The 72,089-nt window shown below is 48.0% G+C and overlaps 1 protein-coding gene across 1 annotated transcript; it reads left to right on the forward strand.

The window, feature by feature from the left end:
* Positions 1-18,020: 18,020 nt before the first annotated feature.
* On the forward strand, positions 18,021-48,787 carry LOC126574963 (somatomedin-B and thrombospondin type-1 domain-containing protein). Its single transcript, XM_050235406.1, has 5 exons — positions 18,021-18,578; positions 30,340-30,799; positions 42,421-42,615; positions 44,976-45,096; positions 47,526-48,787. Exons 2-5 carry the CDS (start codon positions 30,535-30,537, stop codon positions 47,857-47,859), a joined length of 915 nt encoding a protein of 304 aa, XP_050091363.1. The 5' UTR covers positions 18,021-18,578; positions 30,340-30,534; the 3' UTR covers positions 47,860-48,787.
* Positions 48,788-72,089: the final 23,302 nt, after the last annotated feature.

The raw sequence follows: 72,089 nt of genomic DNA on the forward strand, positions 1-72,089 counted from the left end.
CGTCGAGCGACCGAGCGAATGGCATCGCCTTTCACACTCGGCGCGCAAGCTATAAATAATGCGCGTAAAAGGCGCGCCGAGTTTTCTTTCCCAAAAATGGGATCCAGAACCACGGGCGGAGTCCGCGACGGGTTGTTTGCGAACGCACGCGACGGGTTGTTTGGAGTTTGGAGATTCGATAACGATGAGCAATTCATTACCCGGCCACGGAACTGTCGCGAGACGTGACACCACGATGCTGCTACTCTTGGACGGGGGATGGAACGAAAATAGGACCGATCGGAGGCGAAATGTGAACCACGATAGAATTGTTGGCGCGTGTTCCCCGGGGGTAGTGGCCCTGTAGCTCACGAGAGATGTCACGAGCGATGATATGGTGGTTGCCCTGCTGGAGGCCAATTATGAGTTGCTAAGGAGTGGTTTATGAGTTTTTTTTTCTCGTCGGTTCATAACATTTCCCGCAGTGCTTCAAAGGAGGGATTCCTATACTGAACTCGCCCTTTTGTATGCTAGAGCGTGCTGGTAGGTTAACAATCAAAGGGACTTTAGAAGAGGACCGCCCCTGAAAAGGGTCTTGCACAAACTCCTCCCTGATGTGGTGGCACGATCTCCTCCGATTATGTTGATCCGGTGAACCCAATGGAGCGATCTATATCACTTTTAATTAGTTTTGCCTCCATCACCATCATTGTGAGGACGCTAGACGCTTTCTGGTGTACTATCCTCCGAGCACAATGGCATCGAACCTTCCACTATCCACTATCAAAACACTAAACACCTTATCGTTCGTTCGTCGAACTGGCAATTCGAACCGACATCGACTTGTCGACTGGAGTTACGCTTCCTGCTCTTCCCGGGTTTCCGTCATTCATTATTCAATTACTCAACACCTTTTCACGGTACGGGGCACACTTGGTCGAGTCCCTGATGCTGTTGCGATGGCGATAAGTATCTTCATCTCGCCGAAGCATCGTTGTAGCGGACGTCACAAAACTGTCGAGGTGGATTTACCTCATCCGGTAGTACTCGTCGTCCTGCCCATAAATCTCGCCCCGATATCGGTCGCCCACCTTTTTCCCGATCTTCCTTTCCCCAGGACGGAAGGAGGGATATCGGGAATTTTATGGTGGTAATCGAGTTACGTAGCCGGACGGAGTTTGAACAGGAGGTAAGTGAATTTTAAAAGCCGTTCCCTGTCACACTGTCTTCCGGCTCATTACCAGGAGGTGAACGCGTGCGATGTTGGACCTCTCGGAAGTTGCACCTCTCGAGATGAGATTGTACGCCGGAGTTTTGATGTGCTTTTGATGGAGCACTTACGGGAAATCGATTTTAAAGTGTTGAACATCGCCGCTTGTTCAAGTGTGCAAGTTGTCTTTGAGACTTTTTTTTCCCAAAAGAGTACCAAGGAGTAAATTCTAGACGAGCTTGAACTTCCTGGATTTCGCCCGATGCAATGGTGGCGGAATGAAGCAATTGAACAAAAAAAAAATAGACCAACCGAATCAAACATCCTGACGAACCGGGAAGATCGATTGGTCGGAGTAACGCTCGTGTGCATTCGATTGCTCATCTTCTGCTAAACATCAACAAACGGTGCGCGTCCTCACCGTGCAGCACTCGGTACGGTATCCTGAGTACGCGAGATGTGATGTGCCAGGCGGATGATAGAACCGGATGCTGCCTGCTGTGGCACACTATGGCTTCTGGCTGGTGTCGTGTTTTCGTGCTGCAGCGCAAGAAGGCAAAAGGCGGTCTGCTCTCTTCAAATCTCCACAAAAACTGCAGCCCAACCATTCCATTCCAACCAAACCAAGCGGCAATTTACCCTTTCTGTTCTGTTTTTTTTTTCGTTCGAGTTGGTCCCTCCGTTAGTGGCCCGAGGGAAAACTACAGTGCATGTTTTCTCCTGTTCGATGTGAATGCGGGGATTTTTTTTGTGGCCTCAGCTCGGTGAAGATTGCTGATATTATATTCGAAATGTTTCTGGTTGTGCGGAAAGGCGCTGTGGTATTCAGGGTATACAGAAGGCGATAGGGCTTCGTGGTAGTTCTGTTGCAGCAGCAGGAGCAGCTTCCAAACCCGAAAACCGCTGACCAAACTGCAAAAAACCACATCCGTGAGAGACCCTTTCGTTCGGGGAAAAGCATCAAACGTGCACGTAAGGGGGCCCCCCAAACTGTAACGCTGGTCTGCACCCCTTTGCAAAGTGGTTTCTGCAAAGCTTTTGCAACATTTTAGTTAGTTTTGGTTTTCGTTTTCTGATATAGTGTAACATTGTCTAACGATACTTGCTACATTTTGCACTTCATTTTTAGGTTTTTTTTTTAATGAAAATGAAGATAACTTTTGTCATTTTGCGAATCGTTGCAGCATACGTAGTTCTGTAAATAGACTGCTTGCTTCCCATCTCTATAAACACTTTTGTTACTTTTGACCTTCTAGTTTTCCACCGTGCCACTTTGCCAGGGTTTTCTGCGTTGAGTTTTTAATTCTCAGCTTGGTTAGAATTGCTCAAGCATCAGTGCAGCCTCATCGAAACATCGAAAACCAACGCATCTGGGAGTGAAGCTTCAAGCACCTCGTCCTGTGCATGTCCTCCCTTATTCAGTTACTGGCGTTGCAAAAAACGAAATAGAAAACACAAAATGGCACCAAAAACACATGCTAGTTGCCACAATTGCAAACTGATCTTCCTGGTACCGTCGAAGGTTGGTTGTGTTGCTGCGCCGTCTGCGATGCATAGACCGGCCCGAGAGTGGTCTCTGTGGTTACGCGCTACTGCAGCCGGTCCTGTGCTCAGTCTACTACGATCCCACCCAACACACATCCATCGTGCTCGCACCATGCAAACATCAGGCGCAATCCTGCATAGGCCACACATCGTCAGCTCGATCTCGTCGTAGCGTAGCCTGGCTGGCACCGCTTGGCCACGGAAGACCGTCAAACGGTGCATCATAAATTATCCAAACACCGATCTGGCACTTTCTAGTCGCTTGGTGCTGGTGCGAGTGGCCTGCGCGCCTGCCGTACCGCGCGAACCCGGTGGTCCATTCCCCCGGGAATGTCCGTTACCTGGGCGATGGGCGATGGGCGATACGATTACGACGACGATCCCCGCAAACTTTTCCTCCTCGTTCCATCTCCTGCACTGGACATTAATCAAAGCCAGCCCACATAACACTAAAAGAAAGAGAAAAAAAAATGGCAACAAACTTTGAAACTGCATCGGGACTGCACTGGAAGCCCACCACAAACCCCACAGCGACGATGTCATCGATCAGCTGTCTCCAGTGTCAACCGCAACAGCATCCCCGTCCTGTACCGTCCCGTGGAGGGGGAGCAGTGAAAAGTTTTGCAGTTGGGTGGCCCACCTTTGGCTTGAAGATGGTAATGAAATCCGCCCCGGTTCCCTCCATGGATGGTTTCCCTCCATGGATGGACGGGAAGTCGAGCATAAGCTTTCTGTTTTCTGCGGTGACCCGCGTCTCCTGTGTTGTGGTACTGCTTCATTAAGGGCTATTATTTTGCAGGAAAATTCCCGTGTTCCCTGCTGGAAAAGGCATAACGCATAAATTGTGCCACCACATCAGAGCACCAACAGAGCGGGTCATCTGCACCGACAGAGAGATCGGACGAGAGATGCAACGTCCGTCGTGGTGCATGCTTGCTCGGTTGTGGGCAGTTGCAGCGTTGGCTATGGTTTGATGGATGGAAGAACAAGATTTGTGGGAAAGAATGACGAAATGATTTACTTAGAGCAATTGCAGCACATTCAGCAAAGTGGAAGCGTTTGCATAAACAGTTTTTAGCTAATGAATAGTCCTTTGTATTCGAAAGATCAGAATGCATCACACAAATTGAATTATGGCGGCGTTGTTTAGTGTTCCGTAATTATTTACGCAAACCCAACGCAACTAACGATCAACTCTTGAGACCGGGAATTCTCGAGAAGCATGGGAGAAGCAATGGAACTCGCAGTTTTGTAGAGTTTTCGTTCCTCGACTGTATTGTGTCTCGCGAAACATAAATGAAATGCACAACTTTTACCACATAAAAAGGACAAAGAGAAAGGAGCAGTAAAGTAAAGCGAACGCGAGTAAATAGTTGTTCATTTTCATAATTGAAACTCAGACTCTGCACGTGAATGGATTGAGGAGGAAGTTCATCATAAAGCTCTCTTTTCCTAACGATGGCGACATTGTGAAGGACATAATGAGCAAAAGGAGGCTCTGTTCCCGGGTGTGCCATCTACGTACCGACCGCGTGAGAGTTCGACATGAAAAACCTGGCGTCTGGTGATGAAGTATGAGGTCTGTAAAGTGCAAATTTTCCCCTATTTTACCCATCAACCACCCGTCCGCTGCCGGTTGCCTCACATTCCTCCATTCCAATGAATTGCCGGCAAACAAACTGTGTTCGCTGTGTCTGCTGTGATCCATGGCGTAGCAGCTCTCGTACCAGCGAAGCTCGTTTGCTAGCGGACCAACCAGATTGCCGGAAGGGGTGGCCGGGGTGCATTATGTGGTTTTTCTCGAATTTTCCCGTCCCCAAAATGCAATTTTATCGGCACCTCAACCACCACCTCCAAACCGTCCAACACTGGCATGGCAGGCTGTCGACGGCTGCCATCACTCCCTGACATTCCATGGCCACACGATCAACGGCAGGCACCACTTCATCCCGAAGGGCCAAGCGTATGTGCCAGGCTAAAGATTTGCATATTCACATCACACCGCACATTCTCCTTCTCGCCCTCTCAGCCATCGCTAGTGCTGTGCTAGTGCGGGCGAAAGGCGATGGTTTTGTGAAACTGGATCAACTGGAGCACGCGGTACACGTTTGATTGAAAGTGTAAATATTGTAACGAACGAACGAACGAACCGTTTCCGGGGTTGACGGAGATTCGCGACACCGGCGCCTGACTATGCATGCGCCAATAGTGTGACAATTGCTTTTTGAGGGTTGCGAATGGGAATGGGGAATAAATTTCCCTGTAGGAAGAATTGCATTTTTCCATTTCCGGACACGTTACGGTGCGATGCTTGCGCTTGAGCGGTCTAGGGGTTGTCTTGGTAGAAAGGAACTGATTTTATTGCTGATCGGTACCTTCTTTTACCTTTCTCCTTTCCTGTGTGTTGATTGCAGACGCACACTTTGATATGGTTTTTATGGCAAGTCTCAGGGGGTATTTAGATTTATAATTAAAAAAAACCTTAAATTGAATTTGATGTTAAATTAATTAAAAAATCATTTAAATATGGATTCAAAATGGATAATTAGGAAGCAGGAATCATATAAAACCAGAGAAAATAAAGTAACAGCACCAAATGACCAAAAAATGAATAAAAAATGAGCCAAAAACGGGATAATGAAAGGCAAACAAATGATCTTTTGCGTAAATTAAGTAAATTGCTTGAGCATTGAACAAACATGCACAAATCATTCCAAAACCCCTCGAAAGACATGCGTAAAAAGGGAAAGAAAAGCTCCCTGCACCGTGTAATCAATACACTCCACTCAGCGGGAAAACAACACTTGTTAATCTTAATGCGTTCTCCCCGCGATAAAAAGGGCAAAAGACAACTTGACATCTGTCACATTACGCAGCACCATCTTTCACACCAACGCAGCAGCAACGGCGGCAACAAACTGCTGGCGAGGATCATGCGCCTTTCACAATGCCTCTAATCTCATCAATCAAGCTGCGGTGTGTGATTGTGCGTTTGTTTGCACCCCCCCCCCCCCCTTCCCCGAAACACCCCCTTTACTTGATCCTCGTTGCCGTCCGTTTGCCTGTTTTGCGCCCGCTCCAAACCCGTAAGACGCGGTGCACCGTTTGCAGATTCCTAACCACCTCCACCTCAAGAAAAGGTGCGAAAACTCGTGGCACACCGGTGTGCTTCGCGACACAGAGGCCGTGGAGGAGGAGTACTGGCACTGTTTGCCAAATCAACATGACCAACACATGATGCCGACTCTCTCTCTCCACTGGTCTCGGTGGAAACGGAGGGCCGAGGAAGCGACAGTGGATCATCAACCGGGTCTACCGGGGTAACGTTTGAACGCCGTCGCCGCCAACGTGCCTGGCGTGGGGACGGTTACGCAGGCGAGAAGCACCGTTGGGTGGACATTTGCCTTTTCGCGCCCTCTTTACACATGCTGGAAAGCGATGACGTTTGCGGTGAAATGGAAATGGAGCACGCAGCTACCTAGCGTCTGTCTGCCTGTGTGATCGCTCCTCGTCCTCCATGACTTCGATCGTCAGCACACCACCGCATTGTTCCCCGGATTGGTGGGTGTGTTGTTTGTTTGTCGAACGGGGCGGCAACGGCTGGTTAACAATCGTCATCGCCAGCCAGCCAGCCAGCCAGCTAGCCAGCATCATCATCATCATCATCTGAGGGCAAATACGCGCCGCCAAAGGTACGTGCGGTCCCGTTCCCGGTTCCTTGGACTCGGTGACATTTCACCACCTTCGTGTGAATTAAGAATGATGTTTATTCATGATTCCGTTGTCGTCGTCGTTGTCGCTGTCGTCGAAGTCGTTGTGTCGGTCTCTATATCGGTCGCTAGTGTTAACGTGTGGCCGGAAAAAGGAAGGAAAACGACGCTGGGTATTACAATGTTTAAGGCGAAGAAGAAGGAGACACACAGCGACACAACCATCTCTGGTTCTCTCCGGTGTCCCTTCCGAGGAGAATATAGGTGCTGTTGCTTTCGCAACAATGATATATGGAAGTCGCGCAAGGAGCCAACGAGAAAGGAGCAAAAGGGGCGAGAATGGGCTTCTGCCTTTGGGGTATTCTGTCGCACCACGACCTCCTCGTGGAGCTGGCGCACCGTCAGGACAATGCTGGCGTTACATCGCAGAGCATTATCAACATGATTGCGAACCATAATGGGCCACGATCGAAAACAATGCCCAATGAGTCTGTGAAGGCCTGTTCGTTCGTCTGTGCCTTCAGTCTGTCTGTCATTCAGTCAGTACCAGGATCCTTTTCTGCGTTGAGACGGAGACGCGTGAATGAGACCCGAGAAGTGAAGAAGCGTTGGAAGGTTGGGTTAGGGAAATTATAAATTCTCGCCAGCCATTTGTTTGTCCTGCAGAGCGCATTTGGCGTCCTACACACGAGCAGACACAGACGCAGACGCTTTGCTGGCCTTGTCGAATGATGGCAGCATGGCAACTCAATTTAATTTCGGTGGCTTCTGTGGATCCCTTGGAACAGCTCAAAGATCGAATCATTCAACGTAATCAACGATGGAGCGATGCGCGCACAAACGAGAGCACTTGCCGTGTGGTGCGGTGCGGTACGGTGATCCCATTAGGAGTGGCTGGCACGCAGCCAATCCCCTTTCCCACCCGCTTGGTAATCGTAGCAGCACCAAGCAGCATTGCACCATCGGCCGAGGGTGCGGTGGTGGCTAGCTGATTGAATTATGCTTCCATTATGGTGCTCTCGTTAAACGTCAAATTATGGGGAAACGAACGTTCGCCGCCGAAAATAGCTATTATAGGCTGCAGCATCGGCACCAGCAGCAGCCGGGAGCATCCGTGGCAGATTGCAGCTTCGTTAGCTGTGCGCCGGGTTTGCTCGGAAATTGTTTCTTTTGTTTCGCATTGCGAGTGTGTTTTTTTGGGGCTGGTGGGGCGAAATCGAACGGGATCCAGAGAAGTCATGTCCTTGCTGGGCTGTGATCCAGTTGCGATTCTTGATGGTCTGGTGTTTGGTTTGGATGTTCTGATCGATCGATCGGTTGGTTGTATGGTTGAGAAATTATGCTTTACATTGTATCATAGATGGCTTTTGATGCTATTTTGTTGGTTTCTGTGTATTGTGTGCTGTGTAAATATGTTGAAAGATGAATTCAGTGTAGATCTTGCAGCAGAAGACTCAACACCGAACGTTCGATTGATTTACAATGCAAACAGAAAATCATAACTTCTTACAAACATTTCGATGAGTTACTTAAATCTAACAACTAAAAAATAAAACTTAGAAACTTGAATAAACTTTATGTAAAAAAGTAAACTTAAAAATTAAATCACATATCATTAGTTTCAGTTTTTATTCTACTTAATTAGGTAAATGCACCTTTATTAGCTATAACTTCATTATTTTTGTTGATAAAACCTAAAAATGGGCCTCAAAATATGTGTTTGAGATTAAAGAATTTAAATGCAGTGGAGAGCAAAATTGTTATTTCATTATTTTGGAGTGAATAAAATACATGGAGGTGGATAAACTTTTTTGCGTATTTTTCTTACCATTCGTACTTTCTCCATTGATCCTAACATAACTTTTATTCTAGCGGGTCTTTTTGGAAAAACAAAAATAAATTAGAATGAAAACTGAAGTGTTTCCATGAAAAATCAACCAAAAAGGTGAATTTCTTTTAGGGCTGGTTAACATATTTTTGCATACTGTATTGGCTTGAAGAAGGAGTTCCAACAGTACACTACACCTCCAACAAATCATACTGTTGTGTAGAGACCAGTACATAAACGTTTATAGGCAATTTGGAGGCCCGAATTCACCTGCACTTCCGCAGAAATGTTATAACCAGCTGGCAACCTATTCGCTTGAAGTCCTATCGCACGCAAGTTTTTCTATTTCAATTTTTTAAAGCCCCAATTTGAAGGCATGGACCGGGAAGCAGGGCAAAATGGTAAACGAAAAAGCACAGAGCGCGTTTTCACAGACGTCGAAACATGAAAGAAAGTGCATTAAAACTCGGAGCATGTGGCATAATGTTTCCCAGCAGTGCTCCAGCACCCACCATTACCATCTGGACTGGAACACCCACACCGCGGCACGTTACGAGTGCAGCTTCTTTCATCTCACCAGCCGTTTCCATTCCAAAAAGAGGAAGGTGCACCTTGCATGGCCAGGTCAAGTGTTGTGCAATGGTGTACTAGGTGTGTATGTGTCAAGAGTGAGGTGAAGGTGTGAAGTGTATGTTTAAAAATCCTGGCACCGAAAACGGGGCCAAACGACAGCCAGTGCCCTAACCTAGAATTAGCTTTCCTCGTACGTCCCTAGCAACACCTTGGTTCTATTGTTTAGTCCGAGGGGGCAAAATGGTGTTTACCCCGCATCGCTGGAACAACTTTTTGCCGGAAAACTTCCCGAAAACATGCTGCACTCTCTAAATGGGTTGACTTTTACGAAAAGAAAGGGGCAGCGGGAAGGCTTTAAGGAGTTAATATGAGTTTGTTTCGAAAGTGATTCGTTTGCATGGCAAGGGTACGCTACCGTTTGCTAACGAGAGCCATTGAACATGATAGCAACATACAACCGCAAGTGGCACGGAATCGGTAACTTTTCGACTCCACGCTATCAAAATTCCCACGCCAGAGGGGCGTTGGATTAAAGTGGATTATGCAGCACGCAGGAGCATACAGTGCAGCATGGGGTGACATACTGGTGCTGCATCGTACGTGCTCCTCAATGGCAACGATCGAGTGGTGAGCAAAAGTTCTTGAGAATAGAAATAAATTCTCCAAGTCTCGAAGGTTCCTCCAGGCGCACACACATGCACACGTGCGCGTGCACACAAGAGCAAAAGATTAACGACCTATTGTTGCCGGCATGTGCATCGAGCTGGGTAAATAAATTACCGGCCACTAGCGGCACCATGAGCGGTGGTTCCAAGAAGGATCCTTTCGAACCCCCTGCGCTCTCCAGCGCTCTATTAGTGGAACGCATCGAGGAGGAGTATTTTACTCGATTAAAATTGATCGATGTGAAGAGCGATTTGCAACCGATAGAGCACACATTAGCCTCCGGGTTTCTTCTTCCGAGAGGCCACTGTAGTCTCTTCACTTGCGATTCTTTAATGTAACTCAATCGCAGATCGCAGATCGCATCTAGCATCCTTGAAACTGGACCATTATTCCGGGAATAGTGGTGCTGGCATAACGGGGAAGGGAAGGCTTCCATTCTTTTCATTCCAGAGCAGTTTCGCGGAATGCCATAACCCGCTTTGCCTTCACTGGAACACTTTGCTGGAAAACAATACCCAATGCTTCAATGCTGGTATATGTTTCACCATTTTAAAAGGTTTCCTCTCCGTACGTATCGAACAAACCGTCTGCGATAGAACGGAAAGAGTGATGCAAGCAACAGCAGCAGGTTGAACCTGCTTCGAGATGTAATCTGGCCTACGATTGTACCTCGACCTGGATCCGGATTGTACAATCCTTTAGCCACTTGCATAACGCATGCAGTGTGCCGGGGTATTACATAAAATCATCGGGTTAGTGTTGTCCAATAATTCCATCCCATAAACATCGTCACGCATCGTTATATGGCGTTGCGATCAGTATTGTTTCCGCCGGGAATTATTGGCGTGACATTTATAGCACCGAGGTCGAGTTCGCATAATAATAAACAGCTCTCAATCGATGCGAGGGATTGCGTATGGCTTGTCCGGCTTGATTCATGGATCAGTGTAGAATGGGGGATCGGTTTTACGATTGACTTTGTCGGAATGTTTCATCAACCATGGGCCATTCTTGCGATCAAAAGTATGTCAGCTGCATTCGGCGCTAGGACTTGGTATAACCTTTTGCTTTTGCTCATTGTTCTGACAAATAAACACGAATTCCATTGCAAACCTACAAAGCCTGCAGGCGGAGTGATTCGTCGAATTATCTGAAATCGAATGAAAAATTAAGGTATGCTGGTTTCATATTGATTGATATGCTCGCAGGGGTCTAATTAACATGCCTGTCCAGAAATCGTGATGATGTTGAAATGAGACGCAATATTCGAAATAATTTTTTTGCTAGGAAGTTTATTTGAATGATGGCGCTTCATTGATATCTCAAACCATTCATCCATATCAGTCTACCTTTACCCTGCACGCCTATCGAGAGTGACAAGCTTGCCATGGCATGAGCTGACAGCATTTCACCTGTAGATTGGCGTTGCTACAACATCATCGTCATGTTGCGTCAGTATATCCTTAACTAGAGCACCAGACCGAAATGGATTCGAAGCTCACCCATGCCAACGGGACTCCTGTAGATTTCATAACAGCTGTCTGTGTATCATTGGTCAAGAGTGGACGCCAGGAGCGTTTACGGTTATTTTTTGGCGCATTTGTGTGGTAGTATTACATCTCAGATCATGTCTGCGTATTCCGTTACCAAGGAGCTCCAGTTGTCTGACTTTGAAGCTCGAATTCGTATACGTCAGGGCATAAAATACCTGGAACTTTTCGCTCTATCTGCTGGACTGTGGATATAATGCCGCAAACGTGAACTAGCATTAAGCTTTCTGTATATTGTGTGTCTTTTGTAACGACCAGATGATATCCGATTTTAAAAACGATGGATGTGCCTTGCAGCATTTTAATCTCTAGATAAAACTATCACTTCTGGATGCTTTCCAATTCAATTAAGTATTCAATCCAATCCCATTAACCTGCCGTCAACAGCTATTTTTTATGAAGATGATTGATAAACCGATCAACAACATTGTTAAACTGTTTTACTCGTTTTCCCCTGTTCGATAAGTGATTAAATTTGTGGCACCAGAACCACAAATGGCGCACATGTTTCGTTCTTCATTACCATCTCGGGTAATGGAAAGGGTCATGAGTTTCACTTTACACCAACCAGCACAACAACTTTGTGCGACGCCCATCACACATCAACCATTGAGACGTCTGCACCGAAGAGCATCCTTTCACTCTTGTTCACACTCACCGAAGAAACGTTTTTAATTGACTGATGATGATAAGACACATACACAAGCAGAGGGAGTGCTTTTCGGGTATCCTTAGCTGCAGGCCTTTGATGTCCTCAAACCAGAACCTTTTGATCGGAGGACTCACGTTGATTCAATGTAGTAGTAATTTACTTTCTCCCACTTACTCCACGTAGCACCAACGGGATGATTTCTCGGTAGGGCAGGGTAAGCAGCAGACGACAAAGAATCATCGCTCCCCAGGTGACGGCATATCCGTCGCCGAAACCGAGGCCCTCCGCTCTCCGCTTCGTTTGGTAAATCCGTGGGCACGGACACCCATTGGACTCTGAATTAGTAGCCAACATCCTGGCACATCGTTTATCATGCACATTGGTGCGTCTTTGGTTTCCTGGACACTCTTTGCTATGCGCGACAGTAAAACACATCTCCGTGTGGTTTCCGGGCAGATCTTCAGCACGATGAAGAGCAGTCATCGGTAGTCTGCTTCTGATGCTGCCCACTCACACGGCTCGCGTTGTATAGTGTGCAATAGGCAACGTCCAAACCGAGTGCCCATGCTGTGTTCCACGTGATTGCACGTGATGGTTGATGCAGGAGCTAGGAACCCTCTCGTGTGCTGGTTACCTTGCCGTCCAGGGGATAATCCAGGGGCCCCAATTAGGACTCCGATGCCGTGGCTCGATTGCTCGCTTTTTCCGGTAGCAAGCAAACGAACCCATTATCATCTTCTCCATCATCCCCGTCCGGCCCTGTCGCTCTCACGCAGAGGTAGGTTGTTCTTTTGAAAGATTATTTTGTCATTTGCCTTGGCAGGAGCCGAGCTCTTAGTCGTCGTCGTCGTCGTCGTACCACAACTGGCCTGGCCACTGTGTTGGTTGTTAGAGTGGGAGCGGTGGTTTTGAAGATCCTCGTTCCTGGTGGCGTGATTGATGGGCACCAACGGTCGTACGGTCGCTCGACTAGCGCTTCCCCCTTCTTCTCCTGTGGATTGCGCTGACAAAGTTGTGACAGCTAGTGGTCGGTCGTTTGCGTGCAGTACAGGCTGTCTGTTGGTCGCTAGACTGCAGCCCCCCCCAGACAGTCCCAGATCGATTAATGAGTTGTTGTTGGCGCAAACCGACGGCGGGGAAAGCAATCAAACATGTGCTGTTGTACTGTGTGCTGCATGCTGGGACTGCGGGCTCGGGTGACCTACGGGGTTATGCTCCCCCGGAAGGGCCCACAGCAAACCGTTCAGCAAGGTTCAACGAACCAAGCGAGGGCGCCCGAGCACTCGGTGCAATGCAATGGGCCACGCTGCGTTCTCATCTCATCGGGGCAATTATGAAAATTGCAATTAATCAATTTGTCTCCCTTCGGGCGATCGGACTGGTAGACGCAAACTCATTCGATGCGGATGTGACAAACGGGAACCGACGGCAATTGCGGCTGAGAGGACTGCGTTAAAGTGTTTTAATTGCCGGGCACTAATTGGGCAGCTCGGCTCGCAGCTCCTGGACCGGACTCGGTTGGATCACTGACCAGGAATTAGATTTCCGTCCGTTATGGGTCCATGTGGAGGAACACAGGCCTAGAAACTGTGCGTTGAATGACCTTTTGCTGGGGATCGAGGCGTATCGAGTTGTTGTCGCAATTTGCCAATGAAGATTTATACTGGCCAGTGCACGGTCATCAAATGCTAAACTCAAATTTATGTGTGAAGAGAACTGGTTGATTCGTAGATGATTCTTCTTCAACATGCTGGATGTCTATCCCCTGGTTCAAACAATAATAAACTAGCGAAAAAATAGAGCTGTTCCTTTTTCACACGGTTCTTCAATCGGAATTGCTTGCTTGTCCTGTTTTTTGTAGCTACGTATGATGGGGTAAAAAGGGTGAAAAATCGGAATAGTCATCCCAAATTAGCTACGTCTACCAACACTTTTTACAGATTTCGTCTTTTCCAAACGACCGAACATTAACCATTTTCAAAAGTCTATTTTAGACCAAAAAAAATCACGCTGTGAACGAAAAAATATAAAAATTACCTCCGCATAGTGGCTTAAGGGGGGACTTCGGTATTTAATTTCTATTTGTGACACATGTTTTTAACATTTTTCCCTGAAAGCTGATCCTTTCAAGAGTATTGTGTAAATGTTTTGGATCGATCGAGGAAAAACTGACAAAGATACAGATTTTTGAAAATCCGCGTTTCATTCAAGGCTCTATGCAGCTCGCTACTTTGAAGAGCGTTTCCCTAAACCAATGCTTTCAAAGTCGGTGCCCATCGTAAAACTACTGGGCCGATCGTTTTGAAATGTTTTACACATAATCTGTACACTTTTTGCCAGGTAGTTTCGTCGAGATATCATTAAAATTGTTTATAATTTTTTTTAAACAAATCTGTAAAGTTCGTTTTTTTTGGCAGAATTGCAAAAAGCATCGCTTTATCAACTTAAAAAATCTGCCAAAAATCGAATTGGAATATCAACAAAAACTCTCCGGGGCTACCTATATAAACTTATAACCTTTCTAACGAATATCGATTTGTATTTTTCTGATGACCCGTCACGCAGCTACGATGGGCACCAGAAAAAGTATCTTTTCGAAGACACGACTGCCTAAATTTGATGCCATGGATTCATTTCTCAATGAATGTTGCTCAAAACAATACCAAATATTCTTCAAAAGTTGTAGATTATTATGTCATTTACTTGAAACAATACAGTTGAATGGTTATGTCACAAAAAATCGTTGAAAACTGGCCTTTTTTGGCCCTAAAATACCGAAGTCCCCCCTTAAATCCCTCTAACATGGACAACAGATCACTCTTTCATTACTTCAAGAAATACCAAAACTATCTGGTTTCTATTGTAATAGACACTCTTTCTAAAGCATCTTAGAAAGAGTATAACAGAAAGAGCATCACAGATCCAGCAAAAGGAAGACAGCGAAGCAGATAACCAATACTAGGCAACCATCACATGCCAATGTTCGAATGAATACTGCCACTGGATCCCCCCACGGCCAGGCAAACCACCACCACCACCACCCGGTTGATGCCAATGAGCTCAGCCTTCCAAAACTAATTCGTCGAAATGCTTAGCCACCTAATTACCCTGTTTCCGTCAAGGATCAGTTCCTCGCCATCCAGCCTGCCATCCGGCTTTGTAAGCGAAGGAGACACGATAGCCAAGAGCGACGAAACCGAGATCCCACTGCACGATAACGCATTCCAAGACGGCGCATTCATCGGAATTAGAATACCGCACACAGTTGCGTAGCGCAACCACGCAATGGACAAGAAACACCACATATGCCATGATTCGTTCCGTGGATTTAACATTCTCTGCACCACCGTTCCCGGTTCTTCTTCGTCGGGCCCGATTTTTGGATGCAGTGTGCGCGAGATCCAAACTGCTGCTTCCTAAATTAGCCGGCTCGGCTACGGACCTCGAGACCGCGGGATCTGTGCTGTTGGTGCGTTGGACATAAATCTTCCCGATTCCATCTGCCCGGGTACGGGCTTGTCGGTGCTTCGGACAGCGTCTGGATGGCCGACGGTGGATTAAGAATCGATATCCATCCAACCAACCAACCAACAAACTTATCCAACACCGTGTGGCATCGCGGCGATGGCGGCGATAGCAACCGGTAGCATCCCGTGTGCTCAACGATACAATGATATCCAGCAGCATTGGCGATGTGACCGCGGAAGGCCGTAGCAGGAGCGTACGGTGCCAGACATGCTGCAGACATTGAACGCAACCTGAAGCGAAACAGCAGCAGGAGTCACTCTTCGTCGTCGTCGTCGTCGTCGTCGCATTTTCTGGCCAACTATATCCTGAGGCGCAGGCGGATTCCATTTTCATCGTTACACGCGTTTGGCGGCGTCCTCCGGGAGTAGCGCTACTGTGCTCCGGTGCTCCGGTTGCAGCCCAGAGGCTGTTGTTCGGTTGTGGATCGTGTGGATCAACTTACTGCGTCAACTGCCGACGCGAGTTCACGGAAACTTGTTTGCCCGCTTGCTCGAACCATGCACCTTTTGCTGCAGGTGGAGGTGTGGAACGAGGGTACATTCTGCACGTAGCGTAGATCCGTTCTGTTGCGGGAGGATAACCATGGTGGCAGAGTTTGCTCAACAAATCCGTAAAGTTAGCTAGGTAAATTTGCATTTAATACGTTGATGAAACGGTTGGGCAAGCTGATGATGGATGGTTAGAATGTTGGTTGTAAATTAAATTAAAGTGTAATATAGTCCATCGTTGGGACCCTCATTACGGTGTTTGGTGGGGCTGAGGGTTGAGTGTGTTGCTAGATTTTGCAACATTGTAAGTAGTTGGTGTATGGGGTTTTCAGAAACTTCTAATTTCTTTAGCCTTTATTGGAATAGTTTAGTTTGAAGGGGGTGATTGTATAGAACGAAAGCACCTTTGGATAATAAGTAGAAGTCGAGAAGTTCGTTTTCCCGTTGAAAGTCTTGATGAGAAACCAACATAATATGCTACTATGAAATATTGAGGGGAACTTAAAAAAAGAAATAAGAGAACGGAAAAATTCTCTGTATTTGGTTACGCTTAATAAGTGTTGTTACAACATACAAGGTTGGAACAATCTTCCATTAGCTTGACATTAACAACAACTCCCTCTCTCTGCTGTGACCAATACTGTATTGAGAAGTCAAGTCGTCCAGTTCCAACTAAACTTAGCTCCCTAACCACAACAGACACCACCGGCATTCCTCTACGGTTTAACTTCCAAAACACCCCCCGCCCAAAGAACGTTTCTTTGTTCATCTGATTCCCTTTTCGAATTCGCTTCCCTTGCTGGAACATATCCTCTCCATTGCACTCCATCTGCAGCAAAGTCAGCAGCACGCCTTTTTTGCATCCACCAGACAGCCAGCCAGCATGATCCCGCCAGGAACCGTACCATACCTTCTTGGTGCACCATTCGGCACACTTCAAAACCCCTGACGCATCTCACCATAAGACGCCCCTCACGCCTGTTCCGTGGTCTCATCCTTTCGCTTTTTTCGCCCCCGGCCCGGGGCACGCTGGTTTCGTTTATGATGTCCAACTCTCCTTAATCTCTCCTGCCCATGCCGGTCCCGCTGAAGCACCGTCCGAGGACGTTCGACATGCAGGATTTGCGTTTCACTCTCTGCGAACGCCGCTCACGAGGCGTTTTTTCCCCCTCCCTCCCGATGTTTTACTTCTCCTTCTGCTGCGGTGTTACTTTGGCGGTTGGTTCTTCTCCGGACAGGCTTACTGCCTTACCTGAGACAGGCCGCAGCATCCACCATCGCCACCATCATCATCTGAGGGCGATGTATGCAACCGGCGAGAAAAACCTAATGATTAATGGCACCGAGCCGAGAACGATCCAAAAGCGTACGCTCTGGGGAGAAGGCGAAGGAGCAGAAGCTCTGGTAGGGGAGGGTTAAGTGGAATTTCATTTTGTGGCTCGTTATTTTTGTGTTATCGTTGTGGCCGTCGCCCCCGTTTCGCCCCCTTTTTTTTGGGGTTGGGTTGGCGTTTGTTTGAAAAGTTCGATGTAAAGTATCCGACCGGCGACCGACTGACTGTCGAACGGATTACAAACGGATGCATACAGAGCAGCAGCCTTACGCCAGGGTCTGTCGCATATTCCCCTCTACCGTTCAAAGGCTGATCGAAGGCTCAACGAGCATCACGGGGATCGGCGTGCCGGCTCGTTTAAACTGCCATTAGGATAGATAAAAGCTGAATTTACCGAGATGGAAAGTGAATGAAATGGAGAAAGAGAGCGAGAGAGAGGAGCATTTCGTGCTTTAAGGCGACTCTGAAGGCTGGTTTAAACAATTGTCGTTAGAGAATCGAGATCGTTGAAGGACTTGCGAGCAGCAGCCCTTTTGCAGACACCGTTGCGTTCCCGGCCGCTTAAAACTCTTTGAATGACTTGTGGTTTATCTCTCCACGGTCTGTGCTAATGAAACCATAATTAGTGAACCTGTTTTAATAAACTCCCGCTTTTTGTTTAGCAACCACCTGGATAGGATCCACCTGAAATTGAAATGTAATTGTCAATTTACGTGCTAAGCGGCACCCGTACGGGGGAACTCAGATGATTCAGAGTGCGCTCACATCGCGACGAATACTTTGCTTCTCTTCGGTTCGGCTTCGGGATGAACACTCGCTCCCATGCTTATGCTACTGCTGCTGCTGCTGCTGCTGCTGCTGCTGCTGAAGGTTTATGCTACCGTGGACTCACTGGCGTGCTGGTGTTATGCTTTTGCTCTCGCGTCGCTTCATCTCGTACGGGCGCCTCCACGGCATTCATCTCTCGTACGCCGTACGGTGCGGTCGCGTGTGCGGTGACACAATCCAATCTCAATCAGCAGACCAGACCAGACAGCCCTTCCTTCCTGCGGTTGCGGTGTTTGCGGGCCAAGGTATCCAGTGCGTGCAAGTTAAAGTGTTCGATCCCGTTCCCGTTGTGGAGAGGTGGATTACGGGGTTTGTGGGAAATATTTATCGCAACTCCCGGTGCGTGATTTATGAATTGATGGTGGCACCAATCGTGGCCACCTTTGCCTTCTGTGCTGACCTGTGATTGTGATTGAGTGTGAGCGGTCAGTCCCGTGTGTGGTGCGTTGCGTTGTGATGCGATTGGTCTGATCCGTTTCGACCTCAGGATCTGTGGCCATCGGTTTGTGAACCTACTCGGTGTGGTTGTGAAGTGTAGAACGAGAGCTGAAACTGTGCACCGTAAACACGCTACACACAGGTTGATTAAACGTTGTGGAAACGTCTTTTAGTGTAACAACTGCATCACTGCAATCTGATTAACCGTCCGGAACCAGCGGAGTACCAGCAGCCAGACGGCAGAAGCAAAGTAAAACATTCGTCCCAAATTTCCATCTTCTATACCTTTGTAAATACATAATAAATCTCGAGTTTTAAAGAAAACACACTTTCAAAGTGGATACGATACGGTGCAAGGTGAAGGCCGGTGTGTTGATGGACTCGTTGTTTTTTAGAGTTGCTCTTCTGAGGAAGCTTTCACCGTTCCTCACCGTGCTTCTCTCTCATCGATACCTGATCGATGCAAACGGGTCTCGATCGCAGGTAAACAGACGGCTGCAAGTCAATCCTCAACGAACCGAGGGGCACCAGTTGGTCGTATATGTTTTGAATACGTTTACACCAAACGCCTCGGTCTGGTTCTGGTGGCTTGACGGCGTGCTGCTACATCGTGCATCCTCTTCGTTAAGGGTCACTTTGAAATTTGTTTTCCCTTCTTTTTTTGGTGGCAGACAGCGAGCAGGGTGTCAGCGAAGGTGCCAGAAACACCCCCAGAATGTTGATAAACATTGGCAGCAGCCTGCAGCGATGACACAGCGTTGCTGCACTGCACTGCTCGCTCGTACGGTCTCTCGTGTGGGTGCTCTCGTATCGTTTATGATGGCGGCCGGCGATAATGGCGTTTCCAGGGCAGAAGAAGCCAAGCCCCAAGCCTACGGGTGCAACGTTGCGATGGTGCGCGGTACAATTGGAGCTAAAAATAGTTACGAGGGAGCCCTTCCTGGGAGCAACCGTTCTGGTTCGATGGTGCTGTGAACGCATAGAACGCAAGGGTCATACCGGTTATGTGATGATCATGATGATGATGATGGTGCTATTTCTGTGCTGCTCAGTAAATTGCTTCTAGAGCAGTTGTATCGTTAGATGGTTTAAGGTGGCAATTAAAGATGATCGGTTTGAAGACAGCAACAAACAGGAAGAGGCTCATGGCGTACCTGGTCGATGTACGTCGAACTCTAGCGACTCCGGTGGTACCGTGTTCGATTCCACTCCGATAAACGGTGGCGGGGGGGGGGGGAGGTTAATTGTCCATCAACGAGGACGACGGACATCACAGGACGACGAGTCCGAGAGCTGTCAATTCTGGGTGCACATTGTGTAAACAAAGCAACCCATAAATTCCTCCAGAGGTACTCCTAAGATCCAATCAAAGTGGGCTTCTCTTTATCGACAGACGATTTTCCTTCAACGAACTCCTCCACGTTGAAGGGATTTTTGAACGCCCTCTCCCTTAACTCAATAAACACATCATTATCTTCTTTGCGGCTCGCCCATGTTCCGCATTCCGATAGCGTCACGTTCTCAGGTTCACCACTGACACCGACCTGGCATATAAAGATGGCAGAGCTTGAGCTACTGTGCTGCTGCCGCCCGAGGCTCTGTTGGAATTTCTATATATATTTTTTTTTGCACCGGCAGCAGCAGCAGCACGGTACCGTGACGACAAACCTTACCTGCCGGAATGCCTCTCAATTACGATTTCTTAATTTATTCCACCTCCATTAGCAATGATTATTCAAAAGTGAAGCCCACTGACAAAAATCTCTGACCACCGGGGCCCAAAGAAGGAAGGGAGGGTTACCTTTTTTAATTGCTTCACAAAACCCGCTGAACGGACGACTTCAGTGATGGGCTTTATTACCATCCTACCGTCGTGCGTCTTCCTGGTTGTTAGCTTTCCCGTCGAGAAAAAAAAACAACCCTCGAGATGAGGTCCATAATTAATTCGGCCCAAAAACCCTTTGGCCCCGGGTTGGCGCTGGTGATGATGGCGATCTCCCGACCCGTCCCGATCCGTCCCGGCAGCCTGTTCGTCCTGTTTCGTGCCTTGCCTATCGCTCTCCATCTTTGCTTTGCTTGCTTGCTTGCTGGTCTGATTCGTCTGATTCGTGGTCACCGTCAGCCAACACTTGTTGATGAATGTGGATCATCGTCGAGAAGCCCAACGGTTGGTTGCGTTCGCGTTCGCGCTTGTACGCTGATCATGCTGATGATGATGGTGTGATGAGGATGACCTCAGGCCCAGGCTCAGCCCCTTAGCTTCCATTTCCATTCGTCCTGCTTACTCTCTCTCGCTCGCTCTCGTAGCCACTTGACCTGCCATCGAGAGGTCCGGGCCAAGGCCAAGGTTCAGCAGGATGAGCAGGATTGCTGCTGCCGACAGCAAGGTCCGCACCGCACCCAGGCCCACAAGGGATTCATCAACGTTTTCTTGCGCTTCTCCTTCCTGGATTTTTTTTTTGAGAAATGTGTCAGATGGACAGGGAACCCCCGTGCGCGGTCGGAGAACGAACAAAAATTCGTTTCCAACTTCAACTTCTTCTTCTTCTTCGTCGGTCTGCCATTCATTTCAAGAGTTGTCTGCCTCCGATTATGTTGTGTTTAGGAACGAAAACGAACAGACAACACACAGTGACCTCAGACTCTTGGCTTCACTCGAAACTTAGGGGGCGATAAGAATGAAAAATAATTTCTTTTATACGCCTCATTTGTGAGCGATTTGATATCCGGGCCATCCAGTCGGGCAAAAGGTATATCGTCTCTGGCAGGACTAAGGCGCGCCTTATGCTATTCGCTTCGCATTTTTTTTCTTGTTTTTCCATTTTTTAATCTCAAAACGTGGCGGCAAACGAACAGCGGCGGTGAAGGCGGAAATTGTAAGATTGGCATCAGCCCTGGCACCGACTCCTGATCGTTCGAGGACGACGACACCACCGAGTGTGCGACTCCCTCCGACTGGTGCGTGTCAGGGTCATGTCGCTTTTTCCGAAAGAGGAGCGTGTACCGCACGTTAGATTGGATTTAATAAAAATGTCCGAAAACGAGGGGAAACATAATTTGAAATCTCAAATCTCCCTCCACTGTTCCCGGGGCCCGTCAGAGTGCCCCTCCAAAGGACCGCTCAAAACCCAAGTTGGCAATGAGTTTAAACATTTTAACCAAGGTGGCCCACCACACCGAGATTCCGGAAACTGAGTCAGCACTGAGTCGCTCCCGATCGCGCTACCTCGGTGGTTCTAATGATGTTTATCGGATTTAATGGATTTTTTTGTTGTTGTTTTTCCTGCCCTCACTTTTAATGGGTTGGGTCCGAAGGGGTCCTTCGCGCAGAGGAAGCTCGTAGAAACACACTTTTTTATGGGTCCACACAATGGCCCTGAAATTCTTTCTCATCTCCCATCAACCGTCGCACTTTATGGCGGTCGCGTACCCCACTTCAGACCCACACAGACGACGACGTGTGCAAGTGACCGGGATTGAATTTAGAGCGCTTTCTTCTTGAAATTCATAACCACAACACGTCACACGGTTTGCACACACCACCAGTACCATATTTTTTTTATACATTCTGAAGGAGAAGAAGGTGACAGCAAACTCATTTCAAGTCCGACAAAAGACCAAGCTACCAAACCAGGGAACCAGGAACAGGGACATGCTATAAGACTAAGACCATTCACGATCATGTCACGGTGACAGCAGGAGCTATGGAGTCGATTTGGCTGGCACTGACTCGGCCACTGGGTCACCAAACTCCACCTTGATGCAGTTCGGACGAGCGGTGCAGCACCTGCACCATAGCTTCCAAGGCAGAACCGTGGAATGAAAAAGAAAAACAGAATCTAACTCTACCAGCACCGTCGTTTGCTAAGCCTTTAGACGCCGTAATCCATTGGTCAGCAGCATGTGGCCAGTGCTATGAGTCTGGGAGCACACGATCACCTCCTTCATTAGCTGGGCCCTCCAAAGAAGAAGCAGAATGGGCCGTTGAGGGTACACAGTAATCACAACCATCAGCAAAGTTTGCGCTTAAAACGAAATTAGAGACTGGGATGAGCCTAGAAACAGACACACAAAGAGAGATAGCGAGAGAAAATGCGCGACTTCCGGTACTTGCGCACGGTTGGCGAGAGGGAAATTTCTCGTTTTCATTCACCGGTTCAAGGTTCTCCACCAGAAGCACCCCCGGAGTGGAGCGAGAGGCAAAAAAACTTTGAAACACAAAAGCACTTCTTCAAGTCCCAACACCGGCGAGCTCCTTCCAATCTCATCTCTGAGGGTTTTTTTTTGTCGGATTTTTAATTCATTTACGTGTCTGCGGGCAACCGGGGGAATGTGATTGTGACTGGAACTGGAATGAGAACTGGAACGGAAGGTTTCTTTTTCCCCTTTCCTTTCCTTTCCTTTCCTTTCCTTTCCGGCCGGGCCGTTCGTTATCAAATTAAAAACTTGTCTTCCTCGCTGGCAACGCCCGCTAGATCCTGGCCTGTACGAGAACGCGATGGAGAAGGTGAAGCCCCTTCGCGATTGCTTCGATTAAGTGGAGTCTCGAGGACATGTGAAGCCGAGATAGCCACTAGATGCTAGAGATACACTTACAAGCCGGGATCCGTGGGAAGATAGAGCGACCGCAAGCGACCGAAACTGGAAGCCTCGTGGCGCGATGAGAACCTGCGGCGTCTGAGAACCGCGGTGGTTGGTGCTTTTCCTTCTTCCCCCTCCCCCCGGGAGGGGGTAATCCTAGAACACCACGGAGCGGGACTCCTAGACGCGGCGCTATTTCGTTTCAAATTTATGAATGTAACCGAACACCGGCCATGAGCTGCGGTCCCTCGGAATACAGAATCAGAATTGGTTGCTACACAAACGCGCGTGGTGCCCGGTTAAAAAAGGGTTAGCCGTGGCCATAAGACACCTGCCTGGGGTTCCACTTTCGGAATTTCATCCCCGGAACCCCCGCGAGGGGTGTGTGGATCCGATTTATCAATTAGTTTGTGCAGCCAGCTAGCGCGAGGGTCTTGGCGACCACGTGGCACCCCTGGCCTGTCTGTGCCCGGAATATTGATTCTGGGTCCCCCCCAACCGAGAGTGCTTCCGTTCCAGCCAGACCAGACGGCTGTCCATCGTCGTCCACGTCGTCGTCCGTGTCCGCGCGATGTGCAAATTCGTTGGGATTTAATTAAAAACGGATCCATACCAAGCTGACGGCCAAGCCAGCCAACCCGGGGTGCTGCTGTTGACTGGCTATTGGCTTTATGAACTGCTGCTGCCACCTCTGGCCGCGTTGCCCCCACCCGTTCGTGTTCGAGTTCTCGTTCTCGTTCTCGGCGTGCGTTCCGATTAATTAATTGATTCCCGTGGAGCGGAAATGAGAAATAAAATGTGCTTTGCATAAATTATCGAATCGAATTGTGCGCGAACGCTAGGGGACTGTAAGCATGGCTCGGATGGCAGGATGGGATGGTGCGCCAAAATGCAACACGACAGCCCCTCGATGCCCCCCCCTCCCCGAGCGCGATGGACGATGGGCGCAAGCATAAAATATGCGCTCGTTAATGTGAGAATTTACGTATCCGCTAAGGGCTGGTGTGGCCGTTGGACGGCCGCTTGCACAGTAAATCATCACGATCGCAAGAGAATCCGGGGGAAGGGGTTTAATGGTGGCACGGCGATAGAACGTTGCCGTGTTCTGGAGCCGGAGGATATTGATTGAGCCATAAAATGGACTCGGCTCGCTCGGCTCCGGGTGTTGTGGTTTGAGGTGAGTCACACACCGCACTCGCTGGCTTGCTGTAAAATGGAATGCGAAGGAACAAGGGAGGTGCATTGGACAGGACAGGAACATAAATCATCAATTTAAATAAGCAGGAAATGTGAGAAGCTAGGCTTCTAGGCGATCGTGCTAGAACGAACGCACCGGGGCTCATTAGCGGCGAGTTGAGGTTGAGTTTGGACATATTTTAGTAACTATGCATCCTAGCTAATGCCTGCATTCAATAACCCCGGTGCCGTGCGTTAATAGACTCACCATTAACCATTGGCTGTTTTGTTCGATAGAGGGTCCACAAAGATCGATCGATCAACGGTTAATGAGGGTCGATCGGTTTCGCTTGACTTGTGGTTCTTCGTGCATCGTGGATATTTCTAATGAATGTCGAGAGTCTCTGTCGATGCATGGTTAATTCTGTCTTTGCATCTGTTGGACAGGTGTTTAGCATTTTACAACGTTCCTTTATGGTAATTGGAAACTGTTGTTATTGCCATCATTAGATATTCTTTAAACACTGCTGGTGCACTTTTGTGATTTTTTTTCATTGAATGTTTTGATTAATCTTGACATGTTATAGTTTATGTATCATAGTAATGCTCATTGTTTTATGTGTTAAATTGTGTTAATCAGTTTTTCTAGGCTTGTTTTCCAAGCATAGAAAAAGAGGAAGGCTTTTATAAGAAAAATAAAAATATAAGCTTATAAATTATACTGTTTTGATGATAGTTTGTAGAGTGCAATTTTTAGAATTGGTATTTAACTTGAACTACTTGAATTTATTGCACTATTGTGCAATTTTGAACATTTCTTCGACTTCATAAATCAAAGATACTCAATAAAATAAAATAATAGATGCAGGATCGCATTTAATTCTAAGCTCTATACAAGGACACTGAAAAGATCAATTCAGTTGCAAACTTTTGAAAAGCACTTTTGCTATAAGCTTAGCATACGAGCCCTGCATCATAAGATTCACATTGTTACAAATCGTTGAGTTGTTAATTTGCAATAAAAATGAGATAAAATAAAGAAAGAGTACTTAATGCTAGTCCTAAACTAAACCTACTTGCCACTTGTCTCCATCATAAAATTATCGATTGTTTGTTCGTCTAACTCGAAACTTCCGGAAGGAAGTTTACCCACAGCCCAGCAAATGCATTTCTTACAAAACAAATACAAACTCCTGTCCCTTGTGAGCCTTTTTACTTTCAAAGTAAATACCCCTGAACTGCTACAGACTGCTACCCTTGGGAACTGGCAGTTAGAGAAGAGAAAAGCGAAAGTAAGGCCAGGTGCCTGGCCCCCAAACAAGCAGGGAACTACGACACAAGGGCGCACACACGCTTATTGTTTAACTACTAATTCCCACAGTTCATCATCTACAGTAGGAGTATCCGATTCACACCTTTCACGATCCCTCGGGAGGAGTTTACAACGTTGCGCAAGCATGCACCGCCCACTAGGCTATCATCAAACCACCGCCAGATTATTTACGCTAACCATTTGGGGTCCGTTTGACCATCAATTTACACCTTTCGAGACAAATTGAGTATGACTCAAATGGACGGTCAGTTTGGAGGAAGGTTTGATTGCTCCCCGTGAAAGCCACCGTTTCTGATTGACCCACATTGCAAGGACATGAGTGACGACACCCCCCGGGGGAGTGGTAGAAGGTCCATGTAGGTGTTTCGTTGCTCTGTTGCTACCCAGTGTCTGTCTGGTGTGATTTATGGCATTGCAGTTCGTGCGAAATTCGTAACACCCATTATGACCCCATTAAAATGTGTGGCGCATGGAGTTGACGCCACCAACTCGTCGATCATCTCAGATCGAACGATCGAGACACTCGGTGGCTTCGGTTACGGCTAAAAGGGCCGCTTAACATTCCACCCTTAACGTAAAGGGAAGGTTATTTCTCAATCGTTCGCTCGCTCGCTGACCAATTATGGCATTGCTAACATTCAAAGCGAGCCCAAGCTCGATCCGAACCGGGGGTCCAAACGGGATTTTTCTTATTCCCCCGCTTTTCCCCAAACGTTCCACAACACGGTCGGCACACCATCGCCGATTATTGTGTCAGCTTTATGTTGGATGTGAAGCCAAAGGAATGCTCAAAAGCAGGGGGGGGGGGGATGTGGTGGGAGGAAAGGGTGCAGTGATCGGCATCGGCACCCTCCTCCCCTAGGCTTACCTCAATGCTCGCGCTAACGAATGTGTCAATCAAAAGGCATCAATAAGTCAAACAGGCATCGGCTTTCACGGGCTCCGGGGCATGATATAATAACGCTTACAGCTCGCGTCGTCGTCCCAGAGAGACTTGGTGCCATGTTCGTCATGTCACACCGCTGCCTCGCCTCTCCCGGGCGAACACTCTCTGGCTATCGGTGAAGCCACTTTCAAACTGTCATAAAAGTGCCACGCGAGAGACCATGGCATGCCCGACAGGTACGACGTGGTCTCGATCTCTCGAACTCCAACCGATCGTGGTCAACCGTGTCCCGGGTCTGTCACAGCCGCCGCTTCGAACGCTACCATGGAAACGTTCTTTTCTCGTTTCGCAGTGCAGTCTGCGGGTTGCGAGGTCAATATGTGGCTGGAGCGTACCATGGACACTGCGACATCCTTTTCCCACGTTATACGGGGAACCGGGAGACATATTTTTCCTAGATTGCAATCCTCGACGATTCGCCAGCCACCTGTCGGTCCACCTGGGATGCGACCCGCGATTGCTTGACAATTTTCTCTCGGACGAATGGAAAATGCATGAGCTAGGCGGCCGTATCGCATATCCTTTCCTATCCTAGGTATAACGTGTTCTTCGTCCCCTCTCTGTGCTGTCCAGAAGGCAGGAGTAGTTTCTATTGCACACTGGTCCACTGTCCGGAGAACCAAATAAAACATTCAAAACGGAGAAAACGAGAGAAAATGGTTCTGGGAAAACAGAAATATAAAGGCGGAAAAGGGGAAAAAAGGAAAGAAAGAAAAACGAACGACAGACGACGGAAGTTAGTGGAGCGAAGCGTGCGCTATTGTAAGGTCCATGGTCCCTTGGTTGCTTGGAAGACGGCAGAGCCTAGCTGACAACGACAACGGTGACATCGCTCTTTCCCTCCTACAAGATGATGCCTTATCGCACAGAAGGAATGGAGTCTGTGACAAAGTTTTGTGACCGTTTGCTTCCCGGAAAATGCAATCCCTTAAGATGCGTCCACGTTGGGCACTCACGTTGGTTCGAAGTTTACTTTCCACCGTTTGGCCTTTTGACCTGCGAGTCTCTGTGTCTGTATGTCCAATTTTAATACATCTTCTACCAGAGTTCCGGTCCCTGCTTCGCTGCAACTGCTCGGGCAATCAAATTGGGATTAAAATGGAGATTCGCACAACGCCGAGACCTCCTGCAGTGACTACCATCTTAGCAGGATTCACTCCCGTCCCAAACAATACACCATGATAGGTAGAAAGCATTATGACAGAGTGACCGACTCGTGATATCTCGCATCTCGCGGTTCGATTGTTCCCATTTCACGGCACGGCTTGGTTGGCATATCTGACAGCTTCGGCCATTCGGCGATCGGATCGTTTGTCAGATGAAGAAGCCATGTACTTCCTACGCTCCAAACCAGAACGGGATGCGATATCATGCCATGTGCCTCATTCGATCAGTTAATTCACTGAGGGAGCAGAGCTTATCCATCGCTCCATGCTACGGTGCTGCCCTCCTCCAGATCGGACAATTTGAATTGTAAATCGAACTGCCAGAGAGGATGAACAAGCGTTCGCGTGCATCATACCGTGATGTTATGTCCAGCCGAGTGTCGCTTGTCGAAGTCAGAGCCCCAGACTCACCGATTCCCGATGGAAGGTTCCAAAGGGACGGGGGGGCAGGTGAGCCATGGGATGGACATAAATCTTCCCCAGCATCGACACCGCAGCGGCGGTCAGATTAACTTTCCATGTTCTGTTTTCTACCCGAATGAGCACCCGACACCCACTCGTCGATCGTGTTTCGTCCGGAAAAGAAGAAGAAAGAAACCCCCGGCTTGGGGGGTTAATCCCGCGGAACCTCGGAACTGACCAGCACCAGCACATCGTCCATCGATAAGCACCCTTATTTGGGGGAAAAAACCGAGCACCAACTAACCAATCTGAATCCGGGACCAGAGGGCCAGAGAGCGCTCTATCGAGCTTCTCCTTTTTTTTTTTTTGGGGGGGGGGGGTATGAGGAACAACAGGAAGTGGTAGCCACAGTGAGCGGATGAATGGAATACCGATTACCTCCCGGTGGTGGACCACGTCGCCACGGACTCCAGGGGATTGTGACATCTGGTTACTGGGTCTCCAGTTCGGGCGGCGGATGGCCATTAGCCTTGTGGTCCCCTGTATCGGATATCGGAACTGTCACCAAGATAAGCGCTTCCTTTTTGGGGGATTTTTCGGTGGCCAAAAGTAGGCATCGGACAACAAATCACATCCACCGGGGTCGGGGACTGAACAACCTACGCAAAAGAAACACGCCAAGCGGCGATGCAGCGGCAGTGAACGAAATGAATGAACCGAAATTTGAAGTTCCGAGGCTCCTCTATCTTGTGCTGACTTTCTACCTTCATTATTCAGGCCGGCGTTAACACTCGCCAAAGCCTCTGCCCAGTGCCAGACTGCAGAGGTTTAGTTCACCCGGGCTGGCTTCTGCTGTGCCTTCTTATCTTCTCTTCTATCAATCTTCGGAAGGACCTCAACGCTCATGGTGGCGTCGCCGTGTATGTGGGAGGGCCGTGTTGCTGCGGGGAATAAATTAGCCTGACCCCAGAGCCAGTGAGATGGTTCCCGGTGTGAAGATAGATAGCGAAGGCCTTTCACCAACCACGGCCCGGCCGGTCTCGGTAATTCGTTTGTGCAGATTTTGGTGGCATTAGCGTGTTTGTACTTTCGGTGAGATGGTTTGAAGGAGCAGAAGCGGAAGACGGTGAGGATGGGACTAACTCCTGGGGCCCGCCCGGATCCTACACGTTAATGGGTTACTCTCTATCTTGTCTCGGAGCTCGTTAAGGTTCCGGTTTTGTTGCGGCGCGGTCTTCCGGTGTGGTGTTCCAGTAATCCATCAGCATGAGCCTAGTCGGCCGGAGTCGGCGAGCATTTGCATGTCGCAAGCGACGCTCAGGGCCTCCTGGTGTCCTGTTGAAAGACTTTAGGACATGGCGTCGACAAATTGCAAAGTTAATGCGCTTCTCCAAAGGATTACCTTTGTACCTTGTGGCGTGGCGTGTCGTTCCCCTGGCTTCATTCATCAGTAAAGGAGCGGTGTTTCGCTGATTAAAAACCGGAATTCGAACGATCGATGTAAGCTGGTGAAAGAAGAAAAAAAAAAGAGAAGCAAAGGGAAGAAAAGGGTGGCTAGGAGCCGACAAAAATATAAAAATTTATCGTCAATATATATTCGCGTGGAAAAGTAATTTAGCCCCGAATACCGATAACGCATGAATGTCAGCAATATTTCAAAGCCTGCCAGCCATTGGTGGCTCGGGGTTGCCGCATCTTCTCACCACCGGAATTCCTTTGCCATCCAGTCCCTCAAATCATTCCGCTTTTGGGTATCTTTTTGGTTTTCTTTTTCTTTTTTTTGTTGGTGGGTCCTTTGGATTCCGTTTTTCGACATTTTTTTTTTCTTCGAATCTCTTGCCGGCTCCACAGCAACCTTTCGCCGGCATTTATTTGCCCCCCCCCCCCCACCCCCGGAAAACGATTGACCCCCAAAAGAGGCGACTTAAGCCAAGGCGGACCGACTGCACAGGGGAAGAAAGGCGCGGTTGGAAGTGACCGCGCGGAAGAATTATAGTGGCAGGATCATCGATGGTGACAGCAACGGGAAGGAGGCGGACGGAACGGACGGAAGAAAACGAACAGATAAAGACTCCGAAAGGATGGTTCGGTTCGGCCCTACACCCAATTACGATTTGTGATTTAATACTCATCGTTTTCCTTCACTTTCCGGTTGCAATTATATTGTACCAAAGGAGCATCTCCGGTGGTGGTGGGAGGCCGCGTGGAAGAGGGTTGCGTTTTGCAACTTCTGTCCCTAGCATCCCTCCGCCGGGGGGAAGGGATGATAAAAAGGATGAGAAAAAAAGGGAAAAGAAAATGAAGAAAGCAAGCAATTTATTATCGCGGTTCGCGCGATGCCCACCGTAAAACTCTCTCTCTCTCATACTCTGCGTTTTTTCTCTCTCTGATTCCATTTCGCACGCAGGAAGCAAATTGCAGCATCACACAGCAGGCCCCGTTCGCTCACTTGGAGGCTCCCTCTTTCGGTTGGTTGCTGGGTTGCGCCAGGACGGCTGTACCGTTTCATCGCTGACCGTTTAATCGGTTCATCATCACCGAGCAGCAGCGCAAGTTCGAACAGAGATACCAGGCCACCCCAACAACAACAACAGAGCGCGCAATGGGTGCAAAATGGGGCACAGTGAGCGCACAGTACGTGCTGACCGCGGTGCTGCTACTGCTCGCGCTGCTGACCGAGCAGGGCGTCCACGGTGGTTCGTGCCGGGAGGCGACCCTCTGCTGCAACGGGCGTGACTCGTCGTGCGTCGTACAGAAGGCACCGCTGAACGCAATCATCGAGGATCTGAACGATAAACCGTGCTACTGTGATCATGCCTGTCTCAAGCTGGGCGACTGCTGCGATGACTTCAAGTCGCACTGCGGAGGTAAGTAAGGGGAAGAGGGGGCGTTGGGGGGTTAAAGGGTGGACCCCCTTCCGGGGCCTGGCGGGTGTGCCGAGTCGTGTGGCTTCGAACGGAAATTACTGCTTCCGATAGCGGTCGTGCTTCGATGCTCACAGCGCGTTGTTTAGAGAAGCAAACTCCATATAGGTAGTGGTGTGCGGTTACTGTTGCTATCGAAGTACGCTACGTTGGTAAAGGGCAGCATGCCGGGCGTTGTCAGTCTGTGGTCCAGATGGAAGCGCATGGTTTGCAGCTTTTCAGGAATTTACTCATAATTTTGAGACAAATATTCGATTATAACGTGATAAAAAACACCCAAAACAATGAAAAGCTATTCATCGACTGCATTTCATTAATCAGCAAACAAATTCTGGTTATCGAAATTCCCAGGCATTCGCTTATCTCGGCCATCAATCAAGCTTTATCAATCAAAAACGGGGGAAAAATGCAGAAACAGTTGCAAAATCTACCTTATTTGATTGCACGATAGTTCCACTGATTGCCGGACTGTTGCACTCGTGGCCCCGTATCCGGAGTTATTTATTGAGAAAATGGAAATCCACCATTCCATTCCAATTCCAGGATTCACCGAATTTCGCGGAAAATCCGGGAGAGAAAGTATTTTTTAATTTACATTTCGACCCCACTTTTTGATTGGTTTATTCGCTTGTTTCGGGGATGCAATCAGCTTTACCACGAAAGGTTTATGGCTGCAATTGGGACTCCATCCGCTCCGCGGGGAGCTAAATCCGCATCGCTTCCACCTGATTGGCTGCTATCTTGGCGCTCGGTGTGCAGCCAGCGGGCGCGTCTGGGTGTATGTGTCTGGGTGGTATGATTGTTTCGTTCCGATCCATTCATCACGCCATCGGTGACGATTAATCAGAGTAAAAGGTTGCGGTGCGCTTCCCGGGCACCTAAAACTTTTCCCCCGATAACGTTTTTCGGGAATCCTTCGGCACCGCGCTGACCATTAGTCAACGGGCTCGCTAGTTGAGCCGCAAAATGATAAATACACGCGCGGTTTGGTGCGCACGCAACGCACGCCTGCAACTTAACGGAGCCACTCGATTGGAAAAGGATCGCGTCCGTCCTTCCCGCATGGATCGATCGATCGATGTTCCTGTTCGACGCGAACCATTAATCCCCCGGTGGTGCGGCACGTCGTGAACAACCCCCCCCTCCCCGGGCGGGTATCTCTGGTTCCGCTTGAGCGACATAAGTAATTGGAAAGTGGTGAAAATGGACACCATCACGGCGGTGGTGCAGATAACGCGCATAAAAGCGGAAAAGGATTAGGAAGCATCAACAGCGACAATAAATTCTTTCGCAATCTCAGACCCTCGGACTTCCTCCGCACGTATTTGCTGGTGGAATGTTGGGTTTTGTTTCGTTGGAAAATCATTTCCTATTTTTGCTGCTTCGTCTCGCTTGAGCAAACGCCGACCGAAAAGGGGAATGGTGGAATGGAAAAAGGTCATCGAGCGAGCGACCAGGGGACCCGGAACCGGGACCGGTCATTGCTGCAATGATTGCATAATTAATCGTGATGCTGCGTGCGATGAATCAACGCACAGGCCGCTACACAACCGATCATAAATCACGCAGCACTCCTCCGGGATGCATCGGCCCTTGTGCTTCGGTCGGGGTTTGATATTATTTATAGGAGAACCTCGGCTTGCAGCCCTCCCGAACCCTGGATCTCTTTCGATAGCTGGTGCTCCGGATTGCGGATTGGAAGCTGGCCCCAAAAACCGCTTCCAAACCATGCAGCAGCGTGGCGGTACTTGAGCGAATGGTGGAAACGTTTCAACAGACAGCAGCATCGGGGGTAGATTTTGGGGCCTTTTACGAACTCATCCGCCGGGGTGGCCAGCAAGCCAGCGTCCGGAACCGTTACGATAGTGCACCCTGCAGCGGCCCAGCAGTTGCGTCACCTGCCAGCCTAATTCCCAGGTCTCCCAGGCTGCTAACGATGGTGCCAATGCTGATGCTGATGCTGGTGCTGGTGGTGATTTGTTTCGAGTTGAAAAAGTGCGTCCGCATGGGGCATTAGTTGTCATGCAGTTATCCCATTATTTATTGAAATGTTCACCGTTGCTGAGGGTAATTTATTTGCATCTCAAATGAGAACCCACCCCATCGCCATGGCTGTATGGCTGTGTCGCCGGTTTTTTGGGACTATAGGAACGAACGGAAAGGGGAGCATTTTTTTTTGTTATCTTTGCGCTTTTGGACGAGTGAAGAACGAAAAACAATTTTCTATCCCAACGAAACTCCTCCGAAACTCATCTCCTGCCAGTGCCAGGGGATGAAAAGCTTCACCTCGCTGACGACATCAACCCGTGTACCCGTGCGACCCTGACACACCCCGCAGTGGCATAGTTTATGAATAAGTTGATGCTACTACTACCCCTGTCACCCCTTGAATGTAAAAATTCAAACAAAACCACACCGTAAAATAGCCATTTCCGGTCGTCTAACTAACTTCCTTTCAGCTTCTGCTCATTGGGTGCGGTTCGGTGTGGAGCCCAGCTCTCACTTGGTGTGACACTCGAGAGACACCCGCACCCGGCGCAGCATCCGTCCTAAAGAGAGGACGAAATGAAATTCATGAAACACCACCCATTCCACTTCCTTCCTATTCCGTCAACTCGTAAACTTTTTACTCCCCGCACCAAGCGAGCGCGGGCGCGCGCGCGCGCGAATGGAAAAACAAAATGACGAAAAATGGAATATAAATGAAAATGGTAATACGGTGACGATACGGCACTGGGAACGCCACCGTCACAGACCGGGAGCGGTGAAGCTCGTACCCGGGGGAGGGGACCTCTCTTTTCGGTTACTTGCTTTTTGTGGTTGTTTTTCTTCTCGTCGTTGTCGTGGTTGCCGTGGTTTTTTTTATCAGTTGTTTTAGGCTATATGCTCTCTTCAAACTCCCATCCAATAGGTAATACCCCTTTGCGCTTTTTTTTTGTGCGGTGGAGAGCGGAATGGGGAAAATAGATTGGTCTGCACCCAGGGTCTGTGCTGTGAGGACCTTGGAGAGACACTGGGTGTACTTGTGTTTACTTGTGCAAAGTTTCGATATGAAATTGGATCTCCTGACGTGGTGGTACCTGCGGGGGTATCTTTTGTGAGCACCCAGCATCAGTGTCCTTTCTCTGTCCGGACAGGTAGCATTATTGGCTGACCGTGACGGCGGCGACTAGTTGCGAGATGCGAGGTGACATTTGAGCTTTTACGACGGTATACTACTTTTAGAGTTTTCCAATATCCAATTGCGTTCGATGGTCGATGGAAAATGGCATTCCATTCGATCGCTCTATGCTGCTCCTTATTTGCTACGTAATGCAGCACTATACTAACAGTAATTGCGTCTTGTAGCCAGAACAAGCGTTGCTCATTTGAGAGGTAGGTTAATTGAGAATTCATAGATCAATGGTTCGATAGCGGTTGCTGCTGAGACACATCCTTAGTAGTGCTTTGATGCTAGAATCCATCACAAATGAACTCATTTGTGCACAGCATAGAATATGCAATGCCCTCTGGTGTGTGTTAACAAGGCATACGGGATAGGCTGTCGTCAGAAATTAATCTTAGACATACTACAAATTTGTAAGACAACAGATTTATAATTACCACCCTCGTTATGCTCCGTGTTAGTTACACTTTGCTGACTTAAGATTGGATTAATTTATGGCATTAGTTCTCTCAACATAAGTTAGAACCATATAATAAATGGAATTGAACAGCAGCAGTGCTGCTCATTCTCTGCAATTCATTATTCATCTCGCATGCTAGCAAAGGGGAAGCCCCACTCCACTCGACTTCTCGAGCAGCGCGAGCGATCCTCTAACGATCCGTTGCACAAACCACCATTTGACTAACTTCCAGGGAAAACGTTCATTCGTTCGTGCACCAGAGAGAAGTCATTTGCAGAAACTGGCAAAGGATAGAATATTCATTTCCTATCTGGCTTCCGGTACGCCAAGCAGCAGCACCAGGCACCATTTCCTCCACCACCAGCACCAGCTCCATTCCCGTGTACCATTAATTCGTACCATCAACACTTCAAAAGGAATGGAACAAATGTTTTAACTGATTGAGTGCACTGAATGCATAAAACATCCTCCATCATCCATCAACGCGCTGGGCGTTTGGTACGCGGCACGCTCTCTCTCTTGCTTGCACTCTGATGATCTGACCTCGGTTTCGAACCCGCCTCCAGCGGTTGGCTCCATCCGGATCAATCTCATTAAAATCCCGCGTACCCATGGTGCACATTTCGAAGACGAGTGAGACCTTGGAACTTCTCCTTCGCCCAAGACCGAAGCCCGGTGGTGGCCGTGCACCAAAAGGACATTTTCATGGTGTGCAGATGTTTGATCGGTGCGTCCGGATTGGACGGGGAAAAGGGAGGGGTGGGAGGATTGATGCTTTAAGCCGATTGCAGAGAAATGCAAATTTTCAATAATTCATAAGAAGCAGCAGCGGTTCGCTCATCTGAAAGGCATCTTTTCTTGGTTCTGTTCATTTCCTCCTCGCGTACGCTCTCCCCTTCTCCTTGCGACACGTACACCATTGGCATTGACCGTTTGCAAACGATGCGGCGATGTGGTACGTGTCTGTAATGCAGAGAACCTGAGCTTTCCTTCATCTTCAGTCCGTCGGTTTTGCTGTTCTTTGACATCGTGTGTGCCGTGCCGTCACACGATGCATTCTCAAGAGGCCCCCGGGGGGGGGGGGGGGGGGGGGGTGGTGATCTACGCATGACCGGCCCTCGCCCTGGATAGATCTTCTCGCAGCTGAACCAACGAACGAACGAACCTGGAGAGCCACCGGAAACTGGCCGAACGGAACGGTGTGCGACAGGAATAATAATAATTCAATATTGTATTAATTCCACTCGAGACGACCTCCCCCTCTCTTCCCAGGTTGCTTGTGGTTTTGTTTGCCCTCTTAGATCTCTTCAGAGTCTTTCAAGGCAGATGCCCCATGACTCATCAGACCGCTTCTGTAAGCACTCCACCGGAGAGTCTCGGATTGTGCTTGACTCTATCCGTCCGACGGACGACCTGACCAAAGGCGGCGACCCTTAAGCAACGCTAGCACAATTTGTAAGACAAACAGTTTAACTTGAAGATAATGAAGATTGGTTTGGATTCCTGTAACCTTCAGCCCAGCCCAGCAGCCGACACCGTGGTGGCCCCGGGCATCAGCTGGCCTAAAGTTTTAGACTTTTTGCTCAGCCTCCGGTCTCCCAGGGAAGTGAGGTGTTTAACATCTAAATTACTCCCTTTCGCCTCTGTTTGCACGCTTCGCTGTAAATAATTTACGCCTTCGCCTTTCTGGTACGAGCCTGGCCACAGACCAGCACAGCAGCAGCAGCAGCAGCCCGTCAGCAAATTGGCCGCATCTCATTGACGAAACTCGACGACGGCGACGACGGCAAGGCTGGGCAATTTTGCAAAATGCCAGCTCCGCCGGAAGTTTGTGGCGGAAGCTGCTAGAGTGAGCGCTCCGACGCTGGAGGTGGAGATTTTCGGTTCAGGCACGGTTGAGCGATTCCACCAGACAGCGGCCTGGAGTTCCTAAATGCGGCCGGCGCTAAGGCGGCAAAAAGTTTCGCTTCACTGATTTGCAGCCAGCGCGATCAGTGGGGGGGATAAGGGATGCGTTGCAGGCTAACAAAAAAAAAAGAAATGTGCTATGCTGTGCGTCATCCTCCTCCACGTCGGCTCCAGGGGGGCTCATTTACAATTCTTGTAAGTTGCTTGATATGCGAAGATTGGCTGCAGGGCTGCCAAGGGGTTGAATTATGCATGAACGGCGGATGCATAGAGGATGCGCTTCGGGCTACGGGCTTTTTGAGGGAGGAAAAAAACAACACTCCGCCCAAGAAGAAAAGCTCTGCCAGAACAATTGATCGTCTTAGGATCGTCGAGTGGAGTTGTCGAGAAGGAATGCAGTAGAACAAACTTCGGGAAAGTTTCAATGGGGATTTTGAGCGATTCTTTTAATTGATTTCGAAACAAAAATTCGTCTTGAGTGGAGCGATGCGGAATATTGCGAATGGATCTCGCAATAAGTTCTCGGCGGCCGCGGTGAGTCTGACACTGCGGACCTTGCTGCGGTAATGCAAATCCATTTGTTACCTCGGCTACATATTCCATTCCTTGTCGACTCCATTAGCAGCAATGGTTATGCAGCTACATACATAGACCCCTTGCTCCATTTCACACTCCCTCTCTCTCTCTCTGTCCTCATTACCTTTAGCACAATCCTGCAGACTGAAGTACCTTAGCTTTGGTGTCCCTAGTCTGCTAGTAGCGTCCAGTGCGATTATGGTACGTGCCTTGTTCAAAGGATTGCTGTAAAAGGATTGTTCACTTATTCATAGACCAGCGCCAGTACCTGGACCATACATACGGGAACTGTCCACTCCTGTGAAGCAGTGCTTGTCAGAGCGGGACCATTGGATTAACTGGGCACGTCCTTCGCCATATTATCAAATGCCAGCGTCGCCGCTAGGATCATGCTCATTTCGGAACTTGTCACATTGGGCTTACATTTTAACAATTTTATACCCATAAAAAACCAGCTCACCAGTTCGTCGTCATTGTCCACTCGAATGGATCGCGGTTTTTACCCTCGGTCCCTTAAAGCGGATTAATACTTTTAATCTTTTTGGACAGAAAAAAAAACCTCTGCGAAAACACGATTCTGGACCGGACTTACGGACAGAGGGATGAGAAAAAGAAGAAGCTGCAGGTTGATTCTTATCAGGATCTGGAAGGATCAAAGGGAAAACGCTTTTGCAGACGGAGGGAATGAGGGACCTTTTACTGCTCCATTTCGATCCCAGTATCCCGCCGTGTTGTCGACTTTGTAGGATTCGATTTTGGGCCACCGAGCCAGGGACCAGAGAGATTCGATACTACGGTATTGCCCGAACCCGGGCGGGGACGGAGACCGCGAGTTACCTTTTCGGCTGATCATCGTCATTCGCTGCTGGTTTTGTGGTTTCGGTTCGGTGTTGTTTTTTTGGGTTTTACTCTGCGCGTGCTGTCCACTTCACTGCGCTTATCTTATCAGAAACTCCCGCTCATCCCCCTTCCCCCCCCCCCCCCTCCCCCCAAAAAGGGACACCATTATCCTTTGTTCATTTTGTAGTTTGGCTTTTTGGAGTATTTTTGCCGGGGAATCGGATCGGGAATCGGATCGGATTGAGCCCTGGGCTGCCCGGTAAAGTTGTAAAGCTAGCGTTGCTGTGGTCTCGCTATTTTCTCGTGCTATGATTTGTGAGCTTCTGTGCTGGTGCGGGCGTGCTTGCGTGCTGAGTGTGCTTTCGAACCATCCGCTTATCATCTGATTAAAACATGGAATCCGGGGCTCACATGCCAACCATGCCATGCATCAACCTACGCTCACATGTGTCCCTTTGCCTGGAATGTTACATTTCAATAACTCATGGGCGTTCCCATTCGGAAGAAGAAAAACATGTTACCCTTCGTACGTCATCATTACGCAAACAACTCGCTATATGCCATGCTGTGCTGGACCTGAACCTGGGGCGGAAAGGAGGATTTCGTTTACAAAGGTCGAACAGTTCGTCGAGCCCCTGATTCGGAGAACCGCACAAGCAGCTCGCCGGCTTGACATTCCATGCAATGCGCATTCGTATGTGGAATCATATGGCATGGAATGGAATGGTTGAATCGTTCGCGTGCGCCCCTAAGCCACCACGCTCTTTACCTATGCGTGTGCCGTTCCCTGGAATTCATAGAGCCACTCTATGGCAACTGCAAAACCTTAAAGGCCACAGTGGCCACACTGTTTGCACAATCTCTCGCGCTGGCGGTGGCGGTGTCACTATCAAAAGCTAATTATGATAAGTGTCGATGCTGTCGGTACCGTGACTCCTTCCACCAGTCCGCTGTGCGTGATCAGCCCATGACGGCACGCCACGGAACGGTGCGACCTAATCGCACCCCACCGAGCCGAGCCACACGATTTCGCGATTCAAATGTTGTTCTACAAACTCTGGCACTCCGGGCACTCTGGGAGGTGGGCATATTAGGCCAAACCACACACCTTACTGGAGTTGGAGCGTACTGCACTGCATGCCCCCGAGAGTCAATCACCTTTTGGCATGCAATCCGCGACCCCGTGGTCCGTGCCCTGGTCAATGGAATCCATGGCGCCACGCCGTGCGAAAACAGGGAAAACATCATTCGTTACGCCCAATGCTAATCATAAGTAAAGGCCTGGTTGGGAATGGTTCGCTAGTGGTTTGCGACTTAAGGAGGAATGTTTACAGCGAATAAAGGTAATAACATTTCATGCGCCGTAAAGCGCAAAAGGTTTTCCGGGGTCAGCAGCACCACAAGGGCCACAAGGGCCACAATCTTGCCCCCGCGATTCGAGTGGAGTACGAGCTCCTCTGCACTTCCATCGTTGGTTGGGTGTCCACCAGACACGGGGGAAGGCCCAACTGGGTGGCTGTCATAAAAGTTTATATCTGTCATTGCCTGTCATGGCCGGCACGAACCAGAGAACCAGAAGCACGATCTTGCGGTGCTGTATGCATCTTCTGGGTCCGCAGACCAGAGCCGAGCCGGTCCAGCCGGCCAACCAAGTGTCGATTATTGTCCATCACAATCAACTCATCTGCAAGGCGCACCTGGCGTAGGGTGTGAAGGTGAGCATGATTCAGCTTGGCCGAGTCCAGAAGCTCTCAATTAGACCGCACCTTTTGCTGGTGTGCGGTCGTGCCCGTAAGCTGGGCACGGCTCATGGCACACGGCTTGGAGTGTAGGGTGATCGAGGTCGAAACGATGAGTCCAAGAGCTGGTGCTTGGTGCAAGGTGGTTGGTTTTGAAGTTTGAAGTGTTACAAAGCATTAGAGAGTGGTCGACGGAGTGGGAGTTGGGTTTGTGGAAGCTGAGCTGTGTTTGTTGTAGTAGAGTAAAGTTCGACAAACAAACTGGGGAACTGGGAACACCTAGAAGCCCGGCAGATAGATCGGATAAACGTACGGACAGTGGTTTTGTGTGCGGAAAACACAAACAACTTGTCGGAGCAAAGCAGACAGGCAGATATGTTACTCCATGTTGGACCATTTTCGCGCACCGGATCCAATCAGGATTTTCCGGTAGGCAGACAGGCAGGTTAGAGCCAAATAGACAATCACTTTCCCCCTCTCCCTCTCCCGGACACAACAACGAGCCATCCTTGGTTGGTTCTATTCTGTTACTTTCTAGAGGACAAGACCTCCCCTGCAATCCATCAGCTTCTATACGCACTCCCGAGACCATCTCTCAGGACATGAATAATAGAAATGGGCTTCTGGTAGCAAAACAAAGGCGCACATGGTGCCCACCAACACAGTGCCAGGAACAGAAAGATGCACTCAAAGCAATCAACCTTCTTCGAATCGAAGGCCCAACCGGCGAGGCCTCTGTGTCGAGGATCTTCCCGCCAACGAAAACCGTTCCGCGAAGGAATGTGTCACGGAACACCGCGTAGGGAACCGGAACCGTCCCGAACCAAACACCTCGATTACATAAGACCGATTGCTGCTGCTCGCTGGGCATGCTGGCCCGGGGTTTTCTTATTGATCCGCGTAGTAGTTTTTTTTCCGTCCTCCGTCATTGCAGCACCTTGGCCCGATTGTTGCGATGGAATGAAGCTGGAAATCAAATCAAACGTTATTACCAATCTCGAGCTCTCGAGCGACTCGTTGGTCGCCCATGGTTGGTTTGTTGTTTTGTTCATCGCGGTTTTCATTTCCCTCTCTTTAGCGGTCCGCTCCTGAGCCTGAGGACAGCAAAAATGGAATATAAATTGGAATCGCTTTGTTACTTATTTTGCGGAGGGAAATGAAATGGAAAATGGTGCTCCATTGGTGCGCGGTTTCGAGAGGTTCGGATTTTAATGATTTTCTATTAGGTATGGTCATGAATGGCTAATTTCCTAAATCAGTGTGTCAATGAAAGAGTATTTAATACAGATTATGAACCATTGTTTCGATTTGTTTTACGCGATTTTCTTTTGATCGGAATCGATTATGAGAAGTTTGTATTTTAAGAATTTTTTTTATGTTCAAGATGTTGTTCCTTTACCTGTTATGTATTGCTGTCAGTAGTTAAATTAAGGGGGTTAAGGTATTTAAATATTATTTGTAACATATCAAGCGAAGCAACGTTAAACTGACAGTGATATTGATTTTTCAAAAGGCATGGCTCATGCAGATTCATTGCAGCTCGCTTTCTATTTTTGTTTCTCGAAATCAATGTATTCAATGTGGGTTCCTATCGTAGCATAAAAACTACTGGAAACACGCACCTTTTAAAAAATTTAACACTTTATCAGTACTCTATTGTCCAGGTAGTCCGGTCGAGTTTTAGGACTCGACTCGTTTTATAGGCGTAAAACTCGTTTTTATAGGCAAAATCGCAAAAAACATCACTTTTTCATCATAAAAAATTTGTCAAAAATCAAAAATTTTGGAAATTCAACTAAACCTCAACGGAACTACCTGCATAAATTTATTATCTATCAAACGAATATTCATTTGTATTTTTCTGATTACCCATCACGCAGTTACGATGGGTACGAGTTTTGGTCGAAATCAAAAGACTTGCGCCTTAAGATTTAAGCGACGAACCCGGTTTGATCATTGATCAATCCGTCACCATCATAGTGTGACCACATTTTTTACTTCTAAGTGAAGCAATCAGACAAAAACTTGACGGGCTACCTGGATAACCTTATAATCTATCAAAAGAATACAGTTTTGTATTTTTCTGATGACCCAGCACGCAGCTACGATGGGCATCGGAAAAAATACCTTTTCTAAAACACGCCTTCCTAAATTTGATGCCATGGATGAAGTTTTAAGTCAATCTTCCCCAAAATAGAACCAAATATTCTTGAAAAGTTTATGTTTAATATGAAATTTAGATAAAAGTAATAAATTGAATGGTTTCTTCACACAAAACCTTCAAAAATGAGCGTTTTTCTGAGCCGAATTAACCTTCGCCGCAATGCCAAGGGCATTTCTTCTTCATTATCATGCTCTTAAGGACAAACCGGTAGCATAACAAATCGACATGCATTTATTACCATTGCTTCTGACAAAACACTACCTTGGAGTAATCAAACGGACCTCATCTGTAGGGTCCTTGACACTTGACCGCTCCCGCGTGCTGATGATTGCTGCATGATTTATGGTACAGCTTGAAACTCGGCCGACTGAATTGGTCAATTTGTCCATCTCTTGCCACTGTGGTGATCTCCGGAATGGCTGCACATGCATCACGATGTGCGAAGATTGTCGGGCGCCCCCTTACACTCCACGCCAAACCAGGAAATGAAACCGCAACAATCTCCGGTCATTAGGCGCTGGACCAGCGTGGAACTTCGCCGCACAAACACAAACACGTCTGTGTGGTCACTTCCCCCACCCAGAAAGGGGTGAATCCGGATGCAAAAACCCATAATTTAAAAAACACTGAATCCCTTTGCGTTGTCCTTGTTCGATTGATTTCACATGTCCCTTTCGCTCTCTTCCTCTCTCTCTCTCTCTCCATCCACAGTAATCGACTGCATCGTGAGTGAATGGGGCCAGTGGAGCGAGTGTGACACGGCCTGCGGTAACGGTATGATGTCGAGGACGCGCATCATCGAGCAGAAGCCACAAAACGGTGGCAAACACTGCCCATCACTGGTCCAGAAGCGTGGCTGCCAGGGGCTCAAGTGCCACAACCATCACGACCGGAAAGCACTGCGAGGTAAGTGGACCACCAACTGCCACACAGGATGACATGGACAGCACTAGTAGCTGTAACACAATCCCAGTCATACACCAAGCGCATTGTATTGTTTCCTTTTTTTTCTATTGCGAAATTCAAATTGCTATCCGGACATGTTCAGGGCGTGCAGAGACGATCATACGACGGATCCACACGGCAGTTTGTGCGCTGCTTCTGACAGGATCGACGTAATGTTTGTTACCGCGGTACTTTTTGTATCGTTCGTTCTTTTCCCTTTTTCGAGTGGTCCACCCCACCCCTGTCTATCGGGCACCGGGATATTGTTTCCATGTTCCGACTGCCGACTGCGTTGATGTATGTCGTGGTTCGAACGAAGAACTGACAGTGTCTCGTGCCTCTCAATCTTCTTCTGCGTCCTCTAGCAAGAAGTCATCCAGCTTCCCCTCTGAGATGAGTTCTGTTCCGTTTGATGGTCCTATCGGTCCCTTGCTCTGGTGCGCATCTTCCGCAAGTCAATGTATAAGTCATCTCGTAGCTCGGCGCCCGTTTTTCGGCCCCCTTCCACCCATCTCGACCACCAACTTGAAATGAAAACACATTTTATCGTTCCACCACAATCGATAGCTGTCAAGGAAGGGCACGGTGTACACGGTCCGTGGTATGGCGGGTTGTTTCCGGAACTGTTTTGTTTCATACACATCACGCGGGCGAATTTCGCTCGCCATACCCAACCATTCTCGGTGGATGATTGATGTGCCTGGTGAGGTCCGCGGTGTCAAAGGGCACACTTCCCTTCCCGCCACACGGAACACACACAGCCACAGCCAGCAGCTCGCACACGAAAAATGAGGCAAAAAATATTATTGGCATTACCAACCATCGGGGCTGACGGCGTCGGTATTTACCGCGTCCGCCCGCGCGATGCCGCAATCGAGCGATGGAAGCGGTCGTGGCGGCCCTCGAGCAGACATCCAATGGGAACAGGAAACCTGGATTGTGACGAGACTGCTTGTTGTTGGAATTCTAGTTTTGTTCCTTTCTTTTTGCGTGCGCGCGCGTGTGTTGAAGAGGATTTTTGCGCAAGAATTTCAACGTTTTTTTTTCTTCTGTTGTTGCCAACCAGGAGAGCGAGCTTTAAGTTCTCTCGACGGAGCAGTTTACTGTTTTGGGTTCACCAGCAGCAGGGAGCCCATACATGTAATTCGTCCCTTTTTCAGGTGTTTTCAGACAGTTCAGACGTGCGGTGCGGTGTATGGTGCCTGGTGGTGAAGGAAACGATTGATGATGGGATTGGGTTGGCTCAACGGTCGAGGTGATTAAACTCCTGGACCACCCGGACCCGCACTGGATAAACGATTTACATTTTAATAGAGTTTCACCTCCCCACGTGCGTTCGCCTGTTTACTCGGATAATAAAGTTGTTTGATCTGCGTGATGAGATTTCCTGTACGTGCGCTTTGCCTGGCTAGGACTTGAGGTGTAAAAAGCATAAGCTGAAGTGTGATTGAAACGGTTGGAAAAATCTGCACCGAAAATTGCATAATTTTACATTGCCCGTTACCTGCCCGTGTTGCGCTGCAGTAGCGGTACTGCAGATGGACAATTTATGTGCGTAACGGTGTACGCTCTAGCGCCTGCCGGCTGCGCCACCGTGAAAATGGTGTTGTTCTCGATGGTCTCCCGGAAGACCTCTGGGATAACCTTTGGCGGTTTTAGAGAGAGAGAGAGCGGGCACACACGCGACCTGGTGGCAGACCTTGATCGCATCGGAAGCGTGAGAATCCACACGGTGCTCGGACGATGCGTCGAAGCGATGATTCTCGTCCCCGGGGTACCGGCACTATAACCATCACCACCGTTCACTTCATCGCAAAGGCCTCAACGCTCCCTAAAATGGACATCGCAAGCGCGACCGGACCGGACTCCGGAGTCGCGTCCGCAGCAGCGCTGATTTAATGGACCAAACGCTGCTCGCTGCGGTGGACTTCACTCATCACGCCTTATCAGGTCACGGTAAGGACGAACGGGTCGACCGCGAACGACCAGACCTCGCTCTCCCTTTCTCTCTCTCTCTCTCACTGTTGATTCCCGGGGCACTGCTTTTACCAAGAGACCAACTCAACAACCAGCTACACCTAGCTGGTGCTAGTGCTGCACCGGATTCTAAAATAATCAAAACTTTTTTGCTCCAGAGCTTCGGCTCCGGCTCCGGCTTCACGGTGTGCGGTGGTCCTCTCCTCGACTTAGGTCTCGACCGGACCGGCTACCTTCTACTACGCTCTAGTCATACCGTTGTCATCCAGGCCATCGATTGGCCCATTCCATGGTTCGCTAACGCTAACCGTCTGTCCCCGTTCGACGGCTCACTTCTTTCACAGAAACTGCACTTCTGCTGCCGGCCGCCCTTTCGAAGAGCCGCCACGAGAACGACACCAGCGACATCCGGCGGAATCTGCGATTGCGCTACAAGAACGCCTTCAAGCACAACCGAGGAAATGAGTAAGTATTCCCGGGCGGGTGGGGGAAGGGGAGCTAGGGGTTGAAAAGCAGATCGATCAATTTGTGGCCGATGAAATTGCACTGTTTGACCCTCGATGGTGCTGCTGCTGGTGCTGGTGCTCTGGACGATTGCTGGATTGCAACGGTATTCAATAAGCGAGTTGCATCGACAACCGACCAGCGTACATCGACCGATTGCTTGCAGCAGCAGCAGCAGCTGTGCTGCCGACGAGCTAGTATTGCTTGCATCTTCACTAAAAGCCACAGAAGAATTGTAATAAACTCGTGCTTGAGAACACCGTAGCCAGTGTGAGTGGTTCTCGCTCGGAACGTTCCTGATTCATCGGTTATTGCACCAGGACAGGACTGCTGGCACACCATCACACTCGGTTCGTGTACGTAGACAGTCGATGAACGGGGGTTGATGCTTTATTTGAGACTTAATGACGGTTCGTTCCCCATTTTTTCGATGACATTCTGTCATGGGCAGAGAGAGCAAGACCGAAGTGATAGTGCTTTCACATTTTATTTGTTTTTGATTGAACCTGCACCATGTGAAAGGCAATAAAAGTTTCATTTTAGAGTAATACTTTTTTTTAATTTTGTTCTTTGGTATTTTGATCTGTGAAGTTATTTCAATTTATGTAAAGTTTGATAAAATGTGCAAAAACCCTTAAAAACTTCATTAAGGGGGGACTTCGGTATTTAATTTTTATTTGTGACACATATTTTTAACATTTTTCCCTGAAAGCTGATCCTTTCAAGAGCATTATGTAAAATAGTTGGGCCAATCGAAGCAAAACTGATAAAGTAATAGTTTTTTGAAAATCCGCGTTTCATACAAGGCTCCATGCAGCCCGCTACTTTGAAGAGCGTTTCCCAAAACCAACGTTTACAAAGTCGGTGCCCATCATACCGTAAAAACTACTGGACCGATCGATCTGAAATTTTTAACACACAATCTGTACACTTTTTGCTAGGTTAGTCCGTAGAGATATCATTAAAATTGTTGATACTTTTTTTTAAAACAATTTTGTAAAGCTCGTTGTTTTTTGGCAGAATCGCAAAAAGCATCACTTTTTGAACTTCAAAAATCTGCCAAAAATCGAAAAATTGGAATATCAACAAAAACTTGGCGGGACTACCTAGATAAAATTATAATCTTTCTAACAAATATCGATTTGTATAGTTCACATGACCCGGCATGTCGCTACAATGGGCACCGTAAAAAGTACCTTTTCGACGACATGTCTACCAAAATTTGATCCCACGGATTAATTTTCCAATGAATGTTGCTCAAAACAATACCAAATATTCTTCAAAAGTTGTAGATTAATATGTCATTTCCTTGAAAAAATAAAGTTGAATTGTTACGTCACAAAAAATCTTCAAAATCGGGCTTTTTTCGCCCGAAAATACCGAAGTCCCCCCCTTAAAACACTAAGTAAATTTAAATTCCATTGCATCTCTTTGTTGTGTAAGCAGAAGAGCATCAAAAACCCGTTGTCAGTCTCTTTTCATGCCATCACCAAAGAAACCATGCTACTGCTCCAAAGGGGTCTCGATTTATGTACTTCTACTCTAACGTCACAACAACCGCATGCTTACCAGTTGGGCTACGGCGTCGCCTCCATTTTCAATTAGCTCTCCAAACCGTTGATTAAAAACTAGTTTGCTAACCCCGAAAGGGCATCAACTGGGGTGAATGGGAAATGCTGAGTTCCCAGCGTGATTGATAAGAGACGGGCCCGAGAGTTCGCTCAGACGCAATCTTCGCCCTTGCACCAAAAACCCTGCACCAGATGCACCAGCACGGACGCTTGGAAATGAAATTAATTTCCGGAAATACTCCACCACACCACATTCCACTTTGGTTGTGGTTTTTGCCTTATTTTGAGGGAGTGCGCTGGTGCAAATCAAAGGTTCCCAAAACTTTCCAACGGAATTGCCACTTTTCAACCCCCAGACCTCAGAGATCAAAACCTTCTCGAGCCAGCCAGCTAGCAGCTGGCTGTTGGTGCCGCTCGTTCCAGACTCTCCATGTACGGAGCTTCGGATCATCGGAATGTAGCGACCGTCGCATGTTCGTATCCATACGCTCTGGCCACCCGAAGGGTCTCTTGGTCACGTTTCAACGAGCTAGACGCCGTCAGACGACGCCAGACGAGCCTGAAAAGGGCGAATCCACTAGCGCCAACCAGCCAAAGATGGTGTTCGATGAACGCTCCGATTGCACCGGAGCGCCGTACGTAGCCGCGTCCATTGCGATGAGCTTTTTCCCCGGCCACTGAAACCGAATCCGGGTGCTTGGGGAAGGCCTCTGGGGGCACTTTCCAGCCGGCAAAATGGTTCTTTGTGGTCTTCTCCTAATGCTCTCTCTCTCTCTCTCTCTCTCTCCGTGCTTGCTTTTTACCCTCCGTTCCCTCCAGGTACTGCGTCGAGTTCGAGGTCATCAAGGCGACGAAGGCATGCCACAAGGACACCACGTACCGTGGGCTGGCCGAGGGTGAGCGAGTGATCGTGCGCTGCGATCTGGAGGCACTGCACGAGGACAAGAGCGTCGACACGCTGGCCAGCAATTCGATCCACGACGAGGACGATCCGGAAACGCCCAAGTACCGCTGCCGGGGCGATGGACTGACCGGGCGGAACACTCGCTTCACGACGCTCGCCCTTCCCGCTTGTCGGGGCAAATGGATGCGGTTGACGGTGGGCCAACCGAAGAAGTGTCCCACCAGCGATGCCCAGTTTATCTTCATCTAAGCGGGACGGACGCACGCTCGTACCACCATCACCACCACCACCACCACTTTCTTCCCCTGATCCGGACCGAAAATTTGGATCGCGGACCGTCACCCATATATCGCCATATCACCGCCGAGCTGACCGACCGAGCTTTTCGTTGATCACCAACGTTTGCCCCGTACCAGCGACACCGTGGCCCACCCCACGGGAGGCGATTTTCAATTCTTTTCTTTCAATTATTTTTGTCTTCTTTTCTTTTTTTTGTATCTCCCTTTTAGTCACGAGTAAGGCGTATTAGGTGTATTAGCTAACTAAACTAACACACGAGTTAAGTAAAATTGTAACTTCTCTACCAGAAACGCACACATACAGAAGCACACATACAGACAAACACACAGATAGCCTGAAAAAGTTGGAGCAAGTTGAACAGGCCCACAGACAGTTCAGAATCACGATTAAACGTTTTAACCATAACGAATATTCAAATGAAAACAACTCTACAACACAACAGAATGAGGAGCAGGAGCAGCAGCAGTACAGCAAGTACACTAGGAATGGTACCACGGTTCCCACTTATTAGGGATCCCGGTCCTTTCTTCATTCAGTTTCAGTTTTTTCCGAGTGCTGGCTGCGCAACAACTGGACTAAAAATAAAAAAAACGTGGCGCGTGTGGTGCCCAAGTAACAGACGCGGACAGACGAAAACAGGCACAGCAGTGAACGCACAGCCGGAAAAGGAAAAATGGGGCCCGGAACATCACGGCAAATCCACGGCCACACCACACCATCATTACATGTAAATAGTATTTTATTAGACTATTTTTATATGCCATTAAGCCGGTTAAATAAGAAACTGAAGTATTTATTAAAAATAGGAGAAACGCAAAAAAAACTGCAAACAAACGAGCGCAAAAAAAACACTGAAAATCCGAACGGAGAAAACAAAAACCAATAAAACCGTAACCGGTCTCTGCGTTTCGATTCACCCCGCCGGGGGGGGAGAGAGGGAGAACCGTCTGGAATCGTCCGAAAGAAATGAAAAACATGGTGGTGAACGAAAGAAAGAAAGAAAAGCCAGTTGATTACGCCGGTTATGGTGTCGAAAATGATGGCAAAAATATTCAAATTTTAAGGCACCATAAATTGGGGACCGGATGTTGTTGCGCGATAATTTTGAGCGATGCTGGTGATGACGTCGCTACCGGCTTATCCAGCCAGTGCCGTTATCTAGGGGCACTACGCGCTGGTGCCAAAGAACCCATTTGCAGTTCATTCAATTATCGTGAAATTCGGGAACCGTTACACCTTCTGCCATTTGCTGCCACTAAGATCAGCGACTCCATTTCCTGTTTCGATTTCCTGTTCCCCCTCGATCGACCAGACGGGATTCGATTATGCTAATTAGATGTTTGTTGAGTAGACAGCAGCAGCAGCAACAGCATCTTGACAAGCACCAGGCGCTGATGGAGAGGCTTTAATTAACGTTCAAAAGGTAATTGTGTCACCTACCAATCGGTGTCAATGGAGGTCGAGGAGGATGAGGAGGGAAACGGTGGCCCAGCATAATAATCGATAATGCACGCGACATTATGCTCTTGTTGCTGGTTCTCTTCTTCTTGGTCACCGTCGGTCGGTGAGCTGGAACTGATTGGATGGTAATTAGTTGTGGCGTTTCTTGGCACCCAAAACCTGGACCAGATCCACCTCCAGGTCCCGTAGTCGTTTGTTTACGGGGTGTCACATTATGAATTCTCGGTCCCTGTCTCAGGTTCATTATGGCACTCGGCTGCATTAGTTATGGTGAAGCAGTTCGATGAATACGTAAGTTCCTAGGCGATGGCGAGAGGTTTCCTCTTCTTCAGAAGACACACAACACCTTACTGCTCCAAGGGAATAGCCCCTACAAGGGTGTGATTTATTCGAAAAACTAATCTCACTTAGAAGCTCGCAAAGACACAGCTGCGATCGGTGACCACACACCCTTCTGGATCTAAATGCTGGCTAAAGTTCTCATAATTTAACGCCAGTTGTGGTCGACTGGCCCTCCTCCCCCCCGAGGGGGGGGGGGGGAAACTTGTTGCTGAACCCCTTCATTTTGTCCTTATATGCACCGGATTGGTGCTGCATCGTTGCGACACTTTTCACCTCACGGTGTGACCCCTTCACACTACTGCTAAGTACACTACTTGTCCGTTTATTCCGGATCCTATGGAGCATAATTAACGAACCGAACTTGTGTCGTTCCACCTTGCTCCACTTGGATTCCAACCGAATCCCGAATACAGCGGACCCGGAATGGGGAAACTTTTGCTCGCTTCGCCCCAGAGCGAACGTTGTTGCGACTGTGTTGGGGAGTGTCACCTGCAGCAGCAGCAACAGCAGCAGCAGGAAACCGACCTCGGTACCCATGTATGGCCATTCCTTTCAATATGCAGCTTAGACCACGAAGAGGCGGGCACCCGAAGCCCTCAAGCAAAGAAGAAACTGGCGGCCTAGATCATCTCCGGTGGGCTCCGGTGGGCCGGTGGGAATAAAATTAAAATATGAGCAACAGGCGGCAACAGGAAGGGAAGAGAAGGGAAGGGGCACCGCGGTGGTCACCCTGGATGTATGTTTGCTCCGCCATCGTGCGAACTCTCCATTCTCTTCATCCGTTCCCCCTCCCCCGGGGGTTGTTTACCCGTTTTCACCAAAGCAAATACGAGCGATCCAGCGAGCGATGAAATTCCAACTTGTTCCGCGTTTCAGTTTGGGGCGACAAGTGGCCAACCTTCTCCCGCAGCCAGCAGCTTCCCACACCACTCGTGGGCTGCCCGTGGAGGGTTGATTACTTTCCATACAGTTCCGTCGTAGGCTGCGCGCACAGTGCGCGATAATGGGAATGGGTTTCATTCGTGCTTTTCAAAAATGAATGGCGAACAGACGACCTATAGTAGAAGAAGCAGCAGAAACGGTAGCACTGGATGGTGGTAAAGTGAAAAGATAAGAAAAATGAGGGTTGGAGAAGAAACAAACAAAAAGTGGGCGCAGCAACCAGCTAGCAGCTAGCAGGAGGCTCCCCGGGTCCTATAATGAGAAGTCGCCCCCTTCGGCGTACTCCTTGGACAACTTGGTATTCATCAAAACATTCCAATGAGCAGCACCGGATGCAGCATCGCGGTATGTGTACGGAAAGGATAACGCAGCAAGTGCACAACGAGAAGTACTTGGGCTTGCTGGTGCTTCTGGGCTAGGAGAAAAGTTTTCTCCGCCTCAGTGTGCGACCGCCTAAGCCCTCGCTGTCCTCGCAAACACACAGCTGCGCCAAGTATTGACACGCGAGGGCGTAAATCCAGCGAGTATTAATGTCTTGTGACTGAGTTCTGTTCTAGCTACACCCACCACCACCACCAGCAGCAGTAGCAACAGAAGGTACATACAGAACACGCGCCAACATTCGTCTCGATGGCATACCCAAGGTATTGATGGGGAGATCACGTGGGCGGTAGGAGTTTATAATGTTCCCAAGAAACGAAGACACGTGGCTTAATGAGAACATAATAATGCAGTGCTCGGGATTGCTCTTCCACTCTGGTAGATCTTTCCAAGAAATCGTTGAAGCAAACGGTTGCTTAGTTGAGCTCAGGTTGTTCGGTTACTTCGGTTTACTTCTCTGGCGCCTACTTGTACAGGTGCTGCGGCTCGGTGAGTCTGGGACAAACTGTCAAATTCCAGTTTCCGTCAAAACCAGACGTGCACCATTGTTGTGAAATGCCTATTGATTTACTATCACACCGATCGTTCTTATTGGAGCAGCTGTTTCTCGACTTCAACGTCAGTACTTGACCACCTGGCGCCTTTTTATTTATTTTTTCATCACCACTCCCCACCACGAGGAAAACACACTTCAACAGTGTTAAGCAAACAGACAAACACAACCGAAAAGCTGCGTGAGTTTTTAATTCCCTTCATTCTCATCGACATTCCACCAAGAACCGAGAACGACTTCACTTTGAGGACCTTACCGATGGTTTGCTCCTTCTGCAAATGTTTTACTACTTTTTTTTGTTGTATTTTGTTTTTTCCTTCTCGCCGGTGCGCCCGGAAGTAAGTGGTGGTCGATCAAGCACCCGAACCCGGACGATGCGCATACCAGCACCAGCTACTCACCACCTCGACGCCGTGGACCTCGACTAACGGTCGCTGCCAGATCGGATTTCATTTCGATATCCTTTTGCCAGCAGGAACCGATGGTGAAAAGCCCGGCCGACGTCCTGCGACGTAACCAAACATTCACCAGCGCACCCTCACCCTCACCAGACCACAAATTGCCAAATTTCTTGAGGGCCCAGCGGCTTACCAGACTGCCAGGATCCTCCAGCATGTGGGCCCGCGAGCTCCGTTTTTATGATTCTTTTCGCGAAAGGAAGTTGCGGCGTTCGGGAAAAATAAGCAAAAAGCTGGCGGTGCGTTGCCTCGCGCCTCTCAAAGTCAGACTTTCAGAGCGGCAGACGGGTGGGTGAAGGAGGATGAGGGCTCAGCAAGCGGTGAATAAAAGTTTGTTGTAAAAGTTGCTGGCAGGCTTTATTGGAGGCCGGATGATGTGTATGCGTTGTGTGGTGTGCGCACCGTTTGGTCTTATATTCGTCGCAAGAGCCCACAAGTGGTGCAAATGTTGCGGTGCCCCATCCCCCCCCCCCCCCCCGCTCCCTTCCTCTTTATTTTTTGTACCGTTTCTGCGTGTTCTGCGGAGGCTGCCCAACACACTTCTTGCTCTTCTCTGTCTTTAGGTTCAGGCGCCGGTTCCCTTTTTCTGGCAGGAATATAAGGAAAACAGTCAATAAATCTAAAATCAATTTAATTCCCGCTTCGTCGTCGTCGTCGCCGTCGTAACCGTTCCTCGTTCCTACGCCGCAAGGTGTCTGGTGTATGTGTGTACCACGCACGCACGCGAGTATTTTTAACTTGACCGCTTTTTTATGATTTTCGCGAGAGCTTTTATTTTTGTTTTCGTGGCTGTTGCCCCCGCTGGGGAGGGTTCGTTCGTGTATCCGTGCGTGCGAATTCATGTTTCTTTCAAACGGAACACGACCGCGATGCGACCGGCCATAAAGGTGCCGACAGACGGCCAGAAGGAAGAAGAACGAAAGGCGACCAGCGAGAGGTTCAAATGTAAAATCGAACCGCCATGTCAGCCGGAGCCACAGCGGGCGCCTAAAACCAAAGTCAAAATGCGAGTCGCCGCTTGCTCCTTTTTGACAGGTCCAATCGATTTGCCGGTTCTTACGAGATGCCTACTGCCTAGATCCATGACGAGTTTCATGGTGGCCCAATAAGGGAAGGAATCTTGTACCGAAAAACAGAAGAAAAACCCCGAAAAAAAAACACTCCACCGAAGAGATGGCTGCGAGAATGGGATGGCAACCGAAATAGCGTGCTCTGCGAATGAAAAATGTACTCCATCCGCTGGTAGACCCCTGACAGTTGGTTGATTGATTTGGAAGCACTAGCAGGGTGACTGACGGACTGTGGGGAGCGACAGGACAATAACTTTTCGACGATTGCCCCCAAAACTTCCGATCGGTCATTGCGCCGTCGATTTTTCTTTTGCGATTTTGCGAAAAATGTTTCATTCCGTCGCCACAAATATTCAAATTGGAGTGCATCATGTTCGCCCAATTAGTCCTCATCGAAGGACTGCGCCATCGCAAGAGGGAGTCTGCCTGGATGGAGTCGTACTTAATTTGATTGAAATGTTTGATGGCGATACTTTGCGACCACGAAGAGGGGGAACAGAAACGAATGGAATGAAAGCTCATTAAATGGCAGCGTGGAGTGCCAGGACACAAGAGAACACAAGTACGGAGTCCTGCTGTGACTGTTCCGTGAATTCCCTGGTGATGATCGCATGCACAATAACAACAAAGAAAAACAGCTCAATATATTTCAAATTCTCCCCCAAAAAAATGTGAATCTATTTGCGACACAAATTGAGGTGTCCATTAGGAGTCGAAGCGATCATCCTTTCCGAAAATCCAGCTGACGTAACCTTTCAGCTCTTGTGAAGATCGCCTCCCTGCAAATCTTGAGTGCTAGATGATTCACTCACTTCTCCTCTCCCCAGGACTTAAAACCACGGAACGTCTACGGTGTGTTTTACGATGTGCATCTTCTCTGCAGCATGTCTGCTTATCGCGCGGTATAACTCTTTGCCAATCAGCACCGCGCGCGAAGTCTGAGAGAGAGGTGAAGCAGACGAGACGGAATGGGTCTTTAATTATAGCTTCGATTGCAGTGGGTGTCTGTTGGTCTGTGGTAATTCCTCGATCCGTCATAAAACGCGGGGCAGGGGGGACCATATAGGTGGCCAGACCATGGCTTAAGATTGTCTGCCTTTGGGAAGAGACAGGGCGAGCGAATTCAAGGATGTTGGTCCGCACGGATTCGATGGACGAAACAGACGGGAGGATGCACCGTAAAAGTCGATTCCCATAGCAAGCCGGCAAACGGAATGGAACGATAAATTATGATTAAGAAACAAAGCAAAGACATGAACCGGGGTAGAGGTATAAAAAAAACGTCTCGCCTTCAAGATGCCCCTGAAGATGGCTGGACTGATCGACGGTGAAGACCGCCGTGCTTCGAAGTGCTTCCCCTTTGGAGTGCCTCCCTTTTGTACAACAATTAACGGCAACGATTGACGAAGGTTGTACTGGTTGGTCCAGACCGCGTCTCGTCGTCGTCGTCGCTGTGTTCCGTTCTCGATGCCGCCAAAATGCCGTTTGGCATGCGAGCAATGCTGGTGCCCGGTGCCCGGTGCCCGGTGCCCAGTTTGCTGTCTTCGGAACCGAGAAGGTCAAACTGAGAAGGGAACGACGCAGAGCAGGAAAACGCAAAACGCTGCACCATCGGAATGCAAGCGATTTGGATTTGTTTGTTGTGTGTGGTTCGTGGAAGGCAAAAAAAGGGATTCTTTCGTTCTGGACCGACCCGGTGGGGGCAGAATGCATCGAAGATCGCAGATGGACCTCAGACCTCAGGTATCTCACGCCCTTACCTTCTCGCGGAGGGACTGACCATCGGTGGACCGGACCACAGATGGGTTGGGCCGAGGTGATCTCTAACCGAGACGAGACACGACAGCTTGCAATCGTACAGACCCAGACGGTGGTTCGATGTTGCAGCAGATGGCCTTGCCGCATTCCGGTCGTCCTGGTCATCGGTTTCGGATTTGGGTCGAAGTTATCGACGAGATCCGATGAACCAGCCAGCCACAGGGAATCGGTGCTCGCACCTCTCGCCCAGCAGATCTTTATCTCCGTTAAATACTGCATTGTCTGGTCTGGTGCGCGTTCGCTTTCGATCCGCTTCTCTTGTTTGTTGTTTGTTTTAATCTTCACGGTGCATGTTGCCGAGTGCCGTTGTCTCATTCATTGTTGGGCATGGCATGGCATGCTGGCTGTCTGGCTGGCTGGTTGGCTGACTGGCTGGTAGGATGGGTCTGAAGACCTTTTGCGAGGCGCAACCACAAGCGATGCAACGCAGTGGGTGGATTATTCAATTTTGGGTTGGAAACATTGAGTGAAATAAAACAGAGACCAACACAGAATCATCAGGTCCAGGTAGGAGCTGGAAACTGTTTGATGTTGTTTTGGAGAAATATTTCAATATTTTAAAAGTATGCAAATTGAAATAAATGCTATCAAATTTAAGGTAATGAAGCAAGATTTGATTAACTACTTTTTTTTTATTATTAGCAATAGAAGTCCAGTAGCTATCCAACGCTAACTGTTGATTCGGTTTCAATATTTTCCTGACTTTTCGAGACTAAATAGTTTGTTATTGTTCATGAGCTTTGAGCTTCTTAACAATAATTTTTAAACATGTTTCTATTTTCCAAACAAATGGAGATATAGATTCAATTGATTGGTTCTATTTAAATAACTCTGTGTCACTCAGTTTCTCAAAATTCTGTTGCTTTTCGAAACGAATTCTTGTGTATTCGTTACGCCATGATGGCTGTATCGGTTCTTCGAATGAAATAATTCGGAAAATAGATCCTCGGTCCAACGAATCACAAAATCGATCCATCTCAGTTCGAATACAGTGGAACTGCAAAACAATGCTCATCCATTTTATAAGTGCACCGTTCCAATTCGACCAATCAATTGCAAACAATTAGCCAATCATTGCTGGCCACATAAAATGGCATCTTTTGTAACAAGTTCATTGAATTGAGCAAAGACATTGATGCAAATAGTAATTCATTTTTAGTATACAATGATAATAGCGCCGAGGGAACTTGGAATCTGTTTCATTTGTTCCCCGTCTTAAAACATTAAATAATGTCCTTAGTGTAGTTCCAAGCTCTGTATACACTAAACGATTTGCTGCCAATTTGAGCCCCAAAAAAACCATACTTTCACCATTGTTATTCCGAATACTGAGCCTTAAAACATGCAAATTTGACTAAGGATTCGACATCATTCGTCTTTTATTCATATTTACTTTCCTAATCCTCTTATCGCACCATCCTTTAACAAGCTTTTCCATGGCAGCTTTAAACAGCGTGGCAATTATTTGAAGCGAAGTAAAACTTAAAAGAATGCTCTTTCGTAAGCTTACCGATCACACATCGAACCACCGATTGTTGATCCTGCTTCAGTAAATAACGATTTAAGTGAAACGAATGACGGGCCGATTCGAAAAAAAAAACAAATCCCCCATCAGATCGGTTTTACATTTGCTCCGCCATCGTACTACGGGCTGCCTCGGGAATCAGGATTTACATCCTTAAATTATTCATCATCAAACCGGGAGACACAGACCATGCTCCATGCAGCGTTTGAGCGGCGGCATGCTGGCAAACCGGAACACAAAAGCACGAACGTTCCTGGCGCACGACGCAATGACAGTGCCATAGAAACCCGGACGACAAGCTCGACGACGACGACGACAATGTGCACTCTGATGATAATTCGGTTGTTTTCCGGCAGCAAATAAGAGAAAAATTAAAAGAAAACTCTCATTATTGATTCCGGCACGCAGCATGCGCTGTGATTGAACATTATTCATGAGCAGCGCCCAGGACCGATCGGCCGGGAGAGGGGCAAGGGTGATAGAATTGAAGAGGCTTTCCCATCTCCAGCAAGGATAAAGCTCCACTCCGGAGGGGGGTCCTTTGAAGAGGCAGAGCAAGTGGACGAAAGAGGGAGGGAAAATCGAACTAAAGTGAATAGAATTTTGCGAAGGTTTCCATCGGCACGCCCCAGGCGGGATGGTACCGACCTCGGATTCATGATTAATTTTAAATCATTTCCATCATTCTCCACTCCACTGGTCGACTGGAGGACTGGAGCTGGTGCCAGTGGGCCAACAAACACCTGGGAGCACACTCCACTCCAACATCATCATCCTCCAGAGGATAACATCAATGGCGCGACCGGAGAGATGGTACCCGGGTTCGCTGTTTCGTCGAAGTCTGCCCTTTGGCCATGGTCTGTCGCAAGCTTATTGGAAACCGTTTTGCTGAGGTTCTGGTACGACTTTGGGATTTTTGTTGTTGTTGTTCTATTTTCCGTCATCCCCATGGTGCCTCGTGGCACCAGTGGAGGGTGAATTGTTTTCTTCTGCAAAAGGCACAGCACTGGCAGCAGCAGCATGGATTTTGCATAAAACAGTGCTTTACATCTCCACCACCACCACCATCACCGCTGTACGCATCAACCACAAGGATCAGCATTAGCATTAGCCAGCATCCGAACTTCGTTTTTCAGCGGAACTGACCTCAAAGAAGCATAAACTGCTCCAACCGGCAGAGAGTTCACATAATAATCATCCCCGGCAAATCGGAAAGATGATAAATTGAAGCGAAAAAGCGCAAAGACGCAAACACAAAAGCGTCTCTCCAGAGGCCGACCGAGCACCAGCTCTCGTTCGCGGAAGAAGCTCTAATAAATTACTCGTTCCTAGCCGGTGCTGACTCGGCTCACCGAGGGAGGAGAATATGATTTACCATTTCCATTTCCCCAGCGGATCACCAGGAGGGCAGGGGGCTGGGGAACCGTCCCTCGGTGACAAACCACCCGTGACACACGGAGCGTATGACACGCACGGTTTAACCGTCGCCAACTGGCAACCGCAAGGAACTGGCCAAGGCCAGCAATCCAAACGTCGTGGCCACGGCCACCACCACCGAAAACCATATCTAATTTTCACCTAATTAATTATCTCATCAACAATGACGCGATGTTTGCTAGATGGATGCCACGAACAGAGACCGAGCAGCAGAGAAACAAACGCGCAAATGGCGACGACAACAGCGACCGCAACTGCTGTGAAAGGAAAACTACTCGCAACCAAACACGCCAGAGGGAGGCTCAGGAAGCCATGGAAAGCGTTCGAGTATCCGGAAAATATTTTCCGCTTTTTCGCATTTTCCAGATGACGAACTCGAGGACGACGACGACGACGACGACGACGGTGAAACTGACAGTGATGAACGATTGCCATCGGAGTGCCCTGCCGGTGGCAGCAGTAGTGGTAGCGGGTTTGGCAAAAACGTGGCAGTGTATGGCCAGAACTGTGGAGTGGAACCCCCCCGAATAGTGGCAAAGAGCTACCGAAATAAGAAAAGGCGCACCGTAGAGGGCATAGAGATGAAGAATTGTTGGAAAGATGAACTCCCATCCTCCGGAGCTAATAACCGCAAAGTGGAGAAGCTGAAGCAAAATCAACGAGATTCTCCCGTGAATCCATTTTTGGTGTTTTTTTTTTCTTTGCTTTCCGTTTTTATCTTGATGTCAGCTCAGCTCAACTTATTCATCGCTAGCAAGCACAGCAGCAGCGCTGTGTAAACGCTCGAATGAATAGTTCCTGATTCCGTGCTTGGAACAAATTTTAGTTTTCACCAAAGGTGGTTCCATCGTGGAGGTTTATGGTTGAAGTGGGAAACCGTGGCCAGGTGCCTTGCATAAAGGCATTTCTTACCGACCGATCTGTGCCTTTTGGACGGGCTATAAATGTTTGTATTAGTTGCCTGAATTGATTTGCTGCCGCTTTTTTTTCGGAATACTTTGAAAAGTGAGTTTAAAAGATTGGCTAATTGCATTCCACTTAATGCTATTTTCTACTGGAAGGCGCAACATTCTTCTATTATCCTGGCAGCTTCTGGATTGATCGGACGAAAAACGATCGTTTTCTCGATGGTTCAGTGACTTGAGCATACTCATTAGTAAAGGCTTGTAGCTGCTTTGCCATATTATCATAGCACGTCCTTCTAATCCTAAACATCCTGCTGAGGTTGATCAGTATTGAAGTGATCACTTGTCATACTTCTGGACTATTCTAAATGTTCGTCATTATTCGTCCAAAAATGAAGCACCTTTTGCGTAACATTTTGAAGGACATTTCTCTAGATTATGGTTCTACTTGTTCGTCGAAGATTATTCGATTATTTCGTTCGATTATTTTCGAGTAACTTTCGAGGATAAAGCCTTCACAACCAAAGATGTTTGGGGGAAATTTGCTACAGGACATTCGGGATATAAATGGCGGGTTTCAACCTTCTTCAATTACAAAACCAAAAGAATGATACCTGCCAGGGAAGTATAGCTCAGGAGAACGCTATTTTAAAGTCGTAAAAGCGGCATACTCCTCGCCTTCTATTCATATTTGCACTAAAATGATGCAGTCATCCAACCATACACGGCATAAAGTTAACGTAAAGTCACATGATTAATAACAAATTCCTGATGTGCCTCTCAGTTGATGTATTTTAAGCATGAATTCTTCCAAATTTATTGCTCTTGCGATTGTGATGTGCGATGTGCGATTTATTGCTTCCTAAGTTCTTTCAAAAGGAAAACAGCAGCCGAGACACCAACGCTCCCAGAAAATCCCGTGCTCCCCGAGCTACCAGCTAGCCTGTTTATCGTTCCGCAAACTCTTTGATGCAAATGGGGGAGCACTACGGTCGTAACATCTGTAAGACATCCATCTAACAAGCGGCAATGCCGTGTTCAGCGTGTTTCTACTCCTTCTGCTCCATCTCGCGTCTTTTATCCCGATCCCCATAGAGCGCCCAGGCCACCGGAATAGTTTTCGCATGGCGGAAAATTAAGCAACCGCCCCTGGCAGTTGACGGCAGGCCTGAGCCTGAGCATTGGCAGGAAAAACGGAGCACAAATATCGTCACAAAACAAAGGCGGAACATAAAAATAATTGCAACCATGTGCCATGGCATCGGCCGCTGTGTGCGAACCGCTAAATGGTGACGGCGGCAGCGACGTTGACTTCTGGTTGAGCTGCGACTTCCTTCCATCAGCGCACATGACAAACATTCTCTCTCGTTTCATGCGGGAAAATGGGGATAAAAAAAACAAAAGATTCATGGTTCTGCAGCCAAGAGAGAGAGAGAGAGAGAGAGAGAGAGAGGGACGATTGCTCGGTGGAATAGGTAACGTATGCTCAACATGTATCAATGTGTCACCGTTGCGGAAACATATCGCCCAGGCCTCCAGGCATCATTCTCTGGTCTCTGGTTGCGGCCACGGCTAACGATGAGCGCACCGTGGCCGTCGAGCTTCCGAGCCGGGAAATCGCCGCAGTCCATCATTCGTCACAGATGTGTCACCGAATTTGGCCAAATAAAGCAAACGAAATATGGCCACTGGCTGGTCTGGCTGGCCACCGAGCGTGCTAATAGGGAGATAGGGTGGTCCTGGAGTATTTCATTCTCTCCCTTTTTTTATTTGTGGTTCTTTGTGAGACTTAATGTCTCGTGGACACAAGGAGGAATATTAATTTCCGGACGAAGCGGTCCAGATCCAGACCAGAGGTAGCTCCGTGTCAGCAACGACGACGAGGTGCATGATTCCATATCCGTCTTCCATCCGCCACTGTCCTCGCTCGAAGTATTTTAAACCTCATATTGAGTTCCGGTTGATTTGGTTGATCGGCAATCGGCATACGGTACCACCACCACCGGAGGCCGGTTGTTGGTTCCAAAATCTATTATTATTTGTGGCACGTTTACTCAGTTCGGGCGATCATCGGATGGCATGTGCTGCGGTGTGTATAGTGTCGTGGAGGGGAACAAACTTCAAGCTTCAGAAGCTTCCGGACCAAGGGGAACACTTCCTGTGTGTTGGACAGGTTGTTGAAACAATTATTACCATTAATAGTCCCAGGGGCTGAAGGTGGCGATGAGTCGAGTGGCGCAGTGGCGTTAAACGGTTCGACAAATCTGCCCCTAGCTAGCAGGCAACTAGACGCCGGCCAGAGAGCCGTGTTTGAGGTGTGCAGTTTATCTGTCACGTACGCACAGCAGCAGCAGCAGCTTCGAACCGTATGATCGCCTGTGATGGGTATCCGGGATGTCGTCTTATGATGTTGATGTCGCTTTGTGCCGTTGTGGGTGAAACGTGTTGGTTTGGTCCGGCCAAAGCGTGTCTGGGTGCTTGGGCCAAACATGGGTTTAATCGTTTTTTGTAAGGCCCTACGCTATCAATTTCCCAACTCTTGGTTTCTTAATAAAAATGCGAAGAATGATTTCTTAAAACATCCACTACAACTCTGTATTAGTATTAGCAGTTTTGCTATTTTATTTATTTACTTTCTGTGAATGAATGGTAAACGATGTACCCAAACATGTTTTGGTAAGTTTTTTTTATCATTTTTCGACGGCAAAAGCAAATGAATCGTGCAGGATATTCTATTTCCTTGTCGAGCAATGATCGTTTCGGTAAAATACACGTTGTGGTATGTCAATAATTTCGAACATCTTTTACTTATCGAACCATCGATCGATTTTCATTGGTTATGCAGCATTAGATTCGAATAGTTGGAGGGTCTTGCGGTTGCGAAAATCATATCTCAGTATTAAATAATGTCTAGCCATTAGTGGGCGTTGAGATGAATCCACTTTGCGTGGTTTTTAGGCTGAAGGTTCAATTGAGGCTATAGAACACTCTTGATGTAACAACATAGAAACCACTTGCGTCATAGCTTGCGCTTGGAGATGCAAAGAGGATTCCGTTGTGTTTTAGGTCCACAGCTTAGCAACACGCTTACGTTCAGCAAAAACTCACGGTTGATGGTAGTAAGATGGGGCCCACGTGTAAACCAGAGCTACCTACGGCCGTCTGTAGTGGCATGGAGTGTCGTAAGATGACTGCATATGCGATTTTTTGAGGGCAGAACGACTTTAGCTGCCTACAACCGTCCAGTAATCAATCGCATACATAAATGAATTAATTTTGTAATCATTTCAATGCACAATTCACAATTCACATGCAACTGTGCCGCAAGAATGTGGTTTATCGGCTGTTTTTAGCTGCAGTAGATCATTAAACTAATATTTTTAAGACAGAAGTCTATGCTTCAAACCCATTATCCCCTATCCTTCTTTATTCAGCATGTTAGCATGTTGCCTTTTCCTTAAGGACACTTTATTATCTTGTAGCATAACCCTTTAATTAAGGAAAAAGTTCTATACTATCTTTTTTTCATGAATAAAAAAAATAGCTCTTATGACAACGGAGCAGCTGTTCTGCTGTCCTCGGATTCACTTTAATGCTCAATGGACGTATAGTTTATTGCTTCCATTAAAGACCATCGGTGTCCGGTGTACGATTAAGCTGCTCATTAGTTTTTATTACCTTTAACCATTTAAAAGCGTAGCAAAACCTGAGACCCCAGTCTGGACGTACGGTACCATGCAACAGGTTGACCGCTGTCGCGGATAATGTGGATGCTGTTCACTTCGCATAGTTCGCAAACATAAACAGTAAAAGGGCTGAAAGAAGAGAAAAAACGGATATCAAAACCCTACCACAAAGCAGCGGCCGCAGCGTCAATGCTCTACCGACCAGCGGGTCATTCGGTCGTTCACACTTATGAATGTTTAATGTTCCGTTCGTTTTGCATTTTTTTTATTTTTCCCGTATAGTTGCTCCAATTCCACTCAACCAATTGACTTCACATATGAGCTGGCAGTCGATTGAAGTAGGGGTTGAAAAAAACTATTTTTTTATTCGTAGCACTGCATCCTTTTTCCTGGACGCTTTTATGCTCACCTTCGTTCTTCTCCCACATCCCTGGACACTGTTTGAAGAGGCATCCCTAGAGGTCCATCCACTGTTCCCTTGGGGACGCTTGTCATGTCCGACCGAAAATGCAACTATCCCCGAATGGAACGAACCATGGACCCGCTTTTCGGCGAGCGTTCATTGCGCCTTGTTCCAGAATTCTGGTCATGAAATCGGCAACAACAAACAAGCAGCCGGATTGTAATGCTTCAACACTTCACTGACGGTCCTGCAGCACCACAAATTGCTCATCGGGGTGCAGTTTGCTGGGGAAAACTCATTTTCATCTCCAGGAAGCAGAAGAGAAAAAAAAAACAGAACAACCCATCCTCGTCACCCGATTGCGGACTTGTTGCTGTTGATTCCGTTGAAGGTACGAATGGTGGTTGGAACTCAAAATTGAATTTTATCCATCATCGCCCTGGCTGGTGGTGAAAGTTTTACAGGATTCGCGGCCGCACCAACCCAGCACATCAGCCATCATCATCATCATCATCATCATCACCATCGTGGCACTCATTAAAGCCCCCACAGGAGTAATTAGGGTTGTTCTCCTTTCTTAATCTTAACTGATTTGCATAATTTGTTACAAAATGAGATTAACGTAAGCGCGCGCATGTGTCAGAGGGAGTGCTGCACCCGGTTATCTCGTTAGCTGCCGTGAGTGCCAGCGCGGTTATGGGGCGCTGTTGTTGCAGCATGTTTGATTACCGGCGCTCGCAACCGCAACGTGCGATTCATTATTGATTCGCTGTAATCAGCGGATATTGATTGGCTGTAATTCAGTTTGAAGCAGGTGCGCAGTTTGTGCTTTTCTTTTCTCTTTTTTAAAAAAAAGTTTATGTCAATTATCAGCTTGCTACATGCTTTTACAGGTTGACAATATTAATTTTAAAGGATGACAGTGTTAACACCGTTCTACTATTAGCTATTAGCATCATGGAAGGGTAATTTATTTATGAACATCGTGATGAAAAGACCGGTGATAAATTTCAACTGTTAGAGACAGAGTTTAAATTGTATGCCATGTGCAGTGCTGATTAAAATTGGGGTTTATTATGAGAACAGAACACACATGCTGTTCAGAAATATTAGTTTGAATTATTTTTTTTAAGTCAAGCATCAGTTCGACCAATCGTTAAAAAAGGATCCTTACTTCTCTACCAGTTAGTGGAGGTGGAAAAGTCTGCAGAATGTCGCACATGTAATATGGTTTAGTAAAAAATTATGATGTGGTTGCGATCAACACAATATTCAAATTGATAACATGGTGATAACAGTAACTTACATTAACATAATTAAATGTGTGTTAATGTTTTGCTCGCGTTCATGTTTGCCCTCGCTGTTTCAGTCGCTGTCTGTTCAGTTTTTGTAACCACAAGTTTCTATTGTTCTGAATCTGTTATTCAAACGCTGTTTAAATTAAATTTTGTAGCGCTTACTATGTGCCCAAAAGACCCTGAAGTTCATTATTCCACTTGCAACAAGAGTTCGTTGGTTTGGTCCGCATTCTATCACCACTTGTTTGTAGCTTTTACAGTGGCAAATGGAAGTCCCATCTGTTAATCAGCCTAATGGGCGTGAAATAAAAGATCGACAGTGAAACTTTTCCCACAGTGACGTCCATGTTCCTGGCCACCAACGCTTTCGTCCTGCTGCTGCGATGACGATTGATATGCGATGCACCGTGCCTGTTGTAACCGTACGCCAATTCAATTAAAACATCACCATCATTCTCGCCTCCCACTCCTGCGATGTCATAAATTTTTGTTGGACAGTGGTTCCATTCCATTCCACAACAATAAGCTCCGAAGCGTCGTCCTTCACCCGGAACAACCACAAAACCGAAACGAAACGTGGTTGAAAGTGCAACAGAACCATATATAAATCAATCACAAAAATATCAATCATCGTACGCACGCTTGGTGCAACCACAACAAACGACCAAACCGACGGTATTGACACTTATTGGTACGGAAACTGCAAATTGCTGATGAGTATACTCCCCCCAGGCCTCCAGCAACAGGACAGGCGGATGCTGCGGCGGCACGTGTGCCGTTTTCGATTGATGGTAATTAATTATACTGTATTTTATGTTGTTTGCTTTCTGTTCCGGGGGAAAAGTATCTGGTTTTTCGTGCATGCTGCGAATCGTGATGCAAATTATACTCATTTCCCATTTTCCTACAATAAAAGTGCGGTTCACTCGAATTATCTTCGCAGAAGATCCTTGTGTCTGTGTGTGGTGCATTCACTCGCTGACAACCTCACTGATGCCTGGTTTTCTTTGGATTTTAGTGAAATGCACCGAGCTCCTCCTTAGCGCATTGCAAAGCGAACAAAAAGGACACGAGCCACAGAAGTATGCTGCACCATCGAACTGGCAGTGCGGCATCGCGTTGTTATCGAAATCGGTTCCTCATTCCTTTTCTTTGGGTGGAAAACTCATCGATAGATCCGCTCCCTCTGGAACGGAACAAAGTTTTCGAGACCTGTCCGCTTCTGTCGAACCTGACGGCTCTTCCAGATAACTTTTCCTACCGAAAAACTTCCACCGAAACCGTTCTACCAGCTCTGTGCCAATCTCCTGTGTCTTTGCAAACATTCATTCCGCGTCCTAGGTCCCTCTGGGGTCCTGATTGGGGATCACGGGGATGGACTTTATTATAAAGTTCGCTTCTGGAGTAGCTTCAGCCCCCACCCCCTTCAAGTGAGGTCAGCGAATGCTCATAAGACTCCCATTGATGCCTGGATGCTGCCGCTGCCGCTACTACCCCACGGATTGATGCAGCGAAAGGCTTCTGGTTCGCTTCTTTTTAATAATAAATTCCATAAAATGCCTTCTCCACCTGCACCGAAGAGCAATCGGCAACCGCGCGTCTTGGAATGTTGGAATCGAAAGCGAACTGAACGAGCACCACCACCTGTTAATGCCAGCCGGAATGTGTCGACAGCATCCGTCGACTATTCGTAGCTCCTAGCTGCTGGTTGATTCGATCGAACGTGAAGAGCGTCACAAATCCGCTCCATTCGTTTCGCAGAAGCTTTCAGCAGGGATTTGAGGCCCAAGCAAAATGCTCCTCGAGGCCACCTAAACACCTGAACCTCCGCACCACACGATCCGTGGATGATGCTGAACAAGATCCGAGCTTAATGCTTCTCCAGAGTGCCAAACCAAACCAAACCTCTTCACGAAGAACCCTTCCAGCGGAGGACGGGTGTGCGTCAGTCGCGGCAAACCACTAAACGGTGCCAGCGCAAGCGGAACATAAATTGAATGTTATAATGTATAAGCCGTGTTTATGCTTGCCACTAGCGCACTTTACGCCCCCGCCACTTGATCCCACAACAAGTGTTCATGTGAGAGAGCCTGAAAGAGGCTTTTGCACTCGGTTCAGCATTCGTCCTGACGCGCTGACCTGGGCCACACTTTCCACGAACTGTGGGATTCGGATTACTGACGCCTACCAGGGGCCCGGACTCTGTATGGACTGGGTGGACTTTCGGAACTTGGCCAACACACAGGCCAGCACAGGGACGAGAACGGGCCCTTTTACCTCCTGTTTAAACTCAATGGCTCAATGAATGGACTGGATATCCCTCCCCAAAAAACGTTGGCACTTCATTAGAAGCTGTTTGTTCCAACGAATGATCGGGGCTGGGCTGGTATAGAGTTCTCGGGGCTCGTTAAGCTTAATGTCTATGTCCCTCCCTTGTACCCCATCCCAAAACATCCCTTCAACCAGGTCGATTTATTACAAAATCGACGATGAGATCCAACTTCCAAGTTAAACACGTGGCCAGACGGCGTGGCGTGTTCGAAGGACTGATTCCACTGTGTTGGTGCGTATCGCGCGTTATTAATTTGTTTTCTCAGACACTCATCCCCTCATCCCTTGAAACTCACACTCCAGTAGTGATACTAGTAGGCTCGTTCCAAGAGCCCCCCGGGCGGTACTGCGTTGCTATCTGGAACAATAATATTGTTCGCTAATCTCCTGTTCATTACCATTATTGATGGCACCCTCAGCTCGGATAGCACGAGGAGGAGGAGGACGAGAAGGAACACAATACGCTAAGCCTACCGCACCGCTTCCTCCACGCTTCCTCGCTTCCGTACAGTCATTTAGCCAAGTAGTAGATCTTAATTCATAGCCCTGATGGTGGTGCTACACAGTTGCTTGAGGTCCTGGTAGGCTCAGAACTCACGAGTCGCGGCGGCCCAGTCGAGTTACAATATTTCATTCCGAAACGACTTCATCACGGTTGGCCTAATTGTGTGTTCCATTTCCGTTGTTTACTTGCGTTTTTGGGATCCAAAAGGAATTCTCCCGCTCCAACTGGACCTCTATGAAAGGCTTCGGTATACATTCCCTGGTTCCCCTTGTACTGGAAGGACGCTGAATGGAAAAAATCGAAACTAATCTCGCTTTAAACGCGAGAGGGAAAACACATTTTTTCACAAAACCTTCCACTTCCGCGGCTTTTTCGGCGCTCTCTCTCTCTTTCTGCTTCCTCCACGGGGATTCGAAATGGTCCAAGTTCTGATCGGTCGTTTGGGAGACTATTTTAGTATCGCGTCGGTTTAGGGTACCTCAGGTAACGATTACTGCCGGCACAACGTTCGTGGACTCATTAGTAGGCTTTGCTGTGGATGACGCGGTGGCCTTAGTTACCGTTCCCCCACCCGTTTGCTAGCCTACTTTTAATTAACGAAAATCAAAAGCACCACTCTTCGGGGGCTGGGCAAGCTTTTAGGCACGCTGGCTGGCTGGTTGGCTGGCTGGCCGGTGGACGACGTTAATGACGCTGGTCACGGTTGGACGGCGACGATTGATGTTAGCTGACCATTCAATGGAACTAACGTACTGGCAGCAAACGTTCTAGCGCACCGCCACCGCCATGCCGGCCATTCTGGCCCGAATATTCCACTTAAAAGTGGCCACGGACATGCGGAATCCGAGGACTGAGTTAGTGCGTGGCAGGGTGAACGAAATCGAGATCGTAAGTACTTTTTTTCAAACCTGGCTTTCTTCATCATGAATATGTAATACGATCAACAGCCAGCGAGTGCTCGCGACTGATGGAGACGCACAAACTCAGAACCAACGTGCGGTGTGTTTGTCGATGGTAAAGTTGATGGCGATGTGACATTCCAGAGGGCACGCAGACCTGCTGGTGCTGATATGGTGTCTGTGGATCTGTTTCTCTCGACGCAATGACGACGACAACGACGTCGACGGGGTCCGTTTGCAAATGTTAGGTAATTGTATTTTCATTTGCGTTTCCAGTTTAGATTTCCAATCGACTGGAACATGATATGGGGATACGCGGGGTGGTGTCGAAATTGAATTTCTGCTCAAAAAGTTTGCAATTGAATTCTGGCGCGGCCTGGTCTCTGTCCCTTTGCCTCTTTCTCTCTCATCTGTGGAGTTATTTTGTGTGCCCGTGTGATGTGATGTGATGTATCGATCTTCGTACCGCTTCGTGGAACTCGATGGAGGCGCGCATCCATCCTTTGCTTGGCTGTTGCTGAACTTTCAATACATTGTCATGTGTTCGGTGGCTGAAATGGTAGATTCTGTCATCGAATTCCTTATTGGTTTTAGCTAAATTGAAGCGGTTGTGCTAGGAATTGCGGTGTGAAACAGTAGAACGCTGGTTACGTTTAATATTAATAACAATTTTAATTAACGCGCTTGCGGTCTTATGCTGCCAGTCTAACGAAAAATTATAAGAAATGTGTCTCTTTCTTTCTCAAACATCTGTTAAGAAGTTAGATTATTACATTTTACGATTTCAGTACTACAGAGTTCAAATCAATATTTTCGGGAGTTGCAGAGTTTAGTTTTTGTAAAATTTTTGTAAATTTTTGTAAAAACATTATTAATGTTTTGCAAGCCATTTGTGGGATGAATTTTCTCACAAAAAATAAAAAGCATTATGGATAATCATCCGTAATCATCCATAATCTATTTTTTTTTGCCGCTCTCTTCAGGTGTTACCGATTTTCTTATTGATGTCAGAATAGCAACAATTATTTTGGATTCTTTTTACGAGCCGAGAGCGTCAAAAGCAGGCGCAATATCTAGGATGATAATAAAAGTTATCAGCTGATACTTGTTTTGCTGAAACCCCTTCATGTAAAATCTTTAAACAAGAAACTTAAATTTAAGACCTATTCAATTCAAGTGGACAAATGATTATTGACACTTTTTTTAGATTATGACGTCTCTCCCTATGATCTAAGGATGTGCCAAGGAGTTTAACTGAGTTGATCGCTTGCTAAAGAATGATTTAATCCACACCAAATCATACACCAAATACATCTCCCGAGGGAAGGGATTTCGAAGTGCTGATAAACTTCTCCAAAAACATAACTGATTTCCCTCACTCCTGGAGAACAGCCACCAGTGGACCATCTCAAGGGACAATAACATCAAACACAACAACTGCTTTGTCCGTGACGGAGAGGGCGAGCCGTCGAAAGCCAAAAGTCTCCCTCACGCGAAAAGACACATCAAATGGGCGATAAATGGGAAGACCTGAGACCTGATTGCCGCCATTCGCTGATTGGATAAAGTTAGTGCCGCCCGCGGTGGATGATTATCACTGACAGACATCAGCAGACTGGCGCACGTGCCCATGTGAGAGTTTTGTTGGCAGAAAAGCACAAACGTCGGCGTCAATCCAGCTGTTCATTGGGGAGTTTGTTCCACGAGGACATCACGCCGGTTTCCTTGGGCATCTTTGACATCTTTCGCTGATTCCTCTTTATCTCCTCAACCAGCGCGGCCGCGAAATCATATCCTTGCGTTGTCGGTTCTGTCTCTGCAAATCGCTGCCACTACGTTGTTTGATCCAGTACATCCTTCCTTCCACCACCTGGGGTGGGCGGGAGTGTCGATCAAATTCCAATTATCGTATCACACACCGCATCTCGTGGTGGTGTGGTGGTGTTCCACGTTTGATGTTGTGAGAATTCCGCGAATACTCGCGCTCTCTCGCCTTTAGAATCGTTCATGGTTGCGATAGACAGATAGCGCACGCATTTTGTGGATCCGAAATCCGTTGATAAATCCCATCACCGCCGCCACCGTCGTCCTGGGTCCCGAATGTAAAAAGTTTCGAAATAATCAATTCACCTCGTCAAATCCGTCGGTGCTCATACCTGGTGCTGATGAGCGGATGATGGGGTTATCCTGCTGGCAGTTCCTGGGAGTTCCACCAGTGCCCCTTCCTTTTTCCCCGATTTAATTGATCTTTCATCAGCAAACATTTTCCATTCGCTTTCAAGCGTGTGCGCGGCCGCGTCCGTCGCCGGTCGCGACTACCGAAAATTGATTAAACCTGATACTCCTCCTCCTCCTCCTACGCACCTCGGTGTTCAACGCATGCACGAATGGTAAATCGATATCTTTGCAAAACCTCAGTCCATGGCGTCCATGGCGTCCATGGCGTGCTTGTTACCCGATGCTTCCGATTTTGTGCGGATTGACGTGAATAATTAATACAACCGGTCGAACCGCGGTGAGCCTTTACCTCCTGCCGGTTAAATGGCGGTCTTGTAGCCGCTGAGGAAGGAAGCAGGAAAGGAGAAAGAGAGAGTGAGTGAGAGAGGGAAAAAAGGAAAAAGGCTTTCCCCACCATTTAGCACGTTAACGATCAATACCGTAGGTGTCAATTTAGTGCTCGATTAAACTTTTCACCAACTCGCTAAACCACGCTACCGGTTCGCGGTTCGGTTTGGCTGACGGAGGAGGAGGAGGAGGAGAAAGGACAAGGACATGGGAGAGTCCAGGGACTGATACAGCGGCAGATGCAGCGCCATCGGTGGGTTATCGGTGCTTGAATGTTGTTTGCTAATCTGCCGCTGTCCTTTGTTGGAGCAGCGCGGTCCTCTGTTCTCACCTTTACTCCGGAGTTGTTTTCTTGTTTTGGGTCTTGAGTTTATGGACATTCTTGGGAGAGGAGCTGCATTATTAAGAAGCGAATCCCGGGAAGCAGGCATCAGATCGGGTTTAATGATCTGCCGGAAATCGATTGAAGTTTATGGCGGTAAGTGAACAAATTGAGAACAATGCGGTGGTGCAATAGCAGTGAAATTGCTGCAAAGGAGTCTCATGCGGCTGTTGGACCTTCAAGTCGCTTGAAATGAGATGGACATCGGCCGGTGGGAGCCCATCTGTCTGGAAACTTTGTTTGCACTGAAATTAAAATTAATTTTAATCCCCGTAGTCTATTCCTACTGTAAGTATTTCCAATTACAATGATCATGTAATTCAATCTGCTGATGGTATTCAGTAGGAGTGTACACTCTCGAAGCTTCCGAGAAGCGATAAGAGCCCACAATATGCTGTGAAAACCCTTCTGGAAATTCATACTTCATTGGCCAATGATTACATAGTAATTGGATACAATAACTCACTATGGTAATTCAATCGAAATTCGCAGGAAATGAGTCGCTCAATGATTCTAATTGTGTTTGCGGCCTGTTGCGCACACCTGCTCTGGGTTTTGTAATTATTCCAGAATTCCCGAGAAAATTGCGAAACCGCATTCGGTATCGCATTAATACCAAGAGGATACATTTATCTATTATCATTGCATACAGAAATTGAATTACATTATGCTAAAATTTTTATGTATTCCCTGGCAGCTGCATTCCCTAGCAGAGTGAAATAGATTACAGTTCTGGGTGGCAATTTTAAACCTAATGTTCGCATTTTAAGGCAAATGAACGCGAAACGAAAATGCCATCATCATCATCATTATCCAGTCTGCAGAGTGGCGCTCGTACACTTCATATACGGTGAACGGGAAATGCCAACGCCACATGCACAGCAATTTCGCGGAATTGCATCTCTAAACTTCTAAAGCTTTGGTGCACCACAGAACAGGGGAGCGAAGAGGAAAAAGAAACCAAAACGGTATTTGGGGTGCGCCAACAGAATCATTCTCTCAGCCGCTGGAGATAGACCAACGAGAGCACGTGGCTCTGCAAGGTCGTGCCAGCTTGATGTTGAGCAACCCGTCTTTTCGCAGAGCGTAAAGGAGTGGGTGTCTAGCGTAGTGCATGAGACACGAGACACGTGGTGAAGCAAAAAACGTTCTTGTTATCGGCACACACTCACCGTGGTCTTCTGGAGCTGCTAATGTTGCCCGAAGAATGCTATACAG

This window comes from Anopheles aquasalis, chromosome 3 (genome assembly GCF_943734665.1).
Source record: "Anopheles aquasalis chromosome 3, idAnoAquaMG_Q_19, whole genome shotgun sequence".
Classification (NCBI taxonomy): Eukaryota; Metazoa; Arthropoda; class Insecta; order Diptera; family Culicidae; genus Anopheles; species Anopheles aquasalis.

What these genes read in the sequence shown, in the direction of transcription:
- LOC126574963 (XM_050235406.1), top strand. Translation starts at nt 30,535, where the DNA reads ATGGGTGCAAAATGGGGCACAGTGAGCGCACAGTACGTGCTGACCGCG. An exon ending in CTTCAAGTCGCACTGCGGAG is followed by an intron (nt 30,800 to 42,420) that starts GTAAGTAAGGGG and finishes CTCCATCCACAG; the next exon opens with TAATCGACTGCATCGTGAGT. An exon ending in AAGCACAACCGAGGAAATGA is followed by an intron (nt 45,097 to 47,525) that starts GTAAGTATTCCC and finishes CGTTCCCTCCAG; the next exon opens with GTACTGCGTCGAGTTCGAGG.